The sequence below is a fragment of the Lactuca saligna genome, chromosome 3, assembly GCF_052625555.1.
Source record: "Lactuca saligna cultivar CGN05327 chromosome 3, ASM5262555v1, whole genome shotgun sequence".
NCBI lineage: Eukaryota > Viridiplantae > Streptophyta > Magnoliopsida > Asterales > Asteraceae > Lactuca > Lactuca saligna.
Window position 1 is genome coordinate 57,052,860 of NC_136419.1, and position 72,089 is coordinate 57,124,948.

General features: G+C 38.3%; 3 protein-coding genes, 1 long non-coding RNA gene and 1 pseudogene across 5 annotated transcripts; 1 reads left to right on the forward strand and 4 right to left on the reverse strand.

Moving 5' to 3' along the window:
• The first annotated feature begins 10,867 nt into the window (after positions 1-10,867).
• LOC145035565 (uncharacterized) lies at positions 10,868-11,614 on the forward strand. The gene is made up of 2 exons (XM_078984094.1): positions 10,868-10,952; positions 11,277-11,614. Exons 1-2 carry the CDS (start codon positions 10,868-10,870, stop codon positions 11,612-11,614), a joined length of 423 nt encoding a protein of 140 aa, XP_078840220.1.
• Positions 11,615-13,505: 1,891 nt separating this feature from the next.
• On the reverse strand, positions 13,506-18,431 carry LOC145035566 (uncharacterized; annotated as a pseudogene). Its single transcript, XR_013678352.1, has 2 exons — positions 13,930-18,431; positions 13,506-13,837 (listed from the first exon to the last, which is right to left on the reverse strand). The product of XR_013678352.1 is annotated as an uncharacterized LOC145035566 (transcript).
• A 1,942-nt stretch (positions 18,432-20,373) lies between these two features.
• Positions 20,374-21,553, reverse strand: LOC145035567 (uncharacterized). The gene is made up of 4 exons (XM_078984096.1): positions 21,404-21,553; positions 21,255-21,338; positions 20,971-21,156; positions 20,374-20,641 (listed from the first exon to the last, which is right to left on the reverse strand). Exons 1-3 carry the CDS (start codon positions 21,551-21,553, stop codon positions 20,989-20,991), a joined length of 402 nt encoding a protein of 133 aa, XP_078840222.1. The 3' UTR covers positions 20,374-20,641; positions 20,971-20,988.
• Positions 21,554-21,613: 60 nt separating this feature from the next.
• LOC145033688 (uncharacterized) lies at positions 21,614-23,973 on the reverse strand. The gene is made up of 4 exons (XR_013677655.1): positions 23,251-23,973; positions 22,145-22,278; positions 21,809-22,057; positions 21,614-21,740 (listed from the first exon to the last, which is right to left on the reverse strand). It is a non-coding gene; the product is annotated as an uncharacterized LOC145033688 (long non-coding RNA).
• A 44,785-nt stretch (positions 23,974-68,758) lies between these two features.
• LOC145036631 (uncharacterized) lies at positions 68,759-71,981 on the reverse strand. Its single transcript, XM_078985091.1, has 2 exons — positions 69,194-71,981; positions 68,759-69,039 (listed from the first exon to the last, which is right to left on the reverse strand). Exons 1-2 carry the CDS (start codon positions 71,979-71,981, stop codon positions 68,759-68,761), a joined length of 3,069 nt encoding a protein of 1,022 aa, XP_078841217.1.
• Between the last annotated feature and the right edge of the window lie 108 nt (positions 71,982-72,089).

The following is a 72,089-nucleotide window of genomic DNA, read 5'->3' on the forward strand; positions in this document are numbered from 1 at the left end:
ACCGTTAGTAGGCCTCATTCACGAAGCCGGTCTATAAGGTAGGTATAAGGTTGTTGCCTATAAAATGGCGACTTAATGGGTGTATACTCTCACCCACCGCTTGCTTGACTGGTGGAGGGTCGTTAGCCGAATGGGTAGGATAATGACTTTAAATTCTCCCTTCATTAAAAGTATTAATGATAAATACTAAGTAACTAAAATCTTAATAATTCCCAATCTTAGTTACTTTAGGAAAATGTGTATTTGGTGCTAGCCCATGGAATTCACACTTTGTACCTTACCAAGTCAATGGTGGAGCGTGTGTGGTTAACCGGCACACTAACTTGGACTAGTAAGGACCACGAAGGGTGACTTAATGTTTGTCATAGATCAATGGAGCGTGTGTGGTTAACCAGCACATTGATTAGGTGATAATATTAAGGGTACCAAGTGAATTGGTATGGTTATTCACACCTTGTTTTGTGATCCTCGGCATCCCAGTCACAAAATTTGAGAGGGCACACTCGAGATTGAAACATGCCATTGAAAAGTTCAATGAATCTCAAAAGATCTAAGAATTTCAAATCCAATTAAAACCTAATAAATCATTTCGTTTTTCATGGTGGAAATTGGTGAATCGTCATTCGCCTACCTTCAAATATTTTATAGCTTGGATTACGGCATCCCTCTTCCAAATTATAAAATATTGTGTTGGGTCCTAGCCTTAATATTTCATATTGGGTGTCATATTAAAGACTTTAAATCAACTATCTTGAAGATCTCCCAAAACATGTCTGGTTTAGACATTTATGATCTTCCCAAATCTCTTGAAGATGATGTTCCTCAACATCATGCTTAACTTCCTCTATCTCCTCCAATTATTCTCCCTACCCCACAAGTTCTTGAAAAGTTTAAGGTCACTCGAACCCTATTGGAAAGTAAAGGTCTTGGTGTGGTCACATCTTGGAGATGTAGTCACATATTGACAAGCCGGGAGAGTTGGGTGTCAAAGTCTTGAGAAAGTTGGTGGTTTAATCACTTTCTAAGTCACATAGTGAGTTCTTTTGGAACACCTATGAAAAAGACTATGACAAGACCCTTAATGATTTTATCTATTTGTTAAGATCAACTTCCTCAAAACTTGATGGACATTGACAATAGTGACACAGGAAATCCAGAAAAGCATTCTCTTCCCAATGGAAAGGGACCGGCCATAGTCAACTCGGTTGACCAAATGGTAAAGAGAAAAACTAAGTCTGTGATAGTCCCGTGTACCATTATCAAAGGGTCCATATGTTTATATTGCCAAAGAAAGGGGCATTGGTTGCAAAGCTGCCATAATTTACCTAAGGATGTTAAAGTCGATAAGTTTGACTCTACTTCAGGTAAAGTCCACTATCTAACTCTGCTAAGTTTCTATTTGTAGATTCTTATTACATAATGTGAATGGGTCACATGTTGATGTCTTTTAAGAATCAAAGAAAAGATAGGAAGCTTAAAGTAAGTATATGCTGATTTTGATTGCGAATATGGGTTTCGATCGCATGGTTCGGTAATCAGAATTTTGAGCTGTTGCTTAAGAGTTATAATATATTGCTTGTGAATAGATAACAACAAGGTTTTCATGTGGATTGTAAGGATAAGTTTTTCCGCAAAGTTTTAAAATAGAAGAAAAAAAGGGTTTTAATTTTATTTATTTTAAAAAAAATATCCTTACAATGGTATCTGTGGAAAATTGTTGCTTATATGTTTCCAGTAATAGCAATATTGGAAAGTGGATTTGATTCTTCATTTGTGGTAGTGTCTGAATTTACCAAATGAAGAAAGTTTTTCATCACCCAAGTTTCAATTGGACAGAAACTTGGAATCATACAAGTTGTATTCTATGATGAATGAGAATTTTCATCTTTGAAAAATTAAGACTAATTCTTTGATCACATGTATATGTGGGTCAATTGAAGGACTAAGGAATTAGGTACACTGGGTGTGCACTGGTCAAGGTCCATCACAAAGATTGATTTGTCATGATTTACTAAAGATTAGTAAATATGATTATACTTATAAGGTTAAGTACAATTCTGTAACATTGAAAAGGTTCCAATGTATGGCAGAGCGAATAAGAAGAATCAAATTAGGCAGAAGGATAAAAGTTTCTCAAATCTGAAAAGATGGGAGAGTACTTTAGTATCAGTTTTATGATCATCTTAATGATTTAGAAACCATATCACAAATTCATACTCTATAGACGTCTTAGTGCATTGTTATGGCTAGGAAGAGAGGTCATGAATTGTTGGATTGGTTAAGATCAAGGAGATGAGTCATACTTCGTTCCAAAACAATTCTTAGAGTCATACTCCAAGATTGTAACATTGAGTGACATAAAGTAAGGTTTAAAACACTTATCAAATGTAGTGTGAAATGTTTCTACTCTTGTACATTTGAGATTGGTAAGTTGTGATGTCTTGGATGAGACAAAGACCAACTAAGACCAATTGTGTGAAGTGTTAGTCTTGATAAGAATCCGCACTATCCCTTGAATATTTGTTTTGTCAAGGAATGGTTCTTGACTGGGGAAACTTATATGTCAAGGGGACAGTGGGAGCCTTAAAGATCCTGAAAGAGTTTCAAGATTTAATCAAGAGTAAAACCTGTAATTTATCACTAGCACACGATTTAAGGTTTGCAACCTATCGTGTTGACATAATTCTTATTTTTGTACCTACTTCAAATAAGTTGAATTTGCATGTGAGTTATCAGAGTTCAACTTGGAAGCATTGGTGGGCCTTGTGCTACCAAGGTGACAAGAAACTGAGACTGAACAAGTTTAATCCATGTAAGGATGAATTTGTCACTAACCTTATCTCGTGATTATGGTTTTGACAAATTCACATGGATAAGAACTCATACACTATAAAATCTAAGTGTCAGAAGGTTTCTCTCCTATTCATGAAAATGATGGTGAGGAAACGCTTTCACTAAGTAGATTTTACGTAGATAGCAATTGTGTTATTTGCATTCTCAAAAGTCGTTAGTGGAGCGCGTGTGGTTAACCAGCACACTAACATGAACTTGTGAGAAATGGCAAATGCCTAAGCAATTGAGACTATGATTACGGCATCCCTTTTCATAGTTCTGAAAATTGTTTAGCACACATGTGAGCTATCTAAGAAAGGATGTATGAATCTAAATTTCAGAAGTCCAGCAGATTTCTGAAAATATGTCAGAGCTAGTGGGAGCATAAGTGTTATGCTGATAATCATCATGTTAGTGGGAGCATGATTATTATGATTAGTATTGCAAGCTAGCAATGTTAATTATAGAAAACAAAGTTTCAATTCGTGAAGTTGCAAGGGTTGAAAAGTTGTTTTGCTATAATTAACGGAGAGGAAATTATACTTCATTTCAATTCTAAAGCTTAGAATGAGATTTTAATCATCTTTAGTCAAGAATATATATGAATTTTGTGTTGGAATGGTTCAACTTGAAGAAATTCTATATATATTGCATTTTCAAAATTCGATTATGATTACGGCATCCCTCTTCATAGTTAAATTTTGAAAACATGGCAAATAAAAAATATTGTAGCAAAAGACTGGTCTAGTATCATGTCTTTATGTCAAACATCATGAATCGTGTCCCATATGCTTCGGATATAGGATCGATTTCACGTGCTATAATATTCATCCTTTCTAAATTTTCCAAATGCTTAAGGCATATAGAAGTGAAAAGTCTAGAATTGGATATGACTAAAGTGATTAAGCAATTGTCGAGGACAATCTGAGGTTTGCCAAAGATTGGTTGCTCAAGGACATTTGGAAATATAGTGTTAATTTTGGCAGGACCATATTGACATTTTCTGAAAAGAGGTAACTCTTGTTCAGAAGTGATAGTCAAAATGGGACTATGGAAATGTCTCCACAGGTGGAAGTTATTCAATCTATGTAAGATTAGGAAACTTAATGCAAGAAGGATGTTCCCAAGGAGCTGATCTCCTTTGGAATGCTCTGTAATGGTTGTTGTCAAGTCTTTCTGACTTCGTGCATAATCATTACAAGAGGATCAATGCATATTAGTTTAGAATCTAACAAATTTCAGTAAATGACATGAATTTGGAATTCTTGCATTTACAATAAGGATTTGGGATTGTGAAATGAGTATCATTGGAATCATGTTCAACTGATCTACATCACAATGTAAGGATCATAGACAAACATAGTGTGCATACTTGGGGTATGGCATAACTATTGTTTAGAAAAACAAAGTGTACATGCTAGGAGCATGGGACGACTGTTGTTTTTATTCAAGTCTTAAGTTGATTATTTGAAACATTGAATAATGTGTAATCAATATGGTGATAAATAAAAGGTGGTTTTATTTATATTCAAAAGGGTTCTGAGACCATATTAGATTCGATTATTATTGTGTTTCACTTTGCATGTTTTGACTTCCAAAATAGCTAGGTTATTCTTTTCGAATGACTAAGTTATTTAAACACTCCACAGTCGTTCATATGTTGGAAGTAGGTATGAATCAAGACTGTCATGAATCGGGTTTGTAGATGGCTAAATGTGTTTAGTCATGGCAATGGTTGCTACAACATTCATGAGTGCTCATAAGTTATGAATATTGGAATAAACCCACGCTCACTTGTATCACTTCATGGAATTTATCTCGAGTGATCGTGAGATGGTAATATCATATAAATCTTCAAACCTAGAGATATGAGTTGTTACCTATGAGTTGGTTGTGCATTGATTGCATGTAAACGCATCAGTAACTTGATGTTATAAAACGTGTCTTTGTGTACAATTCAACAAGTAGTAGAACAAGCATATGAGTCGAAGTTTATCTGTTCCTTCTAGAAATAGAAGCGATATCTGGGCCCCTCGATGATTTTGTTGTGACCTTTGTACCAGCCGGTCAGAACTAAATTGATGTGTTCGATTAAGTTCTTTGTCAAACAAATCGAAAATCGGGAAACAAACTGCTGGACAATAAGTACGACGTTGTTCCATGTATTTGTCCGGATGATATCATGAGAACAGAGGATTATATGATCCCTTATCTAATGGACAAGTCATTGACAAGATCAGAGTTCATCTACAAGGTCAGAGTTCGACAGAAGCTTTTGAGAGCTACGATTGCCAGTTGGTTCCTGAAGTCATACGCAATAATAGTTTTAGACTTATCCAAGTGGGAGACTGTTGGATTAATGTCTAAGTCCATAACTATAATTGGTAAGACTTGACCCGACCCGGCATGGTCCATTTGGGTTGCATACCATCATGCACTTGGATAGACTATAATGAGAGAAATAAGACACTTATGGTTATTAATATATTATAAGTTCTAGTATATTAATAATAAGAATAATAAGATTATTTAATTAGTATTGATCAAGAATTAATCTAGGATTAATTAAGTGATCAAAAGAAGACTAATTAAATATATGGGTTGATTGTGTAAATCATCCATACTTATATAGTGGGCTAATGCTCCATGGATAATCAAGTTGGGCTAAAACCCATAGGATGGTCCATGGATGCTCCATGGTGTATTTGAACCCATGGATCCAAGGAAATGGAAAGCCATGACAATTAAGGATTTACCCTAATTGTAACACTATATAATGATATTATTCTTGACAAAAATCGGCCACTAGAGAGTGTAACAAAGGGCTAGCCAATTTCATGAAGTGTAGGACTCTCTCAAGTTATTATAAGAGTTTTGATGATTGTGATTCCATTTGAGGCTTCCACACTATTGGGGCTAGGCACTCAAGCTTCATGAAGACTTTCTACATCAAAGAGGTATGTTATCTATCTTGTTACACTCATTGTTTTGTATGCTAGATTAGGATAATACCTTGGATGTTCTTATTTGCATGTATAATAGAGAAAACATAGATCCAAGGTATTTAGGGTTGCATGTACACTTAGGAGTGTTAGAATGCTCAAAACTCAACAGGTATATCATATTATTCAAATCTCCACAGTCGGTCATATGTTGGAAGTAGGTATGAATCAAGGCTGTTATAAGCTGGTTACAGAGGTCTAAGTTGTTGGACATGGCTACAACACTCATGAGTGCTCATAAGTTCCGAGCATTGGATTCAACCCACGCTCACTAGTATCACTTCATGGAATTTATTTCGAGTGATCATGAGACGGTAATATCATATAAGTCTTCAAATCTAGAGATATGACTTGTTGCCTATGAGTTGGTTATGCATTGATCGTACGAAACCACATTGGTAACTCGATGTTATAAAACGTACTTTTGTGTGTGATTCAACAAGTAGTAGAATAAGCATATGAGTCTAAGTTTATATGTTCCTTCTTTGATTAGAAGCGATATCTGGGCCCCTCGTTGATTTTGTTTTGACCTGTGTACCGGGCCCGGTCAGAACCGAATTGATGTGTTCAATTTAGTTCTATGTCAAACAAATCGGAAATTGGGAAACGAACTGCTGGACAACAAGTAAGACATTGTTCCATGTATTTGTCCGACTGATATCTAGAACAGAGGATTATATGATCACTTATCTAAATGGCATATCATCATCTTCTCAGTTCCGAGAGACCTTGAAAGAGCTATGATTGCTGATCGGTTCCTGAAGTCATACTTACAGATATAGATATTAGAATTATCCAAGTGGGAGACTGTTGGATAATGTGTCTAAGTCTATAACTATATTTGGTATGTACTTGACCCGACCCGACATGGTCCATTTGGGTTGCATGGCATCATGCATTTGGATAGACTTAATGAGAAAAATAACACTTGTGGTTTATTAATATATTATAAGTTCTAATATATTAATAGTATTATTTAATTAGCATTGATCAAGAATTAATTTGGAATTAATTAAGTGATCAAAAGATAACTAATTAAATATATGGGTTGATTATGTAAATCATCCATAACTTGTATAGCGGGCTAAAAGGCTCCATGGATTATCAAGTTGGGTTAAACCCATAGGATGCTCCATGGGAGTTACAAACCTATGGTTCATGAAAATGAAGAGTCATTCACATTAGGGTTTACATGGTGTAACCCTAGATGTGACACACTATATAAGGAACATGATACTCACCAAAATCGGCTACACTAAGAACAAGAGAGGGCAAGCTGATTTATATAAGTGTTATACATACTCTAAAGTTATTCAAAAGCATGTGGTGTTGTGTGAAGCATTTGAGGCATCACACTTGGGGTGCTAGGCTCTCAAGGTTTTCAAGGAATCAAATCAACTACAAGGTATGTAATTCTAGCCATCTTTTAGATTAAAAGTTCCACATGTAGGTTAGATAGGATTATGAACCTTGGAAATCATATTTTGCATGTATTTTAGGCAAACATATATCCAAGGTTTTCTAGGGTTGCATGTACACCTAGGAGTGTTAGAATACTCATAACCCATCAGGGAGGCTCGGGCCAAGGGATCTAAGAGGGAACATTGGAAGAATGAGATGATCAGGGGCCAGATCGATAGATTTTACACTGATAGTCGCGGGCTGTTGACCCAATACGGGCGGGTTTGGGTTCCAGCTTCTGGTGGGGTTCGAGAGACAGTGATGGAGGAGGTGCACAAGTCTAGTTTCTTGGTCCACGCTGGAGCCATAAAGATGTATCAAGACTTAAGACTTAGCTATTGGTAACCATGCATGAATAGAGAGATAACATGGTATTTGGAGAGATGCTTGACCAATCAGATGTTCAATGCAGAGCAACAGAGGCCGCATGACAGGCTGTAGCCTTTGGAGTTTACCATGTGAAAATGGGAGCTGATCACCATTGATTTCATCACCAAATTCCCAAGGACAACCAAGGGATTTGATTCTATTTGGGTTATTATTGATCGCCTCACCAAGAATGCTCCTTTTTCTTGCGAGTCGGGTTATTATTGATCGCCTCACCAAGTGATAGGAATAAGCTAAATAAGCTAATCTAAACACTTTTTAAAAAACTGCTTATTCCCACCTCAATAAGCTAAGAAGCAATAAGCTAATTATTCCCACCACAATAAGCTAATAAGTAGTAAGCTAATAATCTAAAAACATATTTATCCAAACACACCTTTAGTAATTTATTTTTTCCTTTATGTTCTTTATATAGTCAGCAACAGTTGTGAGGGGATCATTGAGTTAAGTTGTTTATTTTCGTTGGGAGACCCCTGGCATCTCGTACTGCCAGAATTTCTATCTTTTATGAAATCTTTTGATTACAATTTTATGAAGTTAGTTTGTTGAGTCCCAAAATTCTCTATAATCTAACTTGTTATTCTGTTTTATTAATTATAAGAAATGAGATCTTAGCAAAGTGGTATCAGAGCAAGTGGCTCCTGGACCTAACAATACCCAGAGAATCGAAGAAGTAGAAGCGAATTTGGAAGGTATGGAGAACAACATTGAAGAATTGCAACAACTTTCTGGACAATTCACAATACTGACAGCGAAAATGACAGAGGAATATGAAAAAATGAGGAGGTCGTTTGAGAATAGAGGGAAATCACTAATAAGAGATGAATCCGGTTATCATAGTAGTAATCGACCACCCCACCCCCCACCCCCCTCCGGAAAATGGAATTGGCATTTTCGGAAAGTTGATATGCCCTTGTTTGACGGAACCAACCCCCATGGTTGGATCCTTAGAGCGGAAAGGTATTTCCAGTTCTATGGATTACAAGAATAGGAGAAAATTGAAGTAGCAGTAGTAGCATTAGAGGGGGATGCATTGCTTTGGTACCAGTGAGAACAATGTAGAAGACCAATCCGTGACTGGGAAGACTTGAAGATGGTGGTTCTCCGACAATTCCGATCGGTGAAAACAGGAACGTTGAATGAGCAGTGGTTATCTGTCACTCAAACAGGATCTATTCTAGAATATCAATAGAAGTTCATGGAATACTCAGCACCGTTAATTGGAGTAACAGAGGATGTGGCAATGGGTCAGTTTATTAATGGGCTGAAACATGAATTACGGGCTGAAGTTAGAATATTGGGCCCCAGAAGTTAGGACCAGGCTATGGAATTTGCAATTAAAATCGAATATAAATTCAATCCTTTATACCCCAAATCATCTACGTCGTCATATACCAAAAAAAACTCAATTATGGTCCAATACTCAAAATCGAACTTCTACGTCCTCATCAACTCCTGGCGGTGCAATTACAGCAGCAAAACCTGTTATTGCAGCTTCATACCCTAAATTTGGAAGAGAGATGAAACGACTATCGGAGAAAGAGTTACAAGAAAAGAAGGATAAAGGGCTCTGCTTCAAATGTGATGAAAAATGATGGGTAGGTCATCAATGTAAAAAGAAGGAACTCAGTATCATTTTAGCCGTAGATGAAGATAAGGATGAGGAAGACCTCGAAGAAGAGGCAGCAATAAACAGCACCACAGATGTATGTTTAAATTCTGTCTTAGGTATCATTAAACCTAAAAATATGAAGCTAAAAGGGATACTACAAAACGAGGAAGTGGTGGTCATGATAGACCCAGGAGCAACTCACAATTTCATTGCTCTCAAGACTGTCGAACGATTGCAGATTTCTGTAACAAACACCGGAGGATTTGGAGTGGCTTTAGGGACGGGGGTTGCTGTTCAAGGGCAAGGAGTATGCCAAGGAGTAACTCTGCAACTTGACTATCATTGAAGATTTTTTTACCCCTAACACTTGGAAACTCAGATGTCATCCTAGGGGTCCAATGGCTAGAAAAGTTAGGACCTGTTACGACTAACTAGTGGACTCAACTCATGCAATTCAAGGTGGATAGTAGAGCAACGACACTTCAAGGAGATCATTCTTTAGAATGTTCCAAGGTGGCTTTAAAAAACATGATGAAGACCTTACGCAGCATTAAAGAAGGATATCTGATCCAATTGAATCAAGTGGAAAAACCGGATAACAATGAAGGAAGATAGATTCCATAATTCATGACTGAATTATTGCATAGGTATCAGGATCTTTTTGAAATGCCCAAGGGGTTACCACCATCAAGAGGTTGGGAACATGCCATTTGGCTGCAAATAGGTACTAATCCTGTGAGTGTCAGACCCTATCGTTATCCTCAAAGTAAAAAAGAAGAGGTTAGTAAATTGATGGGAGAAATGCTTCAAGTCGGTATCATACAACCATCAATTAGTCCATTCTGGAGTCCGGTCTTACTAGTTAAGAAAAAAAACAGGGCATGGCGTTTTTTTTGGACTATAGAGCCTTCAATAAGGTTACAGTTGCAGATAAATATCCGATTCCAGTTATCGATGAATTGTTAGATAAGTTGCACGGAGCCAAGATTTTCACAGAACTTGACCTTAAGTCGGGGTATCATCAGACTCGAGTCAATCCGGAGGATGTCCCAAAAACAACATTCCGTACTCATAATGGTCATTACGAGTTTTTGGTAATGCCTTTTGGCTTAACCAATGCTCCAGCCACATTCCAATCATTGATTGACGATGTTTTTCGACCATTTTTACGTAAATTTGTGTTGGTATTTTTTTATAACGTTTTGATTTATAGCCGGTCAAAAGATCAACATTTGGGGCATGTGCAGCGTGTTTTTAGCATACTCAGGGAAAATCAATTGTATGTCAATCGCGAGAAATGTAATTTTGGTCAGGAGGCAGTTACCTACCTGGGGCATGTCATCTCCAGCTCGGGGGTAGCTGTTGACCCGGATAAAATATAAGCGATTATCAACTGGACTTCACCACAGAATTTGAGAGAATTAAGGGGGTTTCTTGGGCTTATTACCGGTTATTATTGAAAATTTATACGGAGATCTGCTTCTGTGGCAGCACCAATGACAGAATTATTAAAGAAAGGAAACTTTAACTGGTCAACAACAGCGAGTTGGCGTTTCAGCAGGTAAAACAGATCATGACAAAAGCTCCGGTTTTGGCGATGCCAGATTTCACAAGAGATTTCATTATTGAGGCTGACACTTCAGGATATAGAATGTGCGGTATGTCAGCAACAAAAAAATTCTACTACACGTCCCTCCAGCTTGCTACAACCTATTAATTTACCTAATCAAGTTTGGGAGGCGGTTACAATGGATTTTATGAGGCATTACCCAAATCCCATGGGGCTGATGTAATACTTGTTGTGGTAGATCGATTATCCAAATACGCCCATTTTTTGAACCTGACACCCCTTTACCGCTGAAACAGTAGCCCGATTATTTGTCAAAGAAATTGTGAAACTCCATGGTTTTCCCACATCTATTGTGTCAGATAGAGACTGCATTTTTCTTAGTAAGCTTTGGCGAGAATTGTTTCATTTGTAGGGTCCTACGACCCACAAACTGATGGACAATCAGAAGTTATGAATAAGACATTGGAGACTTACTTACGTTGTTTCATTAATGGCAGCTCCAAGGAGTGGGCCCGTTGGTTATCTTGGGCAGAGTATTGGTACAATACATCTGACCATGTATCTATCCTATGTGCACCATTTAAAGCCTTGTATGGCAGGGATCCGCCTAAAGTTATCAAATATGAAGTGGGACAAACCGTTGTAGCTTCCTTTGAAAACCAATTATTGGAGCGAGATGCAGTTCTAGATGATCTCAAATTTAACTTAATGCGTGCTCAACAACGCATGAAAACTATGGAGGACAAATAAAAGAAAGGAGGTGGAGTACAAGGTAGGAGATAAGGTGTATCTCAAATTACAGCTTTACCGACAAAAAATCAGTGATGAACCGTGCTTGTGAGAAGTTAGCTCCACGTTTTTATGGCCCATTTACTGTTAGTCAACGGATTGGATCTTCCCGTAGGAACTCAAATACACCCTGTTTTTCATGTGTCACAGCTGAAGCTTGCTGTAGGGGATCACTCTGTACTTCAAAAGTTACCTGTTACGATTGAGGAAACTATAGACTTGCAGGTGGAACCAGAAGAGTTGTTAGTAGTGCGACTCAGGGAACTACCAGATGGCAATCAACAGGAAGTGTTAATCAAATGGCAGAAATTACCACCCACTGAAGCAACTTGGGAGGACCTGACTCCAATAAATCATCAATTTCCGTCATTCCACCTTACTCAAGGAAGGATAACAAAGGAAATAAACAATTACTCACTTATTCAAGAAAGGGCAAGAAAGGAAAGTAAATGTGAATAAGCAATTCGTGAGAAGCAGGGGCAATTAAGTAATTTACTTTTTTCAGTTATGTTCTTTATATAGTCAGTGAGGGGATCATTGAGTTAAGTTGTAGTTTATTTTCTTTGGGAGACCCCTGGCATCTCGAACTGCCAGAATTTCTATCTTTTATGCAATCTTTTGATTACAGTTTTATTAAGTTAGTTTGTTGAATCCCAAAATTCTCTATAATCTAACTTGTTATTCTGTTTGATTAATTATAACAAGTGAGATCTTAGCAAAACCACAACAAAATTATTAGAATCCTTCATCGATTACACAAATTGTTTTTAATCCATCAGAAATCACTACCAAATCGCAAAAAATATTTTAATTTAAAACAGATTGGTGATTTTGTATTGGTGTAAATCCATTTCCATAGTGGAAGGAGAGTGATTGAAGTGTTGATCATCGTTGAGGTGGATATCAAATAAAACGTATGTATTGGTTTCTTTTCTCGCCTTCTTTCTCATCATTGAAGTGGATATCGATTAAAACGTATTTAGGTTCACTAGCACATGCTTGTTCAAAAAATGTGATTATAGTGCATAACAAGTGTTTGATGAAATGCATGAATGAATTTTTTGAATTTAATGCTTCATTCTTGTTTGGCTAATTTTTCATATTAAGATACAACCTCTTTGTATATGGTACTAAGTCAGTAACCTCTTAGCCTCTTATGATAAGATTAGCTCAGGATGATTCCAAAATACTAATTTCATTGAAATCATTAAGTAGCACTCCAACATTGTCCGAGTTGTCTGCCATTTTAGTGAGCATACAGAAAACGCTTATGTAGAACATTGCTTTAGAACCAATGATAAACTATTTAAGATCCTTCAACATATAACTGTTAGGGGTTTTTTATTTATTTAGTGTTGAGATTAATTGCAACGGATACCAACAGAATATATAAATATTTTTTGTATGTATGATGTAAGAGTATTGGTTTCTGGATTTGAGTCTATGTCTATTTTCACATGCATTGGAGAACAAATATTTGTGCATCAGGTCAAGTGTATGATGGATGACCTGCATCTTGTAATTTGACTCTATTGCTATTTGTAACTTGAGATTGTGTTTCTGTATATATTGTTTAAAAACTTTATTGAAATTTGTATTTGAGTAGAAAAGTTATCATTTGTATTTGATATATTTTCCTATTGTTTTATTTATGTGTAAACCAAAAGTAAAATAACAGAGGCGCCTAAGAAAATTTTGATGCAATTATTCATATACTCTTTGCTCAAAAACGATCACATACACAATTATAGTTATACTACATGGTGCTATAAAACATATGAAAAGTTTTTTAACCATTAGGAAATCAAACTAATACATATAATCTAGATGCATCATAGGAAACTCAAGAAAATTACACATTGGAAGTACACAGTATCAGGCAACCAGAGATGTCAATTCAAAGCAGATCCTTCATGAAGAGATTTGAAACTTGGCGCATTGTTGGCCTTTCTTTTGGATTTGAGTTCAAACATGCTGTTGCGATATTAAGTACTAAATTTACTTGTTTCTCAACTTGTGGTGACGGAAGTGGAATCCGACTATCTCCTACATTTGCTAACACCAGATAATCAACAGACAACGTTGGTAGTTCACCGGGATGCTTTCCCATGATCACTTCTAGTGCAACAATCCCAAAGCTATACACATCACATTTCTCGGTTGCCACCATCGTATAAGCAAGCTCTACATCCAATGAGACATAAGATAAAAAAAAGTTTTATCAACCCCACATGATTCTATGAAAATTTTGAACTACAATCACATGATTATGTTACCTGGTGCGATATAACCATAGGTCCCAGCAATTGCGGTCCAATTGGATGAGTCTAGCTTTAAAAGCTTGGATGTGCCAAAATCAGAAATATGTGCCTCATAATCAGAATCAAGAAGGATGTTGGCAATGGAAATGTATCTATGAATTATAGAAGGCGAGTAGTCGTGATGCATATAAGCTAAACCATTAGCTGTAGCCTTTACAATATTGACCCTTTTCAACCAATCCAATTCTTTTGCTAAGACATCACTTCTTAAGATTGATCCAAGGCTTCCCTTTTCAAGGTACTCATAAATCAAAAATGAGTGGCAGGCATGTGAGCAATATCCATAAAGTTTCACTATGTTTCGATGCCTTATGTTCGTTAATGCTCGTACCTCATTAAGGAATCCATTATGATCAACATTCTCAGATGATGAGTGAAGTTTCTTGACTGCTACCACATTTTTAGGTTGTAGCTCGGCTTTGTACACAGTCCTATATCCTCCGGTCCCAATAGCATATGCTTCATGAAAATTGTCCGTTGCTTTCAAGATATCATCATACACTACTCCTCCATCAAAACTTATTATGGAGAAATAATCACCACCTTCTTGTCCAATGGTTTCTGTGGAGAATGTCTCTTTTGTTTTCGATAAGCAATGAAGCCACATATGAATAAACCAAGTAAAATTACCCCGATAAGAGGGAGCATAATTACCAGGATGAGCCGATGATGAAAGGGATCATTTTTCTTCTTCAGGATTTGACTTGCACACAATTCTAGTCCTGTAAAATTTCCACACAAACCTGGATTGCCTTGTAAGGACGCGTTCACAAAGTTGGAGCAAAGGGGAACTGGACCTGTGAGCTCATTGTTGGACAGGTCGATGTCAATCCCACTAGGCAAACTTGTAAAACCGTTAGGAATAGAACCAAATAGTCTATTGTGAGAAAGATTCAACTTTTGTAGATTTTTCAAACTTTGAACTTCAGATGGTATCACTTCTGTGAGCCAATTCTGAGATAAATCAACTTCTGTAAGTTGAAATAATTTGCCAATTTCAGATGAAATTTTTTCACCGAGCATGTTATTACTAAGATTCAAGTAGTGGATATATTCCCATTGACTAATACTTCTTGGTATTGACCCATTCAATCTATTTGTAGATAGATCGAGTACTTCAAGGAGTTCTAAAGATCCGAGTTGTGGAGGTATAATACCTGAAAGTTGGTTATTAGCCAAGGATAAATTCAGCATTCTTTTCATCTTCCCAAACTCCTTTGGGATTTCACCGACCAACTGGTTGGATGAAAGATCAAGCCTTTGGAATTGAGTTGAATGTGCAAACTCTGGTGGTATGCTACCACTGATATTGTTATTGGCCATCACTAAGGTTGCCAAATTCTTGCATTGACTCCAGTTTTGAGAAAGCTGCCCATGAAAATTATTGTGACTGATATCTAGATATTTTAAGCGTGGATAGATGCCAAGGCTATTGGATATATCTCCAATGAATTGATTTTGATCAAAACGAGCCCTAATTAAGCTGGAACAATTCTGTAAGCCTCTTGAAATAGGCCCAGTGAGATGATTAGCATTTATTGTGAACTTTTGAAGCTTTCCCCCATGGCACAAATCTTCTGGTAAATGGCCACAAAAATGATTATTTGACAGCTCAAGTGTCTCTAGACTTCCCAATCCTAGTGGAATCGAACCAAATAGTTTATTTGTGTGAAGGTACAGAGTCTGTAGCTTGCTGAGGTTTCCTAGTGATGAAGGAATGGCACCACTAAGTTGATTTGTGTGAAGGGATAGAGTCTGTAGCTTGCTGAGGTTTCCTAGTGATGAAGGAATGGCACCACTAAGTTGATTGTAACTCAAACAAAGATTAGTGAGAGACTTCAAATTCCCAAGTTCAATAGGAATGGGACCAGAGAGTTGATTTTCGTCGAAATAAAGGACATTTAAAGATGTCAAATCACCCAATGATGAAGGAATGGAACCACTAAGCTGATTCCCTCTAACTTGAAGATGAATGAGAGAGTTCAAATTCCCAAGTTCAATAGGAATAGGACCAAAGAGTTGATTTTCGTTCAAATAAAGGGCATTTAAAGATATCAAATCACCCAATGATGAAGGAATAGAACCACTAAGTTGATTGTAACTCAGACCAAGCTTAGTGAGAGACTTCAAATTCCCAAGTTCAATAGGAATGGGACCACAAAGTTGATTTTCGTCTAAATAAAGGACATTTAAGGATGTCAAATCACCCAATGATGAAGGAATGGAACAATTAAGTTGATTGTTGCTCACCTGAAGATCAGTGAGAGACTTCAAATTCCCAAGTTCAATAGGAATGGGACCAGAGAGTTGATTGTGGTGCAAATAAAGGACATTCAAAGATGTCAAATCACCAAATGATGAAGGAATGGAACCATTAAGCTGATTGTTGCTCACCGCAAGATCAGTGAGAGACTTCAAATTCCCAAGTTCAATAGGAATGGGACCAGAGAGTTGATTTTCGTCGAAATAAAGGACATTTAAAGATGTCAAATCACCCAATGTTGAAGGAATGGAACCATTAAGCAGATTGTTGCTCACCTCAAGATCAGTTAGAGACTTCAAATTCCCAAGTTCAATAGGAATGAGACCAGAGAGTTGATTTTTGTACAAATAAAGGACACTCAGATATGTTAAATCACCCAATGATGAAGGAATAGAACCATTAAGTTGATTCTTGTACATGGCTAGCTTAGTGAGAGAACTCAAATTTCCAAGCTCAATTGGAATGGGACCAGAGAGTTGATTTTTGTGCAAATGAAGGACATTCAAAGATGTCAAATCACCCAATGATGAAGGAATGGAACCATTAAGCTGGTTGTTGCTCACCAAAAGATCAGTGAGAGACTTCAAATTACCAAGTTCAATAGGAATGGGACCAGAGAGTTGATTTTCGTCTAAATAAAGGACATTTAAAGATGTCAAATCACCTAATGATGAAGGAATGGAACCATTAAGCAGATTGTTGCTCACCTCAATATCAATTAGAGACTTCAAATTCCCAAGTTCAATAGGAATGAGACCAGAGAGTTGATTGTGATGCAAATAAAGGGCATTCAAATATGTCAAATCACCCAATGATGAAGGAATGGAACCATTAAGCAGATTGTTGCTCACCACAAGATCAGTGAGAGACTTCAAATTCCCAAGTTCAATAGGAATGGGACCAGAGAGTTGATTGTGGTGCAAATAAAGGACATTCAAAGATGTCAAATCACCAAATGACGAAGGAATGGAACCATTAAGCAGATTGTTGCTCACCACAAGATCAGTGAGAGACTTCAAATTCCCAAGTTCAATAGGAATGGGACCAGAGAGTTGATTGTGGTGCAAATAAAGGACATTCAAAGATGTCAAATCACCCAATGACGAAGGAATGGAACCATTAAGCAGATTGTTGCTCACCACAAGATCAGTAAGAGACTTCAAATTCCCAAGTTCAATAGGAATGGGACCAGAGAGTTGATTGTGGTGCAAATAAAGGACATTCAAAGATGTCAAATCACCCAATGACGAAGGAATGGAACCATTAAGCAGATTGTTGCTCACCACAAGATCAGTGAGAGACTTCAAATTCCCAAGTTCAATAGGAATGGGACCAGAGAGTTGATTGTGGTGCAAATAAAGGACATTCAAAGATGTCAAATCACCCAATGATGAAGGAATGGAACCATTAAGCAGATTGTTGCTCACCTGAAGATCAGTGAGCGACTTCAAATTCCCAAGTTCATTAGGAATGGGACCAGAGAGTTGATTGTGGTGAAAATAAAGGATATTCAAAGATGTCAAATCACCCAATGATGAAGGAATGGAACCATTAAGCAGATTGTTGCTCACCTCAAGATCAGTGAGAGACTTCAAATTCCCAAGTTCAATAGGAATGGGACCAGAGAGTTGATTTCGGAACAAATAAAGGACATTCAAAGATGTCAAATCACCCAATGATGAAGGAATTGTGCCAGATATATTGTTTGAATATTTGCGTAAGATGGTTAACTGGCGCAGGTTTCCTATTTCAGGTGGGATTACTCCAGAAAACTTATTCACTGAAAAATCAAGATATACAAGTTTGGAGAGGAGTCGGATTTCTGGTGGGATGGGGCCAAAGAAGTTGTTTATAGTGAGATCAAGATATGTAAGATTGTGTAGCAAAGAGAATGGAAATTGGTGGAGTGTACCGTTTAAGCCACATGAACTGAGGTTTAGCCTCTGAGTGCTCCCATCAGCATTGCAAACTACTCCAAACCAAGAAGTGCATGGAATTAATGCACTAGAATTCAAAGGGAGGGAAATCCATGAAGAAACCAAGGAATTGTTTGGGATTTGAAGGCTTTTTTTCCATTTAAGAAGAGCATTGGCTTCCTCTAAAGAAGAAGAAGCAAAATTTGGTATGGGGGAGAGTGTGAGGATTAGTAGAGCTAGTGAGAAAAGTAAGAAGTTTGAAGATGACATTATTTGCTTTGCAATGCTGGTTTTTGAAAAAGGATGATTTGAATGTCGTAATTTATACTTCAGCCATGCATTTCTCTTGTTTTATATTTTCCCTTGTCAAATAAAATAAATTAAAATAAAAATTAGGCAATGCCATATTTTTCCAGAGCGTCCTGTACTGAGAAGTCATTGTCATACTTTTCCAAAAGGAGTGTGTTAAACTTTTAATGGTATTTCTCATAGAATTTTAGAAAAACCTGAAGGTTAATAAAGAAATTAGCTATAGGTGTCAGCAAGAAGACAATTGTATCATATGTGAATCATGGAAATAGAAGTGTAACACTAATATTATTTCAATTGATTTGGTACACATTTATATTTGTTTTTCAATTAATTGTAATTAAAAGGTTCAATCGTAAAGCAAATGTACCTATCAAAGTGATTATTATGTGAAACTGTGTATACTCATTACTATTGTTTCAAATTACATACCATGGTAATTTAAAAAATTTTCGGAATTCATCTTCTGTAATAGAAAACTTATTACTGGAAAACTTATTCTATGGTCAAATCTTATTCATTGGCTCATTGCTTCAAATACTGTACTGTACAAGTAACTAAAGCACAAAGGAATGTGGTTTCATCGTTTTAATCTTCTGGGCTAACCAACTCCTACGAATTGCTTCAATCACCGGTGAATGAATGAGGTTTCTCTATGGTGTCTAAGAAGACGCTTGAATCACTTGTAAGTTTATGACGCTTCCATGGAGGTGAATGTTAGTATAAAAATTTAATATCGTTTGTATATTTATTGATTATCCATATAACACTGAATGGATAAGTTGCAGGGTACAAGTGAGTGAAGCATGCTAAAGAGATGGTAGAATCTGAATACCTCCATCTTTATTCAGTGAAGCTACCTGGAAAATACATAACCACAAGGACCATTTTTATAATTTACTGTAATTAAAAAAAAAAAAAGAATCAATCAACAAAACTTTCAATCATTTAATAAATGGGACACATTAATTGTTATGTGAAGACAAGAGGGAACATATACAATTATACAAAGCGAAGTGGAGTGTGCTTTATTTCATTAATCAATGTTATTTACCGGATGACTAATTAAGTTACTTTAAAGATGCGCCAATTGTGAGGGCTACTTTAAGAGACTATAAAAAATGAATGCTCCTGGCATATTCTTTTAAGGTATGAACAAATGGAAAAAAGATTTAGAAACTTTATTTCATCCATATCTTTGTTATCACCTCCTGGGCTGTTAGTCATTAATTTTCTATCATGAACATTTAAAATAATGTCACATTCTAACATTATGAAGATAACTAAAGAAAAGGTTAAAAGCAACTTTATTTTTAAACAGATTAGGATTTTTTTTTTAATTTATATTCAAAATTAAGTAGATCCACATAGGGGTACAAATTCAATATCACCCCTATCTTTGGGTGCTTAGAATTTACATTTGGTTTTGTGATTTTTGGATGCAAACCGTGTACCCACAGATACCTGTACCTAGGGATATATTTAATTTTATAGGTCTAGATTATTCGAATCAATTAGATTTACACATTTGCAATGTCAATATCTTGTAAAGACACTACAAGAAATTAGACTATTACCAACGACAGGTGTCGTCGCTAAAAGCGGGGCTTGTCGCCACTAAAACGTCGACGTTGATGTTTTGTCGCTATTAATCAAACTGTCACCGCTAATAAGCTCATGTCGTCGCTAAAGACATGACGCCGCTAATAAGCTCATGTCGCCGCTAAAGACCCGTCACCGGTAATAAACTATTGTCGCCGCTAAAGGTGTCGCCGGTATTGGTGTTTTTCTTTTATATATATATATATATATATATATATATATATATATATATATATATATATATATATATATATATATATATATATATATATTTCACATTAAAATTGAAAAAAACTGGTATGACATTAATTAATCTAATCCTATATCATTCCAATCCAAAATATTAATACAATATCCGTTTAAAATACTCGTCCGATTTAACATATAACAAAATATCGAAAATACTAGTCTAAAATAGTTGCACAAACAAAACATAAAAAAATCCTACAACTATCTACTCGTCATCATCGCTCTCCTCGTTTCCTCCGGTTTCATTTCGTTGTGGGAACGAACGAAACCAATCTTCAAGTGCAGCACTACATGCCGGATCTTTGAACATTGTTTGAAGCATTTTCAACTACAAATAAAACAACATATTCTTATAAGTTAAAATAGCATTATAACATTCTATATACAAAATATACATTCCACATATTGCATATAAAACATTATAGCATTATACTATAACTAACAATTACCAACCTACAAAATACCATTACAACATTGTACTTTTATAAACTAACAATTTCCAAGCTATAAAATACCAATATATTAAACTATAACCAAACTAACAATTACCAATATATAAACTATTATCAAACTAACAATTACCAAAATTTGAAACTATTACTAAACCAACAATTACCAACATTTTAAACAATTACATAAATTAAATAGTCTTGTCACCTGTGATTGTGGTGGTGGCTATGTCAGTGGTTGTCCCTGATCGTACATCGACATAACCGTAGAAGGTTTACGCCCGATGCCTTTGATATGGCCATGTCGAACACCCAATATTTTTTCAAAACAATTTTGTCCGCTGGCTTCAGAAGAAGCTTGAGTTTGTTGACTGATCTCAAAGAGTAAAGCATTCTGTATTTTCAAAAAATAATAAATATAATAAAAATTAGATTACTAAGTACCCCTTGATGGTATAAACACTTATATGAAAATACAAATTAACCACTTACGTATTGTTGCTCGACTGCTGGACTACTAAATACCCCTTGGCGATCAGTATTGGCCTTATGAAATGCTTCGATTCGAGCGATGTCCTATTTAACATTAAAAATTAGATTAATTATGATTTAAATAAATAGATAAATATATCATAGCTTACTTCTTTGAAACATGCATTGATATACGAGCACGATCCCCCTCTGTTTACAACTTGTTGTTGTGCGCGGACTCCTTTATTTGACGCCGAACGCTTTAGAAATTCAGGAGTTTGAAAATGCCCGACTGCTTGCGCCCAATTTTCACGTGACATACCATGGGGTGGGGGGGGGGGGGTTGGCTAATGCCTTTGGGATATTTGTAAGCCCCACGACATTCTCAAAATAAGTATGCGCTTTATTTTTCCGGCCTCTATAAATTCTTTGCAAAGTCGCATCAATGCTCTGCAACAACTGAGTACGCTCGGGATTCAAGTTAACCTTATCTAAATCAAACTTATTCTACAAATAAAAAAACTTAGTTAGTTAAATATCAATTAGAACTAAACTTAAAATATTGTCCAAGTTACCTTTAGATGAACCAGTGTGGTATTCTTTAAAGCAGGGGAAACATTATCCCAACCAGATACGTTCAAAGGGATGTTCATCCATACATACTTCCCAATCTCATGGGTAAACCAATTACCATGGTTCCCAACAAGGGAATATTTTAGCTCCCTATCGAAATCCAAATCTACGGGCTTTCCCTTGTTTGCTCGTATTATCTTTGATAGTTGAATGTTTTTTTGCTAGGCCTCTTCTTTTTTTAGGGAGCTCGGCTTATAAATATAATTCAAAATATTAATCACGATAGCTTATAATAAATGGATAAAAATAGCTAACAAATATATCATAATAAGGCTTACCATCCTGTTCGTGTTGACCACGACCAAAGCCTACTGGAGGTGGTGAATCTCCGGCTCCATCACCTCCATGTTCTAAGCCCATAACATCCGCCATCACGTAGAAGAGTATCGCTCAACTAAACCTCATATATAGCCTGCAAAATTACAATATGAACAGAATTTGCACATATTACATATACAAAAATAATACAATTTCTATTATAACATTGTAGTTTCCAAATTGCATACAGATACATATACAAAATAGCATCACACTTTTTTTTGCATTATTGCATGCTTCTTTTTTGTTCAATTTTTTCCATGCAAAAATTCATTATACAAATATAACCTTTATAAAAAATATCATTTATAGAACTTTAAAAGTGTAATAACTCAAAAAAAAAAATGGTACGAAATTGATCATAATACCTTTGTGGATCATTTTCTTCATGCTACAAATATAATTAACCAACATATACTTCTAAATACAAAATCATACAAATTCATCTAAATACATTTCCATGCACAAATTAAAATTACTACAAAAACTATAACTTATCAATTAAAAACTTTATCACTTCATCTTATATACACCAAACTATTAAACCTAAATATCACATAATCATACATATATACAATAGATTCAATTCCATTTTTTCATTTCATTTTAGACATACAATACAACTTTCATATTCCCTTTGACATAAAATTAAACAAGACATCCAATTTCATACAACACATCCAATTCAAATTCCAATTTCAAACAATTAAGCAATACATCTAATTTCATATTTCTACCATTTTACACATCCAATACCAATTTCATAGAAAAATATACACCTAAATACACAATCACACAAACCATGTATAATTCCATTTTCATGCCCATACACCACAATGAGTATAAGCACAAATCAATTATACAATAGGCTGCATAAAATATGATAAAACATACATAATCATTCAAAAATCATCAATTTACAGCCAAACAAGAGGCTTGATCGATACTCAAAATCACTAACCAAAAAAATCTTAGAAAACATAGAAATCAATGATACAATCAGGTTTGAATGATAAAACTAACATCAAAACACAAGAAGAACATAAATCAGGGAATGAAATTCGACCTTAGATTGCTCAATTTCATTGAAATGTTGTTGTGGTTGGAATTGCCCTCAATAAACTCGATGGTCGCCGGTAATGAGGGTGGGTCACCGGTAAACAAGGTCGGTTGCCGGTAAAGTGGCTCCCGGCGGTCGGAATCGTAATGGGGTGCAGATGGCCCAGGTAGTCGGAGTTCTTTGAGAGATTCAATGATAGAAGGAAAGAAGGGTCGACTGGGGGTTATCTAACGCAACTCAATAGCAGCGGCAGGCAATAGCGGCGACAGGAGGGTTTTAGCGACGACATAGGGGTTTTAGGAGTTTACAACCGTAGGATTGAATAATGATCGAACGGACAGAGATTATTTCACACGGAACACCACTGTGTTAGCAATAGCGGCAACACCTTTAGCGGCGACAAAGGGGTTTTAGCAGCGACACCCCTGGATGGAAAAGAAAGCACGTGTTGTAGGAGTTTTGAACCGTAGGATTGAATAATGATCGAACGGAAGGGGATTATTTCACGCGGATAGCCACTGTGTCATCAATAGTGGCGACACCAAACAATAGCGGTGGCATGTAACGCGTCAATTACATGTCACCGCTATTGCTTGGCATCGCCACTAAAGGTGTTGCTGCTATTGCTAACATTTCTTGTAGTGAGATCTTTTGAATCCACATAATGAAATGATGTTGTAGGTCCTTTCACATACCCACATTATTTTCTTGGAACAACAACTTATTGAAAGCGAGGCTTTCCACCAAGAGGCTAGAAAACAAAATTTTGGTGATAGTCTTTATCAGGGGGTGTGAGAAACGTTTAGTGGATATTTAAAGTTTAAAGTTGCTTCAATTACTTGAATAGCAATTTTGATCATGTTTCCTAGATAATCAATAAACTATAAGCACCTTTTTTTCCCTGTTCAAATACCCTTTAAGAAAAGGGTGAACATGCGAAAATGTGTTTGCAACTTACATTAGTTCAAACTTTAAAAGCTAAATGCTAAAAACGATTTTTAATTTTTGAAGCTACTTTTTTTTTACAATTTTCAAGTATGTTTTTTTGAGGGGCACATCTCGATTTTCTTAATTTGAACAATATAATATGCGAGACAAAATTAAAAATCAAATGAATAGAACCTGAGAAAGAGCTACTGTCCTCCAAAAATACAGAAAGGGCATCATGACAAAGGCAAGTTAGTGTTTTGCTCCAATCAACTTTCAAGTATATGTTTTCATGTGAATTGCAATGCCAATAGATAGGGAATTAGGCATAATCGATTCCATCTCCATTCTCCTTGTCTTCTGTGTTGTTTATAAAGTGCTGCAATTTTCTTTTTCCCAAATTGTCGACTTCTTTGTAAGCCTTACTGCTGGTGACATCATATCTTCACTGCCTCGTCCCTTGTTAGATTTTGGTCAGTGTTATACTTATTTTGTTGGAGTTACGTATGTTTGATAGAAGATGGCAGTCACATCCTATTCTGGCCAAGATCAAAGTCAGTTAAAATCGAGCAAAATCTGTCAAAAAGTCAAATATATCAAAAAATTTAAAATAAGTAAACAGTAAAATTCAAAAGTAATCCGAAACTAGTACCTAATTTGAACTTTATGACTCTATTTGTTCTTCTCTCCTTCTGCTATTCGTCTCTCTGTCTTAATTTCTCCCTCTGGATAAGTTTTTATTTATTTATTTATTTATTTATTTATTATCTTTTCTCTTCCTTCTCACATCCATCTCTCATTCTCACCCTCATTGTACTATTGTTAAACACCAGAATATGACATTTTATCTTCTCTTCCTTATGATTATTCCTTACACCCTAGTCGATCGATTGAATATCATCTAGCGAATTTTACAACCTCAGTTGTGTAATATGATGTTCAAATGAAATGAACGAAGACGTTTTATATATGAAAAACATGTAACTTCTAGTTAAACTAATTAGTAAGTTGGTGTGTAAATGTTCCACGCTGTGAAAAGTTGCTTTGACATTCAATCCTTGTTTTTGTATATGAATGAGTTACGTAGCGTAGGGGTATATAGCATAAAAAAAAGTATTACTGACTTGCCTACAATCTTTGGCAACCCTCTTGAATTTGAGTTTTATGGTATGGAGTTTGGTGGAAGGTTAAAGCATTATGCCAATTTAGGAGACTAGAAGATCGATGAAAAAACAATTGTTAAACTGAAACTGGAGTTGACGGCCAAAGTAAATATAAAAAAGAGAACACTTTTCAAGTATTTTAAATTTAACTTTTATTTGTTTTTTGACATTAAGTCAGGGTAACTAATTCCACATCTCTTAGTTTAAGATTTTTCAAAGTTCTATTGGTGTTTGTATTTGAGTTTTCATCTATTTCAGGTAAACAGTAGAAAATTAATTTTTTGATATAATTAATTTACCGATGTTATTTTCGCTACTTTTTACATTTATTGGAAATCCAAGTGATGGGAAAACTTGTTAAATTTCACCTGAAGATTATTCAGCAACAGATTTGTCCTTGACAAATACTAGATTTTCCAGAAGTGGAGCTTGTAAACAGATGTCAATCTTCACAAACATATTTGTTTATCTACTACATACTGATTTAAGGAAACATATGAGAAGTTTCATAACAAAAAGGCATTCAAATAAATAAATATTATCAGGATGCATATAGGGAACATGACCAAAGAAAAGAACATTGAATGTAGTTTAATATGAGGCCTTCATCAATAGATTTGAAACGGTGCGCATTGTTGGCCTTTCATTTGGATTGGAGTTCAAACATGCTCTTGAGAGATTGAGTACTAAGTTTACTTGTTTCTCAACTTGTGGTGAAGGAAGTGGAATCCGACTATCTCCAACATTTGCCAACACCAGATAATCAGCAGGCAATGTTGACATTTCTCGGTTGCCACCATCGTATAAGCAAGCTCTACATCCAAAGAAACATAAGATACAAACAAAAAAAAAAGTTATATCAACCTCATGAGATTCTAACATAGATACATATATGTATATATACTTATTCATATATATCATGAAACTTCAGAAAATAAATGTAGAACTAACATCACACAATTACGTTACCTGGTGCGATATAGCCATAGGTACCTACGATTGTGGTCCAGTTGGATGAGTCTAGCTTTAAAAGCTTGGATGTGCCAAAATCTGAAATATGTGTCTCATTGTAAATAATAAATTCCCTTGAAATATAGCTGATCTATTATTCACGTATATATATGGAGTACATAGGTTTATAGATAAGTACAACAACTAAAACAGATAAGACTTTATATTTAAACTAAGATGATAAAAGCTATCTGCTAATACCCCCCGTCAAGCTAATGGGTGGTGGTCCAACTCTTAGCTTGGATCGAAACTGATCAAAGAGGGGTCTGGGAAGACTTTTAGTGAATATATCAGCTAGCTGCAAGTGTGTAGGAGCGTGTTTTGTTTTGAGTTTGCCAGAAGCTACGAATCTGCGAACCAAGTGATAATCAATGTCGATGTGTTTTGCCCGTTTGTGTGCAATTGGATTTTGACTAAGGAACAGAGAACTCTTGTTGTCACACAGAAGAGTCGGAACTGTAGATGCTAAAGCATGAAGTTCACGTAACAAGTGAGTTATCCAAACTATTTCCGAAGCAGTTTCCGAAGCGGTGTTCACCATGGCTTGATATTCAGATTCACAACATGACCTGGATACAGGAGGTTGCTTCTTGGCACTCCAAGATACAAGGTTACCACCTAGAAAAATGGAGTAACCATATGTGGATCGTCTCGTCTCTATACAACGAGCCTAGTCAACATCCGAGTAACCAAGGATTGAAGAGGATTAGGGTTGACAAAAATGCAAGCCATAAGAGAGTATGCCTTGCACTACAAGAAATATCAGTATTAGCGGCGACGCCTTTAGCGGCGACACCGAGTATTAGCGGCGACATGTAATTGACGCGCTACATGTCGCCGCTAATACTCGGTGTCACCGCTAAAGGCGTCGCCGCTAATGATGCTACAGTGTCGATCCGCGTCAAATCAACCCTGTCCGTTCGATCTTTTTTTAATCCAACGGTGGGAAATGAGGAAAAATGGCGCTGTGTTTTCCCTCCAGGGGTGTCGCCGCTAATACCCTATTGTCACCGCTGAAACCCTAGCGTCGCCGCTAATACTCATCGCAGATAACCCCCCAACTGCGTCACTTTCGTGTTCATTCTGCTTCCTTTCACTCCTCCAAAGTAAACGGCGACTGCACCTCCGACGACCTCGTTTGCGCCACAGGACTCATCTCCGGCAACCATTACCGCCGGCCACTAGTGGAGCTCCATTATTACCGGCAACCACACTCATTTCCGGCGACCACACTCATTTCCGGCGACAAAAGTTCAATTTAAGGTCCGATTTCTTCCATATTTTCTATTAGTTTAAGTGTTTAATTTAATGTTTTTTGCTGCATCTATTGCCGGAAAACTGGATTTCTTACCGGAAAATCGCTAAATTACACTACCACAGGTTCCTTTTCATGAATTTTGAGATTATATATTTGATTTGTATGCTTTTGTATGTTATTTGTATTGTTATTATTTGGAATTTGCAATGAATTGTCGCGGAATTTTTTATGTGTTATTTGTATGTTTTGTGTGTTTTTTGTATAGTTATTATTTGGAATTAGGTTGCTATAATAGAAAAATAAGTATGATGCTATAATGAATATGTGTAGGAAAATGTTTATATGTATTTGTATGTATAGTGTGTATCTATGTATGTAATGTATGAAAAACAAAGTGTGTATATTACAAAGAGTAATTTTCAAATCAAATTTAATATTTATGTGGTATTTTTATGTTTTTGTGTGTTTTTTGTATGATTATTATTTGGAATTAGGTTGCTATAATAGAAAAAGAAGTATGATGCTATAATGAATATGTGTAAGAAAATGTTTATATGTATTTGTATGTATAGTGTGTGTATCTATGTATGTAATGTGTGAAAAACAAAGTGTGTATATTACAAAAGAGTAATTTTCAAATCAAATTTAATATTTATGTGGTATTTTAGTTTTAAAATTATTCATAATCATAAATTGCTTTGTAAAAGTATTAAATTAAATTTTCTATTATTAATTTAGATATTAAATATAGTTATAAGAAATATTGTTATTTACAATCATAAATTGTTTTGTAACGGAGGTGATGGCCGATATTATGGGCCTTGGTCACGGTGGTGATGGAGCTGGGGATCCACCATCTCTGGAAGGCTTTGGTCGCGGGCAACATGAACAGGATGGTAAGTTTTGTTATGATATATTTAATAGCTATTTTAATTAATTTATTATAAGTTATCGTGACTAATATTTTTAATTGTATTTTTTCAGTCGAGCTTCCAAAGAAAAGAAGGGGCTTGTCAAAGAATATAGAGCTAGGAAAGTGGATAAGGGCAAACAAGGGAAAGACTGTGGATTTGAATTTTGACAGGGAGATCACATATTCCCCTGTCGGGAAGCCTGCTAATTGGTTCACACATGAAATTGGGAGGTATTTTTGGAACAACGTCCCTTTAAACGTATCTGGTTGGGACAATGTTTCCCCCGCGTTAAGGAATGCGACAGTTATGCATCTAAAAGTAACTTGAATAATATTTTATTTGAATAATATTTTAAGTTTCTTTGTGATTGTTATTTAATTAACTAACTTTTTTGTATTTGTAGAATAAGTTTGATTTGGATAAGGTTAACTTGGATCCGGAGCGTGCACAATTGTTGCGGAGTATTGATTCGAGTCTTGCAAAAGTTTACAGAGGCCGAAAAAGTAAAGCTCATTCTTATTTTAAGGATATCGGGGGGCCTGCAGATATCCCAATGGCACTAAACAACCCCCCCAATGGTATGTCACTAGAAAATTGGGCGAAGGCAATCGAACATTTTCAATCTCCCGAATTTTTAAGTCGTTTAGCGTCAAACAAAGAAGTCCGTGCAAAACAACTAGTTGTAAACAGAGGGGGGTCGAGCTCGCACAATAATGCATGCTTCAAAGAAGTAAGTTATGATATATTTACATGTTTATTTAAAGTATAATAAATCTTTTTTTTTGTTAAATAGGATATCACTCGAATCGAAGCATTCCGTAAGGCTAATTCCAATCGCCAAGGGGTGTTTTATAGTCCTGCAGTTGAGCAACAATACGTAAGTGGTTAATTTGTATTTTCATATACGTTTTTATATCGTCATGGGTATTTAGTAATATATTTTTATGATGTTTATCATTTTTTGAAAATACAGAATGCTTTACTTCAGGAGATCAATCAACAAACCCAAGCTTCTTCTTCAGCAAGCGGTCTAACGCCAAGTGATACAAGAAAATGTTTTGAAAAAATATTGGGTGTTCGACGCGGACATATTAGAGGCATCGGGCGTAAACCCCCTACCATTGTGTCCATGTATGATCAAGAACAACCGATGACACAAGAACCACCACAATCACAGGTAATTGTTTGTTTAAGTTGAAAAGTATAATGCTATAATGCTATAATGCTATAATGATATGTTGGTAGTTTTTGAAAAATATAATACTATTATGATATATTGGTTATATATTTTGATTTCTTTGTAGATGGAAATGCTGCAAACGATACTGAAGGACCCGACATGTTCTGTGGCATTAGAAGAGTGGTTTCGTTCATTGTCATCACCAAATAATGACGAAAATGATGAGAGTGACGGCGAGGAGTAGGAATTTTAGGATTTTATGAAATGTTTGTTTAGAAGAATACTTTAATTAGGTTGTATGGACTAATATTTTTTATTGTGGATTAATATTTTATAAATGTTATATTGTTTTTGGTTGTGTATGGGTTAAATATAGCTGATTTTATAAAATTGTAGATTTATATTCCATAAATAACAAACAAATAAATAAATAAAAAGAGTCTTTTGCAGCGACACTTTTAGCAGCGACATATAAGTATTAGCAGCGGCGTGTTTTTAGCAGCGACAGGTAAGTATTAGCAACGATAGGTTTTTAGCAGCGACAGGTAAGTATTAGCAGCGACAAGAAGGGCATTAGCGACGACGTATTTGCGGCGACGCGTCGCCGCTAATACCCGTATTTCTTGTAGTGTTTGACATAACGAAGAATACGCTTCACTGCTTCAAAGTGATCAGTTGTGGGTGCTTGCAAAAACCGACTGACTTGATTAACAGCGAAGGAGAGACCTGGTCTTGTGATCGTGAGATACTGAAGAGCTCTTACTAAGGATCGAAACAGTGTCGGATCCGAGAATAAGTCACCTGTTTTAAGGAGGTGATCAGTGGGCGATAAGGGTGTGGTGGTAGGTTTGGAATCAAGCAATCCAGCACGAGTAAGTATGTCATGTGCATACTTAGCCTGTGTAAGAAAGAGATAAGTGTCAGTGTATGTTACTTCAAGACCATGTAAGTAATTGAGATGTCCAAGATCTTAGGTGGCAAACTATGTGTTGATCCGATTGATGAAGTGGCGGATAATGCTAGAGTTATTCCCGGTGAGAATAATGTCATCAACATACACAAGAAGGTATAGAAAAGTGGATCCTTGTTAGAACACAAACAAGGATGTATCCGCACGACTGCATGAAAACCCAAGCGTGAGAACAAAGGTACTTAACCTTTAAAACCAATCTCTTGGTGCTTTCTTAAGTCCATAAAGCGCTTTTTTAAGACGACAAACATGCAAAGGATACTTTTCATCAACAAACACCGGAGGTTGTTCCATGAACGCAGTTTCGGAGAGCATGCCATTTAAAAATGCATTTTTAACATCAAGTTGATGTAATGGCCATTGGTGCATGACCACTAGAGTGAGTACAATTCGAACTGTTAAAGCTTTAACTACGGGGCTGAATGTATGCGAAAAATCGAGTCTGGGGTACCTGAGTGAATCCTTGAGCCACGAGATGTGCCTTGTATCTTTCAATTGTACCATCCGAGTGAAACTTGGTATGGAAAATCGATTTGGACCCAACAACACTAGAATGAGCGGGACGCGGAAGGAAGTCCGATGTGATATTATCGCGAAGTGCTGACATTTCTTCATCCATTGCCATTAACCAATGTGTGTGTTTAGATGTTGATTTAAAACCCTTTGGAATAGTAGATGTAAACAAGGCATGAACAAGACCGGTAGTGCCTAGGGAGGCCAAATCTGCAAAATGCTTCAGTTTAACAACTCCAGCTTTACCCCTCCTGATCATGGGATGTGTTGAAGGAACTATAGGCTGCAAGGGAGTTGATGACCTGAAGGGAGTGGGTTGTGGTGTGGCAAGTGGTGTAGAGGAGTCGAACACCGGTGATTCTCGCAGCATAGATGGGGCATCAGTAGCAGCAGTTTCGGCTGCTGGTGAGGGAGCTACTGGCAGACAAATGGAGTAGCGGTGATATAGAGTCATAGGAGAATCCTCATAAGGACTGGAGTTGTCTTCTTGCGGCTGAGTTGGGGATGAACCGAGTGGTTCATCAAATGAATTGAAGGCAAGTAAATTTAAATCTGATGAAGTAGAGCTGTTAGCAAATGGGAAGATGTGTTCATCAAATCGAGCATGTCTTGTTGTGTAAATACGATTAGTAGTTGGATCCAAACAACGATAACCTTTGTACCTTGTGCTATATCCAATAAATATATACAAGGAATACTTCGAGGAGCAAGCTTATGTACGGCATAGTCCCTCAAATAAGGGAAAACATGACATCCGAAGACACAAAAGATGTCATAGTTGGGTGAAGTAGCAAAAAGTACTTCAAATGGACTTTTGGCCTTGTGGAGTTTTGTGGGTAACCGGTTGATAATGTAAACGGCTAATGTAAACGCATCAACCCCATAAGATGTGGAATCGTGTGCATTACATAATAAAGCAAGACCCGTTTCGGTGATATGTCGGTGTTTGCGTTCAGCCCTTCCGTTTTATTGGGGAGTGTAAGGGCAAGAGACTTGATGATGTATGCCATTGGCAAGAAAAGTATGTTCAACCCGATGGTTTAAAAATTCAGTGCCTCCATCACTTTGAAATGTTTTTACTTTACACGAAAACTGAGTTTGCACAAAGGTGAGGAAAATTCCAAGGGTTTGTGCAAAATCGGATTTTCGTGTGAGTGGATAAAACCACGTAAACCTGGAATGATCATCAACAAATATGACATAGTATAGATACCCATCGGTGGATGGAACGAGTGTGGGGCCCCACAAATCACAATGAATGAGGTCAAGGACATGTAAAGCTCTTTTTGTATTGTCAGAAAAAGGTAATTTCTTGCTTTTAGACAATTGACAAGAGGGGCATAAATCGGGTTTAGGTAAAAGAGAAGTAATATTTAAAGAACCCAATTTTTGCAATAATGAAACAATGTCAAAAGCTACATGACCTAATCTATTATGCCATAATTCGAAAGAAGAACTAGTTCTTTTATTTCTTAAAGTGGTTAAAAAAGCCTTATTTCCTTGCTCAAGCACCTAAAGGCCTTCTTGACATCTATCCTTGGAGATGATTTCCTTGGTTATGCAATTCTGAATGGAAAAAAAATTATCATACAAGAGAAAATCAACAGGTGAGTCATGAGTTAGCTTGCTAATAGATAGGAAATTCTTTGTGAGATGAGGAACCACAAGCACATCCATTAAAGTAAGATTCTTGTAAATAATTTAGTTACCAATATGAGAGATGTTGAGAACATTACCATTGCCAACTACAACTTGATCTTTTCCCGTGTAGGAGGAGGAAGAGTCAAGATGTGATGAAGAGTTAGTCATGTGGCTGGAGGCACCAGAATCGACATACCAATCAGGAGTAGATGAGTTGACATTGCATTGACTGTGAAATGCATGGGCTAAATTTGCATCAATAGATGCACCTTGTTGAGCATACGAGGCCAAGTCAGGACATGCATGCAGATGCGTAGTGACCATTTTTTCTGCATGATTTGAAATGAGGGGAACGTTTACCGCGTCCCCTACCACGTGAGTAAGAACTATGTCCCTTACCACGGTTAGAAGGGCTGCCACGGGCTATTGAAGTAGATGAATTTGCATGAGTTTGGGCAGTGAAGGTAGCAACTGTTGTGGCTGGAGAACCGTGAAGAGAAGACATAAGCATCTCATGGCTCTCTGCTTGAGAGAGCAAATTACAAAAGGAGGGATAGATAGGGCTATTCGGTGAGAGGTGGAGAACGAATCAAATGTGGAGCCAAGACCACATAAGAAGTAATGAACCTTGTCGGAGTCATCCATTGGATGTTCAATGGTCGCCAATTGATCACACAGTGCCTTGTAGTTTTTGCCAAATTCATTAACAGAAGAAGATCCCTTTTTTAGTTGTCTCAAAGAATCACGTAGAGTCTGTAACCTCTCACGTGAGTCATGGTTGTAGGCTTGCTCCAAAGCCTTCCAGATTTCACGGGCAGTAGCTAAGCCAAGAGATTCAGCCATAGCCTCCTCCGATAAGGAGGATTGTAAGATGAGAAGAGCCCATTGATCAGCCTCATGCCAGGCTAAATAAGCTGGATTAGGAGAAGATTTACCTTTAACTGTAATCGTAGTAGAAGGAGCGAATGAGGACCCATCGATATGTCCCAGGAGATTCTGATAGGACAACAGTGGCTGAATCTGATTCTTCCAAAGATGATAATTGTTGGAGGAGAGTTTGATGGTGAGAAGATGAAGAATTGTAGATAAAGGGATGATTTCGGAAGAACAAGACATAGCGAAAGAAGATGAAAGGGATGATTTCGGAAGAACAAGACATAGCGAAAGAAGATGATTCTGGTGGAGGGAGGCAAGTGGCACCGATTAGGTTACCAGGTTGATACCATGTAAATAATAAATTCCCCTAAATATAGCTGATTTATTATTCACGTATATATTTGGAGTACATAGGTTTACAGGTAAGTACAACAACTAAAACAAATAAGACTTTATATTTAACATAAGATGATAAAAGCTACCTGCTAATACTCATAATCAAAATCAAGAAGGATGTTGGCAATCCAAACGTCTCTATGAATTATAGGAGGTGTGCAGTCGTGATGCATATAAGCCAAACCATTAGCAACAACCTTTACAATACTTACCCTTTTCAACCAATCCAATTCTTTTGCTAAGATCTCATTGCATAAGATTGATCCAAGGCTTCCCTTTTCAAGGTATTCATAAATCAAAAATGAGTGGCGGGCATGTGAGCAGTATCCACAGAGTTTCACTATGTTTCGATGCCTTATATTCGTTAATGCTTGTATGTCAATAAGGAATCCATTATGATCAACATTCTCAGATCATCAGTGAAGTTTCTTGACAGCTACCACATTGTTAGGTTGTAGCTCGGCTTTGTACACAGTACCATATCCTCCAGTCCCAATGGAGTATGCTTCATCAAAATTGTTCGTTGCTTTCAAGATGTCATCATACACTACTCCTCCATCAAAACTTGTTATGGAGAAATAATCACCACCTTCTTTGTCCAATGGTTTATGTGGAGAATGTCTCTTTTGTTTTCGATAAGCAGTGAGATCACACATGAATAAACCAAGTAAAATTACCCCGATAAGAAGGAGCATAATTACCTGGATGAGCCGATGATGAAAGGGATCATTTTTCTTATTCAAAATTACTATTGTTTCGAATTACATACCATGGTAATTTAAATAGAAGATCAAAATTCATCTTCTGTAATAGAAAACTTACAACTGGAAAACTTATTTCATGGTCATATCTTATTCATTGGCTCATTGCTTCAAATACTGTACTGTACAAGTAACTAATGCAAAAAGGAATGAGGTTTCGTCGTTTTACTCTTCTGGGCTAACCAACTCCAACGAATTGCTTCAATCACTGGTGAATGAATGAGGTTTCTCTATGGTGTCTAAGAAGACGCATGAATCACTTGTAAGTTTATGACGCTTCCTTGGAGGTGAATGTAATTAGTATATAAATTTAATATCGTTTGTGTATTTATTGATTATCCAAATAACACTGAATGGATAAGTTGCAGGGTACAAGTGAGTGAAGCATGCAAAAGAGATGGTAGAATCTGAATACCTGTGAAGAGTCAAAGTAGTATTGAGAGCAGTTAACTCCACACCAACTATCACTATATATTTATCTTCATAAACCTCCATCTTTGTTCAGTGAAGCTCTATACCTGGATATGTGGTATTGGTTAGACGAGTAGGGAAAGGTAGGGGAAGGGGTGAAGGGTAGTTGGATGGTGGGCCATTCATTTAAAAAAGAAAACCAAAAATAATATATATATATATATATATATATATATATATATATATATATATATATAATAAGGGTAATTTCGTGTTCTGGGATCATTCTGTTGACAAAAACAAACATTATGGAGTGTCTCTCACTACTAGAAAAAAAGGTGTTTTCCTACGGATAATAGCTACGGAAAATTTCCGTAGCTAATTAGCTACGGAATGGCTACGGATTAGCTACAGAATTGGACGCCTTAATTTAGTAACAGAATAGCTACGGAATAGCTACGGCATAACTACGGATTCAATTCCATAGGTATTCCGTAGCTAATTAGCTACGGGATAGCTACGACATCACTACGGATGCTACTCCATAGCCATTCTGTAGCTAATTAGCTTCGGAATAGCTACGGAATCGTTATGGATGTTAACCTGTAGCTATTCCGTAGCTACTTAGCTACAAAATGGCTACGGAATAGCTACGCATATAATATTAAACCATTAAATGAATAAAGGATCTCGAAGGTGCAAACGACTGTATCAACACTATTAATGACTATAAGTTGTTGAAAATAAAGATAATCGTGTATAATAGAGGTGGGAAAAAAACGAAGAGAAAAAAACGATGTTTAATGCCCGGAAAATCAAAAATAATAAAATCCGTAGCAACTCCATAGCTAATTAGCTACTGATTAGCTACGGATTTTTTTTATTTTCTATTTTTCGGGCACCAAACGTCGTTTTTTTCGCTTCGTTTTTTTTACACTTCTACTATACATCATTATCTATACTTTCACCAACTTATAGATATTAATAGCATTCATAAAGTCGTGTGGACCTTCGTGATCAAGTATTCGTTTCATAGTTTTAACAATGTAATTACTATACTTTTCACCAAATTGTGATGAATTTATTTTTGTATATGTATATTTACATACATGAAAGAGTTGTGGTATATGTGTACGTGTATGTGTGTGTGTATACGTGTTTGTGCGTATTTATATGTGAACGTAGATCATAAGCGTGTTAAACCATTAAACGAGTAATGGATCTCATATGTGCACACAATCATGTATAATAGAGGTGTGAAAAAAACGAAGCGGAAAAAACGACGTTTGGTGCCCGAAAAACTGAAAATAAGAATTATCCGTAGCTAATCCGTAGCGAATTAGCTACGGACTAGCTACGGAATTCTAACGGAAAGCACATTCCGTAGCTAATCCGTAGGTAATTACCTACGGATTAGCTACGGAATGTGCTTTCCGTTAGAACTCCGTAGCTAGTCCGTAGCTAATTCGCTACGGATTAGCTAGGTATAATTCTTATTTTCAGTTTTTCGGGCACCAAACGTCGTTTTTTCCGCTTCGTTTTTTTCACACCTCTATTATACATGATTATATCTAGTTTCACCAACTTTTAGCTATTAATATCATTCATAAAGTCTTGCGCACCTTCGGGATCAAGTACTCGTTTAATAAGTACTCGTTTAATGGTTTAACAATATAATGACTATATTTTTCACCAACTTGTGATGGATTTATGTTTGTAGACATGAATGAGTTGTGGTATATATGTATGTGTATATGTGTATGTATACGTTTTTGTGAGTATTTATATGTGAACGTAGATGATAAGCATTAGAGTTTAAAACCATTAAACGTGTAATGGATCCCGTATGGGCACACGACTTTATGAATGACATTAATAGCTAAAAGTTTTAGAAAATATAGATAATCATGTATAATAGAGGTGTGAAAAAAACGAAGCGGAAAAAATGACTTTTGGTGCCCGAAATGTCGAAAATAAGAATTATCCGTAGCTAATCCGTAGCTAATTAGCTACGGACTAGCTACGGAATTCTAACGGAAATAATAATAATAATAATAATAATAATAATAATAATAATAATAATAATAATAATAATAAGATGTTTAAATAGAATAGTCAAGCATGTTAGTATGGATGTGGTATGCCTGGCCGGTTGGTAAGTTTGTGGTATTGTACGTAGGTAACTCAAGTTCGAATCCCACCCACGTTTTTTTTTTTGCAGGCCGTAGCTAATCGGTAGCTAAACCGTCGCTAAACGTGTCCGTAGCTAAGCCGTAGCAGATTCCGAACCTGTGCCATAGCAAATCGGTAGCTATTTTTTTTAATTAAAATCCATTTTATTTCCTTTTTATATTCATCCCACGACAATAATAATAATAATAATAATAATAATAATAATAATAATAATAATAATAATAATAATAATAATAATAATAATAATAATAATAATAAAAATAATAATAATAATAATAATAATAAGAATAATAATAATAAGAATAAGAAGATGTTTAAATAAAATAGGCAAACATATTAGTATGGATGTGGCATGCCCGACCGATTGGTAAGTTTGTGGTATTGTACGTAGGAAACCCGATTTCGAATCCCACCCACATTTTTTTTTGCAGGCCGTAGCTAATCAGTAGCTAAACCGTCGCTAAAACGGTCCGTAGCTAATCTGTAGCAACTTCCGAAGCTGGGCCGTAGCAAATCGGTAGCTATTGTTTTTAATTAAAATCCATTCTATTTCCTTATATCCCACGAATTCCCACCCCCCTCCCCTTCACCCCTTCTGTTCAGCGAACAGATCCAGAAAAGAAAGAACCAAACTTCTCCCCCCCCCCCCTCTCGTTCCAACAAGCTGGGCCGTATAAGACACCCGATGGAAGTGCTGGACACTTAGAAGTTATAGCTACGAAACCATCGAGACATGCTTATTTTCATAATGGGTATTTTGTAAACGGTTATAAGTTCCACACTCAACAATACGGCGAGGGTCGTGCGACAAAAAACTTTGGAGTATGTGTTAGAGGGGAGACGTATAATGCCGAACAAGAGTCAGACTACTATGGCATATTGCAAGAGATCTTAGAGATTGAGTATTATAGCAGCGGACCTTCGACTGTTGTACTTTTTAATTGTATTTGGTTTGATAACAAAGACGGTGTAATAGTCAACAAAAACAAGTTGGTCGATGTCAAACCCAAATCTCGACTTCAAACTGACGATCCTTTTTGTTTGGCATCACAAGCTGAACAAGTATTTTATACACCATACCCTTCAATGTCAAATGAGACGAAAGATAAATGGGCGGTTATCAAAACAAAACCAAGAGGGGTATTTGAAGTCACCGAAGCTGAAATGGAAGCAGATGAAGTCTTTCAGGTTGAAGAACGGTTTGAGTCACCCCTTACTGTAACTCGTGTGGAACCGCTATGCCTAGCCTCAACTATAAATACATATGAGCAAATATCTGATGAAGCGAATGAGAGAATTGAGGAGGAAGACGAAGAAGTGGAAGATTTTGAAGACGGAGGTGATGAAAATGAGTTTTATTATTCAGAAGAAGAATTTGAAAACGAAGATGATGGGGACGAATGTTAGGAGTATTGTCTTTTGTTGATGTTAGGAGCATTGTATTTTGTTTATGTTAGGAGCATTGTCATTTTGAAGACTGTTGTACTGTTTAAACGTTGTTTTGATAATGATTTTGATTTGGACATCCGGTTGTTTTAAACATTTGTTTTGTCATGACTTATCAATCTTATATTATATATCTGACCATTCTTGTTCTATTAAATGCAGCATGTCAGGTAATCGACGCAAGGATAAAGGCCACAGTACCAACACTTCTTCTAGCAGTGTGGGGCATAGGAGGGGGGAGGGTTATCCCTAATTCTACCGACGAGCCACGTTATAGGACATCACTCATACCGATTGATATGCCGATAGTGACAGGAGTTGCAGGCTCCAACAGTCAGGGTGCCATCAATGAACAAACCGACATGGCTGATCCTTTAGCAGATTTGGCTGGGATTCTTCGCCATCAGGCTCGAGGGCTGGGTCATATGTCCCAACTCATACAGACAGATTATAGGCTCCAATCCCCACAAATGGGTTATACGCCTCAGTTTCCAAATATAGGTGCTGAGTTGCCGACCCCACAAACGGTTTTGAGGCCGGGTGGTCATGATGGATTTGAGGAGTACTATTTTGAGGGTGCAGATGCACAGACAAACTTTCGGTCGCCACAGACCCCGCACACGCCACGGCCACCGAACACGCCACCGACGCCACATGGCTCCACCTCTAGAGGTGTTACGGGCGGCCATGACTCCAATGCGAGTGATTTTCAGGAGTCTTCGTTTCCCCTCATCAGCCGAAAAGGGAAAAAGTTAGTGTTTTCGTATTTTAAAACTTTAATTTTTGATGTTAAAATTCTACTTATATAGTTCTTTTCAATGTAGGTTTGGGTCTAGGAAAATCCACAGCACGTGTATTAGTCTCTATTGGGAGAATATGGATCATCCGTGGCCCCGATTTAGTGATATTCCCAATGAGGCCCTTTTGCAGATGTTTTCGCGTTTCAAGGCAATATATTAAATATAAATTATTGTATCTTATACTCATTTGTTTTTACTTTGTATTTTTAGATTTACTTTTTATTTTTTTACAGACCATGTACAGGTGGAATTCACTAGAGAATAGTAACATATTTGATGCCTTCAAGTGTGTCCTCAAGGATAGATACAGGGATCAGATGAAGCGTATCAGGATTAAATCTGGGGAAATGGCACGAAATGATGGGAAACCCGTCCCCTTAGGTCATTGTACCTACTACGAAGGGATGCATGACTACCGCCCTGGGCGCGTACCAGAGAATGTGTGGCGATGTTTGTGTGATGTAATGGATATGATACTTTATTATCTATTTTGTTGAATTTTAATCTCTTATTGTATTAGTATCCTTATATTTTTTTCTTTTCACAGCATTGGTCGACAGATAAGTGGAGAAAGAATTCAAAAATTGCTCAGCAGAACCGCAAAGTTGCAGATGCTAATGGGTCGACAGCTAGGCACACCGCGGGTAGTATAGGATTTGACGAGCACCGTAACAACTTAGTAAGTATCATAATTATAAATTTTATTATCTTATTTTTTTAACACTAACTACATCAACTATACTTTGTATTTTTATGTAGGAAAAGGTTTGGGTAAACCACCCACACAATTTGATGTTTTCATGAAGACGCATGGTACAGCTGAGGCGAAAAAAAGATATTTTGCGGGAGATCATGAAAATCTCGAATATTGCTCACTAACTGCCAAAGAAGCACAAGTAACTTATCTTTTATCATTTATTATCTATTTTGATGTCTTAGTATTTTTGTACATGACAATGATACGTTTTTGGTAATTTGTAGGAGATGTATCTACAGGAGATGGCCAAAAAACACGGAGAAGACTCTTCAAACCATAAAGATGATGCGAGGGTATGGGAGGAAATTCACCTTAGGAGAAAAGGAAAGAAGAAGGGTGATATCTATGGCATAGGAGCATCAGATATACATTTTGTGATTACTGGGACACCGTCTTCCCAATCCACCCAATCCACCCAATCGGATAGTACACAACAAGAGGTATGTTGTCATGGTTTAAACGTTAATTAGTATGTTGATAATATTGATATAATAAACTAAAGTACATTGCTAATATTGTTTAACTATTGCATTGTGTTGCCATTTTTTTAGGTTGATAGGTTGCGTGCACAAGTTTCTACCATGGAACAACAACAACAACAACAACAAATGAAAGAATAAATGGAAATGGTTATGAGGATGATGAATATGTCTGGAAATCAACCCCGTGCTCCCCCTGATAATCCACCTGAGGACAATTGATAAGTATTTTGGAACAATTTAGTTTGTAAACATTTGATATTGTTTGTTTTGTTTAGTGCTTACTTTTGTAAGATATTTTGGATAATGGATTGGAATGTGTCAAACTTGGTATGACGGACGTTTTTTGGTGTATTTTATATGGTATTTGGGACAAATGTGAATTTAATGTGGTATTTGACAAAAAATTGGAAATTTTTAAATTATTTTTTTTTAAATAAAACGAAGTTAGCTACGGAATCGCTACGGATTTCCGTAGCTATTTACTTGCGTAGCGATTCCGTAGCTGTTTTGTTCCGTAGCTATTTTGTTCCGTAGCTATTCCGTAGCTATTTGTAGCCGTAGCTATTCCGTAGCTATTTTCTTCCGTAGCTATATAGTACCGTAACTATTCCGTAGGAAATCCGTAGCTATTCCGTAGCTATAGTAGCTACGGAATATTCCGTAGCGATTTTGTAGCTAATCCGTAGCTATAATTTAGCCACGGGCTATTATGCTACAGTCAATTTTCCGTAGCTATCCGCTTATAGCTACGGGATAGCTACGGATTGTGCCGTAGCTATTGCACCAATTTTCTAGTAGGGTCTGTCCAAATTGAAAACTTGGGATTTGATTAAAGAAAAATACATAACCATAGGGACCATTTTTATAATTTACTCTAATTTAAACAAAAAAAGTAAAAATAAAAATGAATCTAACTTCATAAACTTGAGATTGGAAAAATTACGATGAAGCGATCTTGACCAATCAACAAAACTTTTAATCTTCTAAAAGATGGGATACATTAATGGTTATGTGAAGACAAGAGGGAACATATACAATTATACAAAGCGAAGTGGAGTGTGCCTTACTTCATAAATCAGTGTTATTTATCGGACGACTAATTAAGTTACTTTCGAGATGCTCCAATTGTGATGGCTACTTTAAGAGATTATAAAAATGAATGCTCCTGGAATATTCTTGTAAGGTATGAACAAAGTGAAAAGAAGATTTAGAAACTTTATTTCATCCATATCTTTGTTATCACCTCCTGCACCGTTAGTTCTAAAGCGTAAAATCTTTAGTCATTAATTTTCTATCATGAGCATCTAAATAATGTCACATGCTAACATTATGAAGATAATTAAAGAAAAGGTTAAAAGCAACTTTATTTTTAAATATATTAGGATTTATTTATTTATTTTTTAATTTATATTCAAAATTAAGTAGATCCACATAGGGGTACAAATACAATATCACCCCTATCTTTGGTCGCTTAGAATTCACATTTGGTTTTGTGATTTTTGGATGCAAATTTTGTACCTACAAATACCTGTACCTTCCTGATATATTTAATTTTATAGGTCTAGATTATTCGAATCAGTTAGAGTTACACATTTGCAATGTCAATATCTTGTAAAGATCTATTGTATCCACATAATAAAATGATGTTGTAGGTCCTTTCACATACCCACATTATTGTCTTTGAACAACTTATTAAAAGCGGGGCTTTCCACCAAGAAGCTAGAAAGCAAAATTTTGGTGATAGAGTCCCACATAGGTGGTGTGAGAAACGTTTAGTGGATATTTACATTTAAAGTTTCTTCAATTATTTGAATGGCAATTTGGATTGTATTATATGTTGTTACGTTACAACAACCCAACCCCCAAAAAAAAAAAGGCAAAGAATAAGCCGATGAAACTAATCAATAACTCAAAAAATGAACAATCCCACCCAAAGCAAAGACTAAGGGGATGTTTGGATAAACTAGTTTATAGCTTATTTGCTTATAGTGGTGAGAGAAAGCAACTTTTGTAAAAGGGTTTGGATTAGAAGTAAGCAATAAGAAATGTGTGATGCTTATTAAAATTAGCATATTTTGTTTATCCCCACCAGAATAAGCTGATTTTGTAGTGTTTTCTATCCAAATACTTAAATTCAGCTTATAGCGATAGAGATAAACAATAAGCTATAAACACTCTCGTTTTTTCCTATCCAAATACCCTCTAAGAAAAGGGTGAATATGCAAAAATGTGTTTGCAACTTACATTAGGTCAAAATTTATAAGCTAACTGCTAGAAACGATTTTTAATGTTTGAAGCTACTTTCTTTTCCGTGTTCTGTAAAAAGTGGAAAAAACAAGTCTTTCGTCTTATAAAAAGCAATCAATTTTTTTAGGATTGGTGAAATGAAAACCCTATAAACTTTCACTTTTGTTCTTAATTGGTCACCCAAAATTTTTTACCCTCTTAATTCATTTAACTAACATAATACACTTTTATTAAGGGAATTTGTTCATTCTCTATTCTTTACCGTTTAAATATGTTGATGTGGAGGTTTTCTAAGTTGCATCCTTCAATGTAAGTAATTCCACATGTGCATATAAACTTAAATGAGAAAGGCTATTGATTTTCCCTCATATTTAAGGAGACCAACACAATCATTACTCTTAACTTGGATTATAGTTAGGGTTTCGGCTAAGTGTAAGAGCAGTGGCCCGAAGAACATACTTTCTGATCTCAGTTGTTGTTGTTGTTGTTGTTTTGTTTTTTTTTTTTGTTTTTTTTTTTTTAACTGCATAGGTGAAGAACGTCATCGAGGTATTTATTTGAAAATCGATGTCAATTTTAACGGTGTTTTTATTACATATCCATGTCGTTATGTTGGAGGTGATCATTTTTTTTTTGGAAAGGGAAATTCCCTAACGAGAGTTTCCGGGCAGCTTTCGTGCACCGACTAATCCCCCGCTAAAGAACATGAAGCTTTGCCTCATGCCCTAGAGTCACTGCAGTGTAGGCGAATCTCCATGGCCAGAAGGGCTGACTAGGGAAGCGTTTGAGAAACTTTAATACTCCTTTCAGAATCATCCTTCGTATTACTTGCATAAGAAATGATTTGGAGTATGCTGACTTTCATTATACAACTTATGAACAACCAAAAATCCCAATTTCCATTTTCATTGACCATACCAGGGATGGTTGAGAGGACTCGGCTAGAAATGAGACTAGTACTATTATCCAAGGTGAAGGTGTACAAAGAACCATAAAAAAAAACTTGTTTAGAGTATCAAATAATGTAAATCTAAACAAGATTGTTGATGATTACTTGCTCAACAAGTTGTGTTCAAATGAAAGAAATGATGAGGTGGTAGAGAATAAAGACACTTTGGCCACCCGACTTTCAATCTTGATTTACAATGGAAGTAGCAAAAGCCAATTCTAGGTATAAGATTTGAGAGCCTTGAATAACTTAAGCACATGTTATGCAATTATGTTGTCCATAATAGGCATGAACTATGATTTGAAAAAAAAAATAAGGTTTGTTATCATGTGTAGTAAAAGAGCGTGCACTTTTAGAGTGAGGGGATCATGGATGAGTGAAGAACACTAATTTCATATTGTAGTCATGATGGATGAGTGAAGGAGGACAATGAGGTCGAAGGAGCGGTGTGTCAATGAATGTGACTAAAGAAGCACCAATGGATGTGAGTGAGGATGTTACAAATAAAGTTCTGAATGGTGAAGGATGGGGCTCCAATAAGCCATCGAATAAACATGATATGAATGTTGAGAAGAAATAAGTAGTGGGAAGAGTGCTACCAATTGTTGCTAGGAGGAAGACTTTGAAAGAATCCTAAAAATAAAAATTATGAAAAGAGTTGTGCCCGAAAATGATGAAGGATGCAACACTGAAAAGCCAGTCAACTTGGAATAATTAAATACTTTGTGGAATTTGTCTTCTGAAGGTTACTACATGTGGTTTATTTGAAACTTACTACTTGTGCAGCTAAACACTTTTTTGGTGTCAAAATTTCTATAAAATTTTGTTACTTTTGGTTGTATAATACTAATTCTAACAACAACCATGTTTTCATGTTAGTTTAGAGAATGCATGCGCAGTCCAATTTACGAATTGGTGGTTCACCATGTTCATGCATGTCCAATCAAAATTTTGAATTGGTAATCAAATTCATATCTCTTTATTATATAAATTGTAACACCAAGTTCCATGTATAATTACTTTTGTGGTTGTGGGTGATTAAGGCTGAAAAATGCAAGATTTGTGGTGGCTAAAAGATGGTGATGTTATCACCACGACATGGCGGCACCAGATAACACACACATTCTTTTTGGATGCCACCATTTGGAAAGATATTGGCCACGACGTGGAAGCCACATTCATGTAAAGTCGTAATTTTTCACGCCTTAGGCCCTATTTAAGGGATGTGATGGCTAAGGTTTCCACACCATCGGACTCCATCACCTCCCTTTCACTTGTAACACCGAAAATTTCAAACAAAATTTTTCAATTTTTATAAAACATAATTCCATCGATATTCATAAAAACAACCATTTTAATTATCCAACAAAACAGTACAAAATCCCAAGATCATAATATCAAGCTCCGAACGTGTGTGTATACGGATCAAGTCGGCGCCTTCTCGCGGTCGTCACTAGTACCTGAAACAAATAACACTAACACTGTAAGCACAAGGCTTAGTGAGTTCCCCAAAATACCACATATAACACATATTAGCCACTCTAGGCTATAACTCTGTGGGTCCGTGCACCCAAACTCTGTGAACCCTCAGGTTCTAGCTCTGATAAACATGCACCACATAAATCACTTAGAAATCATGCAGTACAACACACAACATACATAGCATACAAATACTCTATCACATAACTCTGGTTACCTACTCAAGGTAAAGTATAGTGAGAAGACTCACCTCGCGTATCTCGGTATCTCACGAATCCTGGAAATCCCTCGTGCTCGATCCTCCGAGCTCTAATCCTCCTATAACATTATATGCTTCTAATTAACACTTTATATCTCTAAGGTTGACTATCAATAAGGAGTCAACACTGGTCAACTCTGGTCAACGGTCAACTCTGACTGGACTCGGCGAGTACCATGGCGACTCGGCGAGTCTGGGCGTATACACCAATTTCCCTGGAATCCTCCCTTGACACGTCGAGTATTCACTCCACTCGACGAGTTCCACCTGGCATGAGTTGTGGGGCCACCACGACTCAACTCGCCGAGTCTCAAAACAACTCGGCGAGTCCAGTTTGACTCAATCCACCGGTCCATTCTGACTCCCCCTTGACTCACTGAGTCCACCCTCCCCAACTCGGCGAGGCCACTCACTGTGTGGTCGGGCAACATTCATGCTACTCGCCGAGTCTGTTCTTCGGACTCGGCGAGTCCGTGCCATGCACTGATTCAATCTTGCTCTAAAGGTCAGATCGAGTCCACTAATCCATAGATCCAGTCCCTCCAAGCTCATTTAGCACGTAAAGTTACAATCTTGATGCACATACAACCTCTATATGACCATATATGATGTTTTTGACTCATTTACTACAACACAAGGTCATGGACTCCATTGTCATACATAAAGCTTGATGAGTGAGGCTCTCTGGACCTCTATGGGTCCAGATCCATAACCTCAACTCAAGGAGGGAACCAATGGGCACCAAATCATCCCATAAATGACCATCATAAGCCCTAAATTGCATAATGCTTCACCAAACAGAAAATAGTCCGAGATCATACCTTTAGAGTGATGATCTAAGCTCCAAATCCACAAAATAGCAACCTCCTTTGCTTCCTCTTGCCTAGAGTCTCCTTCTTCTTGCTAAATAACACACACAAGGTCAAGAAATGCTCCTTTCTCTTCACAAATCGCTCAAGAACACAAGGGTCTCTCACTGAGGGTTGGGTGAGCACAAATGACGGCCATAAGGCCCTTTAAATAGGCCTCAAACCCGGAAATTTAGGGTTTCATTGTACAACGCAGACTCGCCGAGTCCATATCCTGGACTCGCCGAGTCCAGGCACGCTCCATTGCCCAAATCTGCATCCCTACTCGGCGAGTCTGAGCTCCAACTCGCCGAGTCCCCCTCACAATACCACAAAATTAAATTTACAAGATACCTGGTAAAAATCCGGATGTTACAACTCTCCCCTACTAGAACTAGACTTCGCCCTCGAAGTCTCGCTCTAAAACAGCTCCGGATGCTGCTCCCGCATCATACCCTCCGGCTCCCAGGTCATTTCGGATCCCCTCCGATGTTGCCATGAACCAATACCAGAGGTACCTCCTTATTCCTCAAAGTCTTGATCTTCCGATCCCTAATGGCCACTGGTCTCTCAGCATAATTCAGGCTTGCATCTACCTGAATATCCTCTAATGGAACCACTGCCGACTCATCGGCTATACATTTCCTCAACTGCGATACATGAAAAGTGTTGTGAATCTGCCCCAACTCTGCTGGTAACTCCAGCCGATAGGCTACCCGGCCTACCCTTGCAATCACACGAAATGGACCTATAAACCGGGGCCCCAATTTGCCCCTCTTCCTGAACCGGATCACTCCTTTCCAAGGAGAAACCTTCAGGAGAACGAAGTCGCCGACCTGGAATTCCAGCTCGGACCGGCGTCTATCCGCATAACTCTTTTGTCGGCTCTGAGCGGTCAATAACCTCTGTCTGACCAGCTGAATCTGCTCTGTCGTCCGATTCACGATCTCTGTACTGCCCATCACCCTTTGCCCAACCTCTCCCCAACAAATGGGAGTCCGACACCTCCTACCATACAACAGCTCAAAGGGCGGCATACCGATGCTCGAATGATGGCTGTTATTGTAGGAAAACTCTGCCAAGGGAAAATACGTATCCCAACTACCCCCGAAGTCCAGTACACATGCTCGAAGCATGTCCTCAAGTGTCTGAATCGTCCGCTCACTCTGGCCGTCGGTCTGGGGGTGATATGCGGTACTAAAATGCAGCTTAGTACCCAACTCCTCATGAAATTTCTTCCAGAACCGGGAAGTGAAACGCACATCGCGGTCTGAAACAATCGAGATCGGCACCCCATGCCGAGATACAACCTCCCTCACATAAATCTCTGCCAACTTCTCCGCTGAAGAACTCTCACCGATGGCAAGAAAGTGAGCGCTCTTTGTCAACCTATCCACAATCACCCAAATTGTATCGACTCCTCTGGCAGTCCTCGGCAATTTGGTGATGAAATCCATAGTGATTTGTTCCCATTTCCACTCGGGAACCTCTAATGGCTGCAACTTGCCATGCGGTCTCTGGTGTTCGGCCTTTACCCTTCGACAGGTCAAACACCTTTCGACAAACCATGCGACATCCCTCTTCATACAAGGCCACCAATACTCCTTTCTTAAGTCCAAATACATCTTTGTAGCCCCGGGATGGATCGAGAATTTTGATTTATGAGCCTCCTCCATCAATGTATTATGCGTACCGCCCACAAACGGTACCCAGATCCGGCCCTGATAAGTCATAAGCCCTCGACTATCCGATACAAACTCAGAAACCAACCCAACGACCCGCTCTCTCTTCTGCATCTCCGGACGCACCGCCTCGACCTGTGCCCCACGAATGGCGTCCAGAACTGGAGCTATCACGGTCAATCTCAAACATACATTTCACAGTGGAGTACTCTCCGCCCTGCGACTCAACGCGTTGGCTACCACATTAGCCTTGCCCGGGTGGTACAAGATCTCGCAATCATAATCCTTGACCACATCTAACCACCTCCTTTGCCGCATATTTAGGTTAGGCTGATCCATCAAGTACTTCAAGCTCTTATGGTCTGTGTTAATCGTACAACGAACCCCATACAAGTAGTGCCGCCAAATCTTGAGGGCGAACACCACTGCCCCCAACTCCAAATCATGTGTGGGGTACCTCGTCTCGTGAGGCTTCAACTGCCTCGATGCATATGCTATCACATGTCCCTTCTGCATCAGTACCGCTCCCAGTCCTAAAATCGATGCATCACAGAATACCACAAAACCTTCCATCCCTTCCGGAAGAGCTAATACCGGAGCTTCACACAACCTCTGGCGAAGCGTCTCAAAGGAGGTCTGCTGCTCGGAACCCCATAAAAATGTAACACCCTTCCGGGTCAATCTGGTGAGCGGAACCGCAATCTTGGAGAAATCCTTAATAAACCTCCGATAATACCCTGCCAACCCAAGGAAACTCCGGATCTCAGAAGGTGACCTTGGCACCTCCCACCTCATCACTGCGTCAACCTTGGCCGGATCGACTAATATCCCCTTCTGGTTAACGAGATGTCCCAGAAACTGGACCTCCCGCAACCAGAAATCGCACTTGGAAAACTTTGCATAAAGTTTCTCCGATCTCAAAACTCCAAGAACCTCCCTCAAATGCTCCTCGTGCTGCTCTCTAGATCTCGAATATACCAGAATATCATCAATGAACACAATCACCGACCGATCCAACATCGGCCAACTTACCCTGTTCATGAGGTCCATGAACACAGCCGGGGCATTGGTGAGCCCAAAAGGCATCACCATAAACTCATAATGCCCATAACGCGTCCTGAATGCTGTCTTCTAGACGTCCTCGTCCCGCACTCTCACCTGATGATAGCCCGACCTCAAATCAATCTTGGAGAACCAAGATGCTCCCTGTAACTGATCGAATAAATCGTCGATCCTCGGCAACGGGTAACGGTTCTTGACCGTCAACTTATTCAATTCCCAGTAATCAATACACATGCGATGCGAGCCATCTTTCTTCTTTACAAACAGGATGGGTGCTCCCCACGGTGAGCTACTCGGCCGAATAAACCCCTTCCCCAGCAGCTCCTGAAGCTGCGAGGATAACTCTTGCATCTCTGGAGGCGCAAGGCGATATGGCACCTTAGCGATAGGCGCGGCTCCCGGAACCAAATCGATACCAAACTCCACTTGCCTCACGGGAGGCACACCTGGTAACTCTTCGGGAAAGACATCTGGAAACTCAGCACCACCGGAACTTCATCCACCGAACTCGGTCTCTCGGAGATCACTCGCGTATCCATCACATACGCCACAAAACCCTTACAGCCTTGCTGTAAACACTGCCTCGCCCTAGCAGCCGAACAAAAGGCTGATCCAGAACGTGTACCCTCACCGTAAACCGAAAGAACTCCCCCACTAGGATCTCGTATAGTCACCAGCTGACGCTCGCAATCGATAACCGCACCGAATCGGCTCAACCAGTCCATGCCCACTATAACACATACATCACCCAACGCAATAGGAATCAGGTCGATCGGGAACTCAACCCCAAAAATCTCCAATACACATCCCCGGAGGACCTCTGTGGCACAAATCACTCTGTCGGTGGCTATGGAAACCCGCAGGGGCCGACTCAGTGCCCCACGACTAACACTGATATGCTGACTAAATGTCAAAGATACAAAAGATCGACTCGCACCCGAGTCAAATAACACTAAAGCAGGTACAGAATTCACAAGGAAGGTACCTATGCATAGCATAATATAAGCATAATATCTCAACACCATAAATAAATAATAAAAAGGAAGCGTACCAACCACAACGTCAGGTGCAGCGCGGACCTCTTCCACAGTCAGCTGAAAGGCTCTCCCCTGAGCCCTCGGTGCTTCGGCCTTCACGGGCCGACTCTCTGTAGCAGTAGCTCTGATGGCGGCGGGAGCAGACCCCTGAGATGCTCCGCGCAGCAGCGGACACTCTGCCTTCCGGTGTCCGGTCTGGTTGCAGTGGAAGCACACTGCAAATCCCTTGGGGCAGTCCTTGGCCATATGCCCCTCCTTGCCACATTTGTAGCAAGACCCTGCTCGACAGACTCCATCGTGACCCTTGCCGCACTTTCCACAAGTGCGGCCCTTCTGGCTCCCGGGTCTGGGATCAGGGGGCTTGGCCCGCTTGGCTGCCGGCTGGGACTGTGCCGGCCGCCGATCCCTCCCCAGAGACTCCGCCTCCTCCCTGGCCTGAGTCTCAAGCTCAATCTCCCTCTTCCGAGCATTTGCCTGAAGCTCGGTAAATGTCCGATACGAGGAGTTCGCAGCAAACTCCCGAATATCCCGTCTCAGAATGCTCAGGTAACGGCTCATACGTGCCTGCTCAGTGGACACGTGCTCAGGGCAGAACATCTCCCTCTCATGAAACTTCCTCGTAACCGCTGTAACTGACTCGGTACCCTGCTTGAGGGTCAGAAACTCCTGTGCCAGACGCTCCCTCTCCACCTGAGGGACGTACTCATCTCGGAACATGGTAGTGAACCTCTCCCAGGTCACTGCCGAAAGCTCAGTCGGTGTGAAGTGCGCCGTCACAAACTTCCACCAGTCCTTCGCTCCCAAGCGAAGCTGGTTCAGCGCGAACCGAACAATCAAATGCTCAGGGGACGAGCAAGTGAAGAAGCATCCCTCCATATCAGATATCCACCTCATAGCTGCCACTGGATCCTGCGTACCATCAAACTCTGGTGGCTTGGTGTTGCTGAACTCCCTAAACAATGTCGCATCACCTCCCTGGGGTCTTGCCGCAGCAATCGCTGCGGTAGCCGCTGCAACAGCAGCCTCAGAAAGAGCGGCATAGCGCTCGTCAAATGTCTCAATCAACGCGGTCTTAATAGACCCGAACATCTCTGGTATCTCAGCTCTGATGACCGCAGCCACCTCCTCATGAATGATCTGTCGAATCTCCTCATCACTAGCTCCGGCATCCTCCGGCATGTGACGTGTCCTCACCATGATCAACCTCTGAAATACAACATGCGACAATTAGAATTCACTCGAACACCCTTACATTCGACAATCCACCCCTCCTTGATTCTTGGTATCCCAAGATTCTTATTTGGACTGTGTACCGCACCGGTGCTTTCAGTAGTACGGGCCCAATACTACTGTCCGCACCATTACAGTACACACCCCAAATCTTCCTCATCGGATCCCAATCCCCAAGTACTTATTATACTTAAATCACTTTGTAACAGATCTCACACAAAGCCCTAGCTGCTACCTAATTACTCTCAACATCTCATAGCAGCTCACCCCTCCCTAGGCTAAGGCATCACAACACAGGCCACTCTAGTCCTATTAGCAATACCTAGCCTACTCTAGCATGCAAACACATCACATTAATAATAATTATCACATAATATAAAGGTATTTTGGGAATTCACCATTCGGGCGCTGGCTGATCGTACACACGTTTCTTCCTGGAAAAATCTTTTACTCTTAGAAAATCTTGGTTTTATTTTGAAATATCTCTTCAATTCCTCAGTTTGAGTTCAAATACCCCCGAAGGTGTACCCGAATCCCTCAAACCAAGGCTCTGATACCAATTTGTAACACCGAAAATTTCAAACAAATTTTTCAATTTTTATAAAACATAATTCCATCGATATTCATAAAAACAACCATTTTAATTATCCAACAAAACAGTACAAAATCCCAAGATCATAATATCAAGCTCCGAACGTGTGTGTATACGGATCAAGTCGGCGCCTTCCCGCGGTCGTCACTAGTACCTGAAACAAATAACACTAACACTGTAAGCACAAGGCTTAGTGAGTTCCCCAAAATACCACATATAACACATATTAGCCACTCTAGGCTATAACTCTGTGGGTCCGTGCACCCAAACTCTGTGAACCCTCAGGTTCTAGCTCTGATAAACATGCACCACATAAATCACTTAGAAATCATGCAGTACAACACACAACATACATAGCATACAAATACTCTATCACATAACTCTGGTTACCTACTCAAGGTAAAGTATAGTGAGAAGACTCACCTCGCGTATCTCGGTATCTCACGAATCCTAGAAATCCCTCGTGCTCGATCCTCCGAGCTCTAATCCTCCTATAACATTATATGCTTCTAATTAACACTTTATATCTCTAAGGTTGACTATCAATAAGGAGTCAACACTGGTCAACTCTGGTCAACGGTCAACGGTCAACTCTGACCGGACTCGGCGAGTACCAAGGCGACTCGGCGAGTCTGGGCGTATACACCAATTTCCCTGGAATCCTCCCTTGACACGTCGAGCATTCACTCCACTCGACGAGTTCCACCTGGCATGAGTTGTGGGGCCACCACGACTCAACTCGCCGAGTCTCAAAACAACTCAGCGAGTCCAGTTTGACTCAATCCACCGGTCCATTCTGACTCCCCCTTGACTCACTGAGTCCACCCTCCCCAACTCGGCGAGGCCACTCACTGTGTGGTCGGGCAACATTCATGCTACTCGCCGAGTCTGTTCTTCGGACTCGGCGAGTCCGTGCCATGCACTGATTCAATCTTGCTCTAAAGGTTAGATCGAGTCCACTAATCCATAGATCCAGTCCCTCCAAGCTCATTTAGCACGTAAAGTTACAATCTTGATGCACATACAACCTCTATATGACCATATATGATGTTTTTGACTCATTTACTACAACACAAGGTCATGGACTCCATTGTCATACATAAAGCTTGATGAGTGAGGCTCTCTGGACCTCTATGGGTCCAGATCCATAACCTCAACTCAAGGAGGGAACCAATGGGCACCAAATCATCCCATAAATGACCATCATAAGCCCTAAATTGCATAATGCTTCACCAAACAGAAAATAGTCCGAGATCATACCTCTAGAGTGATGATCTAAGCTCCAAATCCACAAAATAGCAACCTCCTTTGCTTCCTCTTGCCTAGAGTCTCCTTCTTCTTGCTAAATAACACACACAAGGTCAAGAAATGCTCTTTTCTCTTCACAAATCGCTCAAGAACACAAGGGTCTCTCACTGAGGGTTGGGTGAGCACAAATGACGGACATAAGGCCCTTTAAATAGGCCTCAAACCCGGAAATTTAGGGTTTCATTGTACAGCGCAGACTCGCCGAGTCCATATCCTGGACTCGCCGAGTCCAGGCGCGCTCCATTGCCCAAATCCGCGTCCCTACTCGGCGCGTCTGAGCTCCAACTCGCCGAGTCCCCCTCACAATACCACAAAATTAAATTTACAAGATACCTGGTAAAAATCCGGATGTTACATCACTCCAACCAAACCCTACCCCCCCCCCCCCCCCCTATTGTTGAGTTTTTGAAGCTTTTATGGTGATTTTGGCGCCTTGAAGGAGAATAAGGTTACCATTGAGTTTAGAACCAGTGAGCAAACTCTTCCTCCATATTCTAGCACATATTTTAGACCATTGTGAGTCTTTAAGTTCCAATCTTTATGTGTTATTCTTCTAGATCGAGGATTTTATGTTTTGTTCTTGTTTGGGTTAGTTGGTGTGGTTGGGTTACATAAAGTTGGTCGTCGAGCGTCTGAATCGTTCGCTCACTCTTCCTGTCTGCCTGTGGGTGGTATGCGGTGATGAAATGCACTCGGGTACCCAACTCCTCATGAAATTTCTTCCAGAACCTGGAAGTAAAACGCACATCCTGATCTGACACTATCGATGTTGGCACTCCATTTCATGCCACCACCTCTTAAATGTTGATCTCGGCTATTTCTACATTGAAGAGCTCTCACTTATTGCCAGAAAGTGAGCACTCTTCTTCAACCGATCTACAATCACCCATATCGCATCTCTCTTCATACAAGACCACCGATAATCCCTTTTCATATCCAAATACATCTTGGTGGCCCCAGGATGGATCGAGATCTCGACCTATGGGCCTCCTCCATCAAAATACGTCGAGCTCCACCCATATATGGCACCCATATCCGCCCACGAAAGGTCATAAGCCCCCGACGATCAGTCTCAAACCCATAAATCTGCCCGATCACCTGCTCTCTCTTATGGTTCTCTAGTCTCATGGCCACCACCCGGGCCTCTCAGATGGTATGTAAGACTGGAGTCTTCATTGTCATCCTCATGCACATGTCTCAGATCGGAGCACTCACTGCTCTACGACTCAGGGCATCAGCAACCACATTAGCCTTGCCAAGGTGATACCAAATCTCACAGTCATAGTCTTTCACTACTTCCAACCACCTCTTTTGTCTCATATCCAGGTAAGGCTGATCCATAAGGTACTTCAGGCTCTTATAGTCCGTGTATATGGGACATCGGACACCATAAAGATATTGGCTCCAAATCTTGAGAAAGAATACCACCGCCCCCAGCTCCAAGTCATGGGTGGGATACCTCATCTCGTAAGGCTTCAACTGCCTTAACGCATATGCTATCAAGTGCTCCCTCTGCATCAACACGGAACCCATCCCCGATATGGATGCATCAAAATAGATACAAAGTCCTCTACTCCCTCCGGAAGGGCTAACACTGGAGCTTCGCACAATCTCTGGCGAAGTGTCTCAAATGAATCCTGCTGCTCACGCCCCCAAACAAAACAAACACCCTTCATATTTAATCTGGTGAGAGGAACAAAATTTTTGGAGAAATCTCTGATAAACCTCCAATAGTAACCTACTAGACCCAGAAAACTCTTGATCTTGGTTAGGGATCTTGACACCTCCCATTGCATAATTGCCTCAATCTTGCCCGGGTCGACCAAAATCCCATTCTGGTTATCGAGGTGTCCCAAGAACTGGACCTCTTGTAACCGAAAATCACACTTGGAGAATTTGGCATAAAGCCTTGCAATCCTCAACACCCCAAGAATCTCCTACAAATGCTCTTTGTGTTGTTTCCTAGAGCTTGAGTACACAAAAATGTCATCTATGAACACGATCAATGACCTATCTAACATGGGCCTACACAACCAGTTCATGAGGTCCATGAATGCTACTGATGCATTGGTGAGCCCGAAAGGCATCACCACAAACTCGTAATGCCCATAATGAGTTCGAAAGGCCATCTTCTGAATATCGTTCTCGCAGAATCTCATCTGATGATACTTATATCTTAAATCAATCTTGGAAAACCAAGATGCCCCCTCCAATTGATCAAACAAATCGTCGATCCTTGGTGGTGGATAATTGTTCTTGATCGTCAGCTTTTTCAACTCCTGATAGTCGATGCACATTCGGTGTGAACCATCATTTTTCTTGACAAAAAGGATCGGTGCTAACCACGATGAGCTACTCGGTCTAATAAAACCCTTCCCAAGTAGCTCTTGGAGCTGCGAGGACAACTCCTGCATCTCAGACGGCAAAAGGCAATAAGGTGCATTGGCAATAGGTGTCACACCTAAAACCAGATCAATCTGGAACTCCACCTGTCCCTCAGGAGGCACACCCGACAATTCCTCGGAGAAACATCTAGTTACTTACATAGCACGGGAACATCGGAAATAGAATCCGGTCTCTCGGTGGCAACCCGCGTATCCATCACATATGCTAAAAAGCCCATGCATCCATGTTGTAGACTCTTTCTTGCCCTGGAGGCAGAACAAAAAGCTTATCCCAATCTAGTTCCCTCGCCATAAACAGTAAGTACTCCCCCACTCGGGTCTCGTATGGTCACCATTTGACGCTCACAATCAATCATGGCTCCAAACCGACTCAACAATCCATGCCTACTATGACACATAAATCACCCATCGCTATCGGCACCAGGTCTATTAGAAACTCAACCGAAAAAATCTCTAAAACAAATCCACGGTATACATCAGTGGCAAAAACCGCATGCTCATCGGCTATAGAAACGCCCAGCGATCGAATCAACGCCTCGCATCTAACACTAATGTACGACTAAAGGATAAGGACACGAAAGATTGACTCGCACCAGAGTCAAATAACACCAAGGCAGGCACATAACTCATAAGAAGAGTACCTATATGCAGCACAATATTGATGGGTTTTGGTCATAAGACATCCTATGTGCTCATACAAACCCTAATGCTTGGATCTAGGTTTCTCTATTGTACATGCTTTGAATCCAAGACTATAAACCCTAATTCTAACATATGGAACTCGACATTAACATATAATTAGGTTCAAGAACATACCTTGATTGTTATGTAGCAATAACAATCCCAAAACTCCTTGTATTGACTTTGGAATGCTTAGAGTCACAAGTGTCACTCCTCTAATGGTTCACAAACACCATAAGCAAGAGGATGAAGAGGAGAGAGGATGGAGGCTGCCAAAAACATGTGTAAACCCTTACAAGAACATTAGCCACGTTTTTGAGCCTTAAGGGGTCTTTATATAGTTGGGCTATTAGGGTTATCTAACAAGGAAACCCTAATTTGGATGCTTAAGCCCTAAGCAACCCATAGACTCCTTTAATTAAGCCCATGGACGATTTCCTTATGGGTTTCCCATTAGAATTCGTCCATCCCTTAATATAAGGCAATCCATGGCCCAAATTGCAATTATCCTATAATTACAATTCCAGTCCCTTAAGTTTAATTAATCTCTTTTAGTCACAAAACTAATTACCAATTAATTATTGACTAATATTAATTAAACAATATGATTTTCCTTTAACATATTATTCCTATAATATATTAATAAATCATATTTAATCCTTACTCTCCATAAATCATCCTATCAAGTTGCTTTGGTGAAGGCAACCCAAAAGGACCATGCACCATCGGGTCAAGTACATACCAAAATAGTTATGGACTTAGACACTAATCCAACAAATATAGGTATAAAAAAATCTCAAAATAATGTAAATAAGGAAATACGTACCAGCAACAACGTCAGGTTCTATACGGACCTCCTCTACAGTCAGCTGGAAAGCTCTCCCACGAGATCTCGGAGACTCAGCCTTCACCGACCGACCATCAGTAACACGCAAAGCAGCAGCAGTAGAAGCCATGACTGATCCCTGAGTAAGCTGAGGAAAGTCGGCCTTTCGGTGGCTGGTCTAGTTGCAATGAAAGCAAACCACAAATCCCTTAGGGCAATCCTTCGCCATATGCCCCTCCTTGCCATATTTGTTGCAAATCCCTGCTTGGCAAGATCCCTCATGGCTCTTTCCACACTTGCCACAAGTGCGGCCCTTCTAGCCCCCAGCTCTTGTATCAGCGAGCTTAGTCCGTTTGGTCGCCAGTTGCGACTGTATTGGTCTCTTGTCTCTTTACCCTAAGACTCTCCCTCCTCTCTAACCTGAAACTACAGCTCAATCTCCCTCCTCCTGGAATTGGTCTGTAGCTCAACCAATGTTCGATATGAAGAGTTCGCCATGAAATCCCGAATATCTCGCCTCAATATGCTCAAGTACCAGCTCACGCGTGCTTGGGGAAAAACAAAGCTCTCTCATGAAACCTCCTCGTAATCTCTGTTATGGTTTCTGTCTTCTGCTCGAGAGATAGAAACTCCTAGGCCAATCGCTCCCTCTCCACCTGGGGAATGTACTCATCTTAGAATAGTTGTGTGAACCTCACCCAAGTCACCGTGGCATGGTCTACAGGAGAATAATCAGTCGTCACAAACCTCCACCAGTCCTTTGCTCCCAAGCAAAACTGGTTCAGCACAAATCAAACCTTCAGAGTCTCACGGCATGAACAAGTATAGAAACATCCCTTAATATCAAAAATCCATCTCATCGCAACAATCAGGTCCTAGCTCCCATCAAACTCTGGTGGCTTCGTGTTGCTGAACTCTCGAAGCAACAACGAGTCACCCCCTGTAGCCTCGTAATAGCTACAGCTGCGGTGGCTGCGGCAGTAGCAGCCTCTGTGATAGCAACAAAACGCTCATCAAATTTCTCAATCAGCATGGTCTTAATAGACCCGAACATCTCTAGTATGGCCTCCCTGATAGCTGTAACCACCTCCTCAGCAATGATCCTGCGGATCTCCTCGTCAATGGTACCATTGCCCCTGGAGTTGTTACGGGTAATCACCATAGTATCTCTGAAACACAAACACGAAATAATTAGAGACTAGATCAAGTACACACACCATTACCCACCCATACATGCTCCTTAGTATTTTAAGGTTCGTACTTGGTTTTCATACATATCCGGTGCTTTCAGTAGTACGGGCCCAATACTACCTTCCACACCAACCCATAGTCACCCCAAGTCCTCCTCCTAGGATCCTAATTCACAAGTACTCTACCCTTTGTGGATATCAAACTACTCTCTCAATAGATTTCTCAATGCATTCCTAGGTATCTCTCCAAGATTACTCCTCGACTCAAAGCTCTCTCTAAAAAAATTCCTACTAGGTACTCTTACTTACCACATACACAGAGCAAATAGCAGATAATATCATTCAATAGCATCCCCTAGGCTAAGGCATCATGAATCAAGAAACTCTAGCTCTAAATTCCTGAAATACCTAGCCTATCCTCTAGCATGAAACTCGAATATCTTATAAGTATCTTATAAGTATCTCATAACGTACAAAAGTAATGGTATTTTGGGAAATCCTCGTTCGGCTCGGGCTGATTATATACACTGCTCAATCTCATTTTCTCTTAAAAGCTCTCACTCGTTTTAGAAAAAAATGATTCCTTTTTAGAAAAAATTTCTCAAATCCTCAGTTTGAGTCCATACATACCCGAGGGTACATCTGAATCCCTCAAACCAAGGCCATGATACCAACTTGTAACACTCTAAATTATTCAAATAAAAATTTCATTTTTAAAACCACATAAAACCAAATCTCACATTTCTCCAAAACACAAATTTATAACTTTTTCAAAGCATAAGACAACAAAACCTTTGATAATATCCCAGAGTACTAAAAAATTATAATCTCTAGCTGGTGTGAACGATCATGTCGGTGCCTTTCCGTGATCCTGAGAGGTACCTGAAACACATTTCACACAACACTGTAAGCACGAAGCTTAGTGAGTTTCCCAAGATATCACACGTAAATAATTATCCTCTCATGTCTATATCTTGATAAGGACCCCCCGATAAATTTTGTCTTAGTGAAGACCCTCCAATCTCAAACTTGGGTTGGACCCTCCAGTCCTAACTCAAGAAGGCACACAATAATATACAACATAAATCACAAAGAAAAAATGCATGATATCACATAACTCAGTATAAGCATATAAGACCCCCTAGTCACATAGTATTACCACCCATGTAAGTATAGTGAGAAGACTCACCTCGTAAGTAAGCAAGTAGGTCTCGTACACAACGATCGATCTAGACTCCGTCTACATATCATAATTATCTCTAATTAACAGTTTATAACAACAACTTCCAGAGATGTTAAGATAACCCCTTTTATAACTCTCAGAAAGGGTGAAAGACCATTTTACCCCTCCATGGTCTCCATAACCCATAACTTGACCAAACCCTAAAAGTCAGTGGAAGTCAACACTCGAGTCAACAGTCCATGTTGACCCAACTCATCAAGTGCATCTATGCAACTCGTCATGTGCCTTCGTTTCTCTGAATTATCGGGAAAATCCAACTCAACTCGTCGAGTTGTCTCACTAACTTGCCGAGTTTGTAACATGTCGAGACTATCAGGGAAACCCTAACCAACTCGTCGGGTCCCTTCACTCTATTCTCTCATTCATACGTTTTTAAGCAGAACTAAGGCCCCATACTCTAGATCTAGCCATCTATGGCTGAAATACCACGTAGTGCTGCAAACTTTACATCCATGCATGGCATCTAGGGCTAAGTTTGCCAACCCAAAGCTCACTAAAGGGTTTATGCATGAAAGTTGGCCAAAAGCTTGATAAAGCTTAAATCTTTTGGCCTAAGAGACCTCATACTGTCCAGATCTGAAGTCTCATCTTCAAGGCATGATCAAACAACTAAAGGACTCAAAGAGAAGACCTTAGTGAATAGATCTAACAACCAAATGGTGAAGGTGATAGCTTTTTACCTCCAAATGGTAGCTAACACTGAAAGAATACTGGATCTAAGGGCTCCTTCTCGTTCCAAGCCTTTTGTTCCTCATACTCCTTCCAAGAATGCACTAAAACATACAATCTTAGCCTCTCTCTCTCTCTCTCAGATGGTTATATCTTGATTAGGGTTTCTCTCAGCATGTTAAGGTGATACGGGTGGTGAAGTAAAGGGATTAAGGTCCTTTAAATAGGGTGCAAACCCTGAAAATTAGGGTTTTCACACTCAGCTCCTACTTGTTAAGTCGGGTCCCGCAACTCATCGAGTAGACTTTAAAAATCATGCGACAATCTTGATCTCTACTCGGCTATTTGGGGCCTCCAACTTGTCGAGTTGCCCTGAAAAAATGAATATAATCTAATTAAATATTATACCTGGGATTTCAGGATGTTACCATCAAAAAAACAATCTTGGTCAACAAAGCTTTCAACCTTTCAATATGTTTCACTATGTTTTTTTATTGGCTCGAATCTTCAGTTATCATAAGGATTTTAGCCTTGGGGGAATAGAGAACTAGCCCTTTTTGGATGAGGGTATTATAGATTAAGTGATCCGAGTGTTCGATTGTGTTTCAGAGCCCAAGGGTATATCGGTGCTTTGGTAGTTCGGAACTTTATGAATGTTGGGTTTTGTTCGAGAAATCTTAAGGTAAGGATAAGTTGATAGAAGTGTAGAGCTTCTCGTTACCTTTCCGTGAATATAAAGAACGTCGAAAATGGACTTAGAACAAATGAGTTATTGTGGATCGAAATTTTAAGTGTTTTGGAGCTTGGCCGAGTACACGGGGCGTACTTACCAAGTACTCGGGGCGTAGTGGTTGGATGGGTTATGGTGCCTTCTGAGTATGTCAGGCGTACTAGGGGGTACACGGGATGTTATAACCACTATCTCGCACAATTTAGAAAAAAGTAAAAATAAATAGAAATATGCTCTTTCGCATTAACAAATAGTACATGTAAAAAGGACCGGTACAGGTAGAAAGGGCCAGATCCTCAAGGACACGTCCTAAAGTTTATGCCTCTTTGCGTAATACACGGATTAGTTGTTCACATATATATAAAACGTAAAAGGGGAGGGGTAATTTATTTTTGAAAATTTAAATTAATAAAGCAGAAAATTATAAGGAAATAACTCAATTTAAGGATTAGAAAAATTCAATAGGAGAAAGCAATTTCAGTTCCGCAATGAATCCCCTATTCATGTAATTAACTTTCAACACAATACTTGACTGTGCACTTGTTTAAATTGGTACTAAAGTTCATTAACAAGCTCTAATGACCTCTATTACAAAAATCATTTAATCAAAATAAGTTCTCTGAGTAAAACCTAACTTTTTACCAAATTAACTAAACAAGTCCTTGATTAACAAAGTAAAGTTGCATTAAACACAATGTAATTTCCCAGTAAAGTCTAATACCTAAAATAAGCTCGGAGTCATAAAAAAGTGTTTGATCAATTCATATTAGAATTAATCCTAAACACAAAATTAATCCAATACTTGTTACTTTTAACTAATTAACCTACACAATTACGAATCTAATCAATTAGCTAACATGAATGATTTACAAGCAATTAAAGTGGCCAACAGAAATTGAAATCAAAATCAAACATTCAATTAAACATAGAATTTATCAAACTAAACAGTAATCACAGTCAAACAACATGTCTAATAATTAATTGCATGGAAAAGTGACATCTTGCGAAACTGAAATATGAGTTTTTAGTCTGACATGGCTAAAAACGAATTACAAATAGTAGAAACTGAATGTAAACGATAAATCTTACTAAAGAATGAAAAGAAATCGAATCGTATCCCCTAGATCTGCATTTTTAACTTGAAAGTCTCTGAAAATCACCTAGGAATCATCAACAATCGCCAATTAAGGTTATTAGACAAGTCTGTGGGTCTATTTATACGTCCAACAGTAAAAATGATGCGCATGTGATCGCATGTGCAGAAGTTGCAATCGCATGTTTTTAGGAATACGCGCCTCAAGCCTTTTAAATGAAGTACGTCGCCTTTTTGAAGCATTATGGCCAACTTGCGATTCCATGTAAGCAAGTTGCGATTCCAAGGAGTTTCGTTGCGATCGCATAAATAGTCTTTTCTCATCTATTTGAATTTTTGGCATGAAAAATCTCCGAAGTCAAGCTGTGAACCAAACCTACGATCGCATGGTCAAAGTTTCCATCGCAAGGATAAGACATGCGATCTCATGTATTCATTGTTGTCTTTTTTTTATCGTTGTTCCTCCTTCCAGGATGTTCTCGATCATTCCTCGACATCCTTAGTTTAGACTCCAGTTAAGCTTCAAAGCATCCACTAATGCATCCCAAACTCACGTAATCATCCATGTGCTCCAAATTGCCTTGAAAATGATAACACACGTGAGGAGTACGAGCCTTCTAGAAAATAATCACAAAACACACAATACATAAGAAAAATCGAGAGTTAGTTATCTTTTTATAATGAAATACTGAGCAAATTGTGCTAAAAGATGCTTATAAAATGCATCGAACATGGGGACTACTCCCTTTAGATAAAAAGTCTAATTTCTTGGGTTTTACTCCTATTTAACTTCTTTTATTCATTGAGCCTTGCCTCTTATCAGCCTCCATACCTCCTAAACCCTAAGTTCGTCCCTAGCTACCATCTTGGAGTTCTTAAGATCTTGTGAGGTATTTTGGAGTGTTCTTGAGAATTTTGAGGAGATTGGAGGTTGTTGAAGGATCATCACTTGGAGTGGAGCTTGGAGATCCGGAAGTTACTCAACTTTTGCCACCTATTGAAGGTAAAAATCTTTAATCTTTTCATCTCTTTTGAGTGGATCTAGTTTGGGGTGGTTTGTGGCACACTTTGTTACGTTTGGTTTGCCTTTATGAGAATAAGTTTGCTCCAGGAGTTCGGTCCTTAAATATGGACATTTTAGGTGTACTAAAGCATAAAAATGAAATTTAGATGGATAATATCAATCCATGTATGTGTATTATCCCTTTTTTGAAGTTGTAAAGTTAGAACTTGGATTTGGGTCCTTGAGCCATGTAAAAGCTCAAAGTCAATGACTTTATGGATTAAGGCATGATTTGGAACTAGATTTGGGCATTGGACATTTTTGCTTAAGGGATTAAGACCCTTTCTAAGTGGAATACGATCACGGTGTGTATGTGGGGTGTACCTCGTAGTACGCAACGCGTACTAAGTCGAGCCGATGTGCGATGAGTGTACCAACTGAGTACGAGAGGTGTGCTCAATCTGTTTAATTTTTCTTAATGTGTTGACCTTTTTGACTTTCTCCATTGACGAAAAGTTTGACCATGGTTGACTATTGGATATTATGGGCCTTTTAGGATATTAGGCCTTCTCGGTTAGGCACATGATGGGTTTTGGGTTCAATTTAGATGGTTGGGCCTTATCGGTCCTTATGGTGCCATTTAAGGGATTTGGACTCATGATGCTAGTGGATTGGATTTTGGATTTTAGAAAAGAATGGAAAGGGGTAAAATGGACTTTTACCATGAAGGTTTAGGCATTGGTCTAGAATACTGTTTTCGGTCGAGAAGAAATTATTCATTACTATTATTTGATGTTGATAGCACGGGGATTTTCTGGATCGGCTACTCGAGCTTTTGTTTGTGCAATTTGGCAGTTTGAGGTGTGTTTCCTCGCCTTGTTTAGCGGGTCGAAGGCACCAATGCCAGCCGATGTTTTTTTTCTGATAGGATGCTAGATGTGTGCATGACTCTTGCATGTGTTATGTGCTCGTATGCTTGCTGGGCGGTGCCCGATCACGAGTGGGGGGCGATGAACATTTTGTATGCTATGTATCTTTGCAATATTTTCATGTGTTATGTGTTTATATGATTATATGTTTATATGTATGTCAGACGGGGCCCGATGACTAACAGATTTGTATACCAAGCAAGGCTCGATGTCAGGCGGGGTCCATTATGTGTTTATTTATGTATGCATAGTATCTGGTATTTTGGGGAACTCAATAAGCTTTGGCTTACGATTTTTAGTTTATGTTTTAGGTGCTTCGGGTTTCAAAGGGAAGAGGTCGGGATGAGTACACAACACACACCATTCGATTCCACAATATGTGACTTACTTTGATGATGATTATTTATTAATAGAATTTGATTAACTTGGTTTTATGACAATGATATGGTCTACTATTTTATTAATTTAAAAATGAAAATTTTCGGGTATCTTTTTTTGGACATTACATTTGAATTCCCCATATATTCGCTACCATATTTTTGTTTGTTATTCCTATACGTAGGATGGTTAGCCTTTTTAAATCATGGTTCGTTGACGAATACCCTCTTTTAGTCAGATTGAAGGCTATGCGCTTTACATTGTTAAAAGTGGTTGGTCGTGAGGCAGTGACTGACCCTTGATTTGCGAGCAAAACGCAAATGTACCACTCGATCTTCATGTATTTAGGGTTACAAATCCCAGGCATAAGGAAGAAACGTCATTAAAGCAAGCAGTATATGATGCAATTTCGGAATCTTTGATCGTAAGGTTCCAAAGATCCTGCCCTAGGTTTTGCATTTCATCCCTAGGGATGTATTCCTCAATCAACATTATTTTTATATCCTCCCAAGTCATGGAATTGGCGGTGCTGATGCCCATCATTTTAGCATGGTCATTCTAACATGTTAAAGCTGCGTCAACGAACGTGCAATCTGACTTTGCAATCCTTCACACATAAACTTATATGGAACACCGATTCCATTTTCTCTATCCACCGGGTCAGACTATCCACTCCTTTATTTCCATAAAACGATTTGGGCTTATAGTTCATGAAATCCTTGTAAGTACAGGTTCTTGAACTTCCCTTGTTGTCATTTTAGGAGCAACTTCCACCTCCACCTCCATTACCACCATGCCTAGATCTAGAGTTTTTCATTGATTCTGCAGCTAGCTAATATGTTTATGACTCATTGTGAAACTAGTGCCTTAATAACCACTACGTCTATAATTGGTGTTTCAGCAAGCGTTGGTCATGGATTGCGTCGGGTAACTCGTCTTATGGGCATGCTTTATGTCCAATTATAAACATGTTTAAAGGAAGTATAAGTCGTATGAAGTACTTTTGTTAGTCATACAATGTGAGTCCCAATGACTATTTTAGTTGTAATTAGTGTAAATTTTTTGCATAATTCCTATGCAGTGAATATCAGATATGTGTCTTGGAACCATCTCTTCAATCCCATATAATTCCTCTAATGTTTAGTTTACCAACTACCATATCAAGTCCAGTCGTGCGTCGGTCGGACCATAATAAAACTTAGGTGCATAAGGTAGGTCTAATTATGGTTTGGTCGTTGTACGACAATAACTTTAGATATTGTATTTGACCTAAATTCTTGAGTTGTATTCTCTTCGAGGGTTCGAGTTTTCTACATGTTTGAAGTATATATGTGTGTTCTCATCGTGTATATGGGTTTTATATAAACTTTAGATCTGATTTTTATGTTTGTTGTGTGTTTTATTAATTTTTTTAGTACCTCACAACTATCAAGTTAGGACTAGCCAGGATAGTCGGAGGGCAAGGTCATTTTGGCGTATAGTCGTTCTGAAATCCAACAACCTAAGCAACGTGTCTATCCTTGTCACCTCTCTCGTAAGTAGTCAATTGGTAATATAATTAATAATAATTTTTATTTTCTAGTTTTAAAGGATAAACCTAATCAGAGTAGTAAGCCTAAAGGTATAGTTGTAATTTCCTAAGAAACTAGTAATTCACTGTAGCAATAACTCTGATACCAATCTATCACACCCCAGCCGATGGCAGAAACGTCGGACAGTGAGACGACATCATGGATCACAGTTATTGATTATATTGAAAAATATAAAAACTATAAGATGGAGGAATGAAAAGGGACATGAATAGCCTCCATGATTATCAAGAAAATGTGTGGTATAATCAACATAGAAACATATTATGCAAACAATGTTGGATATATATATATATATATATATATATATATATATATATATATATATATATATATATATATATATATATATATATATATATATATATATATATACAAGAAATTCTGCAGTTAATTTCAATTTTAATGTGAATACAAACAAGATTTATGCTTGCCCGCAAATTTTCCATATCCGTAGGTATCTATGGAAGAAAAAGTAGAAGTTATACATAATCTCATCATTACAATATGTAAGTTTTTTTATTGCTTAGTTCGGTGAAATTTCGTGTATTAATGGTAATCCTGTTCGATGCAAAGAAAATGAGAGAAGATATAATACGTAAGTATGGATGTGCTATGTATAAATTTTTTTTATAATCTTATAATATGCGTACATTTATAAAACAATCTAGTGAACCTTATATAGTCACTATTACATGGAAAATAGTATTTTGCTTTGTTGGCTTTGTTCTTGATCGAGGTTACTGATTCTTAAAAAAAAAAACATAATCATCGATTCAGTTTATAAATGTTTTTGAACCCTACAACAATAGGAAAAACTTTGTCAAATGAAAGTATTATATTTTTAAAAAAATGTGGAAATTTCTAAAGATTACCTACAAACCCGAATAGATAAACACAAACGAAAAAAAAAGTTTACGAAATGTAAGAGGGTTTTTAAAAAAATAAAAATAAAAGAGATTAGCGTTGAACATAAAACCCAATAATAACTCTATTTTCTATTTGACAATAACTCCGCCCCCCAGACACACACACACACACCATCCCCTCTGTCCAATACGACCTTCTTCCTTCTCCTGCTTGTCGATTCCAAGTGCAGAAACGATAACCAAATCATCTGAATCCTTTATTATCATATAAATTCTATTTCAATCAATCATCATACCAAATCACTTGAATCCATCAAAATCACAGAAAATTTATTGATTTAAACGGATTGCTGATTTTTCATCAGTGTGAATCATTTCCATAGTAGTAGCAGAGCGATCGAAATGTGTTTGAAGTGGATTGGTCGAAGCGTTCATCACTGTTGAAGTGGATTTCTATTAAAAGGTATGCAATGGTTTCTTTCCTCCTGTTCTTTTACTATCGACTTCCAACACTCCTTGTAGGTTCATTTAAAACTGCTTGTTTAAAAATTTGATTTTAATACATACCAAGTGTTTGATGAAATGACTGAATTACTTTTTTTTATTCAAATTTAATGCCACATTAGCTGTATGGTTTGTTCATAACGCTGTGTTTAGAATTCATAGAGCATTAGAAAACAAAGAATATTTAAAAGAGATAAGTACCCATCACCAAATATTTGTCAATTCTAAGTTTCTGACCCAAAAAGTGTACACACCCAATACAATATGAGACTAGTTATGATTCCCAGGCAATTACACTTTCAGTTGAACTAAAAACTTTCCTTGTTATTATTGCAAGTTAATCTTCTTATGATGTCTTTTCAAAAATAAATGGTTCAACATTAAATATCATGTCTTTGAAAAAAAGTTTGATGCCCATCAATATTGTGGAGAACCTTTATGTTAGTTCGTTTGCAGTAACAATTTTCATAAACTGAACAACTTGCAATATTTTCATGATCTATAGAGAATCCATGATACTACAGGTGCCATTTTGGTTCTTGCAATACACATGGAAGAATTATTGAGATGAAGAAGCGTTTTATATAACATTAATTGATTCTATGTATAAAAAAGAAATCATGTTTGACCTCTGACAAAGAGAGTAAGCAGAGAGGAAAGGTACCCTGTTTGTGTTTCAAATGATACACATTCCATTCCATTTAACAAGCCAACTGTGTGTAAACAAATTTAAATTACTATAAGCTGGAGGATTGAATTTGAGTTAGGTGGTGCATAGCATCAAATCATTGCCAACCCTCTTGAATTTGAGATTTATGGTATGGAGTCGATGCCCAAAGTGTAAAAATTCACCAAATGAGAAGTTTATTTATTTATTTATTTTATCTATTACATAATGATTTAAGAAAACATATGAGAAGTTTCATAACAAAAAGGCATTCATATAAATACATATTATCAGGATGCATATAGGGAACAAGACAAAAGCAAATAACATTCAAAGTACACTAACATCAAGCCTTCATCAACAGATTTGAAACTTGGTGCATTGTTGGTCTTTCTTTTGGATTGGAGTTCAAACACGCTCTAGAGAGATTGAGTACCATATTAACTTTTTTCTCAATTTGTGGAGAAGGAAGTGGAATCCGACTATCTCCAACATTTCCTAACACCAGATAATCAGCAGACAATGTTGGTAGTTCACCAGGATGCTTTCCCATGATCACTTCTAGTGCCACGATCCCAAAGCTATACACATCGCATTTCTCCGTCACCACCATCGTATAAGCAAGCTCTACATCCAAAAATACGAGAGATAAAAACAAAAAATGTTATATCAACCTCACAAGATTCTAAAACATAGATACACATACATATACATATACTTATTCATATATATCATGAAACTTAAAAAAAAATGTAGAACTAACATCACAAAATTACATTACCTGGTGCGATATAGCCATGTGTTCCTTCGATTGTGGTCCAGTTGGATGAGTCTAGCTTCAAAAGCTTGGATGTGCCAAAATCAGAAATGTGTGCCTCATAATCAGAATCAAGAAGGATGTTGGCAATGGAAATGTCTCTATGAATTATAGGAGGTGAGCAATCGTGATGCATATAAGCCAAACCATTAGCTACAGCCTTTACAATATTGACCCTTTTCAACCAATCCAATTCTTTTGCTAAGACATCGCTTCTTAAGATTGATCCAAGGCTTCCCTTTTCAAGGTATTCATAAATCAAAAACGAGTGGCGGGCATGTGAGCAATATCCATAGAGTTTCACTATGTTTCGATGCCTTATGTTCGTTAATGTTCCTACCTCATTAAGGAATCCATTTTGATCAACATTCTCAGATGATGAGTGAAGTTTCTTGACAGCTACCACATTGTTAGGCTGTAGCTGGGCTTTATACACAGTCCCATATCCTCCGGTCCCAATAGCATATGCTTCATCAAAATTTTCCGTTGCTTTCAAGATGTCATCATATGCTACTCCTCCATCGAAACTTGTTATGGAGAAATAATCACCACCTTCTTTGCCAAATGGTTTCTGTGGAGAATGTCTCTTTTGTTTTCGATAAGCGATTAGGCCACATATAAAAAAACCAAGTGAAATTGCCCCGATAAGAGGGAGCACAATTACAAGAATGATCCGATGATGAAAGAGATCATTTTTCTTCTTCAGGATTTGACGTGCACATGATTTTAGTCCTGTAAAATTTCCGCACAAACCTGGATTGCCTTGTAAAGATGCGTTCAGAAAGTTAGAGCAAAGAGGAACTGGACCTGTGAGCTCATTGTCGGACAGGTCGATGTCAATCCCACTGGGCAAACTTGTAAAAGCGTTAGGAATGGAACCAGACAGTGTATTGTGAGAAAGATTCAACTTTTGTAGATTTTTCAAACTTTGAACTTCAGATGGTATCTCTTCAGTGAGCAAATTCTGAGATAAATCAACTTCTGTAAGTTGAACTAATTTACCAATTTCGGATGGAATGTTCTCACTAAGCTTGTTGTTACTAAGATTCAAGTAGTGGATATGCTTCCATTGACTAATACTTCTTGGTATTGACCCATTCAATCTATTTGTAGATAGATCGAGTACTTCAAGGAGTTCACAATATCCAAACTCTGTAGGTATAATACCTGAAAGATGGTTATTAGCCAAAGACAAATTCAACATACTTTTCATCTTCCCAAACTCCTTTGGGATTTCACCTACCAAATGATTGGAAGAAAGATCAAGTCTTTGTAGTCGAGTTGAATTTCCAAACGCTGGTGGTATGCTACCACTGATGTTGTTATAGGCCATCACTAAGGCTGTCAAATTCTTGCATTTACTCCAGTTTTGAGAAAGCTGCCCGTGAAAATTATTGTGACTGATATCAAGGTACTCTAAGCGTGGATAGATGCCAAAGCTATTGGATATATCTCCAATGAAATGATTTCGATCAAAACGAGCCCTAATTAAGCTAGAACAATTCCGTAAGCCTCTTGAAATAGGCCCAGTGAGTTGATTACCATCTACTGTGAAAATTTGAAGCTTTCCTCCATGGCACAAATCTTGGGGAAAATGGCCAGATAATTGATTATCGAACATTTGTAGGTGAAACAATTCTAGACTTCCCAATCCTTGTGGAATCGAACCAGATAATATGTTATCACCAAGGTAAACATAATGTAGATTGCTCAGGTTTGCTAGTGATGAAGGAATAAAACCACTAAGTTGATTATGAGTCGCCTCAATACCAAGGAGAGACTTCAAATTCCCGAAATCACTAGGAATGTGACCTGAGAATTTATTCTCATTGAGGTACATATTCTGTAGGTTGCTCAGATTAGCTAGTGATGAAGGAATAAAACCACCAAGTTGATTTTGGCTCATCTGAAGATCAACGAGAGACTTCAAGTCCCCAATGTTAGTAGGAATTTGACCTGAGAATTTATTCTCATTGAGGTACATATTCTGTAGGTTGCTCAGATTCGCAAGTGATGAAGGAATAGAACCACTTAAGTGATTGTTCGTCATCACAAGATCAGTGAGAGACTTCAAATTCCCAAGATTAGGGGGTATAGGACCACATAAATTATTATTATGGAGATATAGATAAGCCAAGTTTGTCAAATTTCCCAATGTTGGAGGTAATTCTCCTTGAAGAAGATTATAGGCCAATGCTACCTGATAGAGAGATGTTAATCGACCGATCTCTTGTGGTATTGAACCAGTCAGGTTATTAAAAGTCAGCGAAAGGATCTCAAGACTTGCTAGCATCCCAATTTCAGGTGGGATTACTCCAGAAAACCAATTCACTTGAAAATCAAGATATACAAGTTTGGAGAGGAGTCGGATTTCTGGTGGGATGGGGCCAAAGAAGTTGTTCTTATAGAGATCAAAATGTGTAAGATCGTGTAGCAAAGAGAATGGAAATTGGTGAAGTGTACCTTTTAAGCCAGACGAATTGAGGTTCAACCACTGAATGCTCTCATCAGCATTGCAAACTACTCCAAACCATGAAGTGCATGGAATTGATGCATTGGAATTTATAGGGAGGGGAAGCCATGAAGAGAGCAAGGAGTTGTTTGGGATTTCAAGACTTGCTTTCCATTTAAGAAGACCATTGGCTTCCTCCAATGTAGCAGAACCAAAATTTTGTATGGGGGATGGTGTGATGATTAGTAGAGCCAACGAGAAAAATAAGAAGTTTGAAGAAGACATTATTTGCTTTGCCATGTTTTATAAAAAAGATGGTTTGCGTTTCCTAATTTATACTTGGGTTATACCTTTTTCTCTTGTTTTTTATTTTCACATACTGAAAGGAAATTTGCACTATGACATATT

Bases quoted from the DNA above. Each gene is read 5' to 3' on its own strand.
- LOC145035565 (XM_078984094.1), top strand. From the start codon at position 10,868: ATGACAAAAGCTCCGGTTTTGGCGATGCCAGATTTCACAAGAGATTTC. The intron at 10,953-11,276 runs GTATGTCAGCAA...TTTCATTTGTAG, and splicing joins TTCAGGATATAGAATGTGCG to GGTCCTACGACCCACAAACT.
- LOC145035567 (XM_078984096.1), bottom strand. From the start codon at position 21,553: ATGTCACGTGAAAATTGGGCGCAAGCAGTCGGGCATTTTCAAACTCCT. The intron at 21,339-21,403 runs GTAAGCTATGAT...AATGTTAAATAG, and splicing joins TCAATGCATGTTTCAAAGAA to GACATCGCTCGAATCGAAGC. The intron at 21,157-21,254 runs GTAAGTGGTTAA...TTGAAAATACAG, and splicing joins CAGCAGTCGAGCAACAATAC to AATGCTTTACTCTTTGAGAT.
- LOC145036631 (XM_078985091.1), bottom strand. From the start codon at position 71,981: ATGGCAAAGCAAATAATGTCTTCTTCAAACTTCTTATTTTTCTCGTTG. The intron at 69,040-69,193 runs GTAATGTAATTT...TTTTGGATGTAG, and splicing joins ACATGGCTATATCGCACCAG to AGCTTGCTTATACGATGGTG.